Source organism: Lepus europaeus, chromosome 9, assembly GCF_033115175.1.
Source record: "Lepus europaeus isolate LE1 chromosome 9, mLepTim1.pri, whole genome shotgun sequence".
Taxonomy (NCBI): Eukaryota; Metazoa; Chordata; class Mammalia; order Lagomorpha; family Leporidae; genus Lepus; species Lepus europaeus.
The window spans coordinates 56632166-56702589 of record NC_084835.1 but is presented as its reverse complement, the minus strand read 5'-3'; the positions used below and the strand labels follow the sequence as shown (position 1 = coordinate 56702589).

At 51.4% G+C, this 70424-nt stretch overlaps 1 protein-coding gene and 1 pseudogene across 2 annotated transcripts; one reads left to right on the top strand and one right to left on the bottom strand.

Annotated features, from left to right (window-relative positions):
- Window positions 1-3811: 3811 nt before the first annotated feature.
- LOC133766272 (kelch repeat and BTB domain-containing protein 6-like) lies at window positions 3812-6135 on the bottom strand (annotated as a pseudogene).
- A 19218-nt stretch (window positions 6136-25353) lies between these two features.
- Window positions 25354-64666, top strand: IMPA2 (inositol monophosphatase 2). Of its 2 annotated transcripts, none has more exons than XM_062201341.1 (8): window positions 25354-25645; window positions 38344-38477; window positions 46560-46664; window positions 48608-48653; window positions 51599-51707; window positions 62203-62311; window positions 62877-63028; window positions 63438-64666. In XM_062201341.1, exons 1-8 carry the CDS (start codon window positions 25550-25552, stop codon window positions 63551-63553), a joined length of 867 nt encoding a protein of 288 aa, XP_062057325.1. In that variant the 5' UTR covers window positions 25354-25549; the 3' UTR covers window positions 63554-64666. The 2 variants fall into 2 exon arrangements, with proteins under 2 accessions (XP_062057325.1, XP_062057324.1); XM_062201340.1 differs by lacking the exon at window positions 25354-25645 and adding an exon at window positions 32242-32532.
- Window positions 64667-70424: the final 5758 nt, after the last annotated feature.

Genomic DNA, 70424 nt, shown 5'->3' with positions numbered 1-70424 from the left:
GTACACTTCTCTCTGGCCAGCTGGTTCCCTGTTAGGATCCAGCACTATGAGTGCTGGAAAGAGACGGGGGTGGGAGGGTGGAGGGGTGGGCGGGCCTAGAAGAGAACAAGCTGCTTGTTAGCACCCTTTGGCTCCACAGCTGGAGCAGCCTCACTGTGCCTTGCAGAGGTTACAACCCCAGCTACACAGCACCATTTCCTGTTTCCTGGAGGCCCCCCTGTCTTAGCCTGCTGGGATAGGCACAGTGATGCCCTTGCCTAAGATCTGGTTCCCAGTTCTGTAACACTCCTCCTCCCACCTTTGGGGTTCTGACATCCCAACCCCACCCTCTGTTTCCCCACCCCTAACCTTGATAGCTGCTTCTAAGGTTGCTATATTTGCTGCTTCTATTTTTTGCCTGCTCACTCAATTTTTTAAATTAAATTCTGTTGAAATGCTGAGAGTTATTTCTATTTTCTCGACTGAACCATGACTTTTGTCATACTGCTGTGAGTGGACCAAGGAAACACTCTCAAACATTACATTACAGGATTGACATGAATGTGTCTTTGGCCTTGACCACAGGGCTAAACTCTTGCTGGCAGGAAAAAGAATACAGGTTGAGCATCCCTAATCTGAAAATCTAAAATTGAAGTGCTCCAAATTCTGAAACTTTTTGAGCACAACACAATACCACAAGCGGAAAATTTTATACAACTCTGTTTCATACACAAAATTATTTAAAATATTGTATCAAACCACCTTCACACAATATGTATGAGGTGTGTACCAATTAAGACTTGGGAGGCAGGTGCTGTGGCATAGCAGGTTAAGCCTCTGCTTGTGGAGCTAGCATTCAATTTGGGCACTGGTTTGAGTCCTGGCTGCTCCACTTCCAATCCAGCTCCCTGATTATGGCCTGGGAAAGCAGTGGAAGATGGCCCAAGTACTCTGGCCCCTGCACCCACATGGGAGACCCAGAAGAAGATCCTGGCTCCTGATCAGCCCAGCTCCAGCTGTTGCAGCCATCTGGAAAGTGAACCAGCAAACGGAAGACCTCTCTGTCTGTAACTGCCTCTGAAATAAATGGCTAAATCTTAAAAAACAAAACAAAAAAAAACTTGGAAACTTGGGTCCTATTCCTAAGATATCTGATCATGTATATGCAAATATTCCAAAACTGAAAAAAAAAATCTAAAATCTGAAACTTTTGCTTCCAAGCTTTCCTTCTTTATTTTTTTAAATAAAATTTAGTCTCTATTTCTAGATACTTCCTTGCATTATGGTGACAGAAAAACAAGCACCAGAGCATGATTTTCAGAGAAACACAGAACATGTCCAAATGTAACAATAATAAAACAGTCCAGTTTTATTAGTGCCAGTACTAGAGAAGCATTTTACAGGAAACAAACTTTAACTACTGGCCCTAATGCCATCTTCCACTTACAATCTTTAACTGTTATCTTTTAATACAAAAATTTTCTCAAGCTGATAATCAAGAACATGTAGTGACTTTAAAAAAATTGGAAAATTTAATTGATACACAAAATAGTTTTATCTACTGCTTTAATTTTATTTATTGTTAAAGATTTATTTATTTATTTGAAAGACAGCTACAGAGAGAGAGGGAGAGACAGAGAGAGATCAATCTTTCATCTGCTCTCACTCCCCAGATGGCCACAATGGCCAGGGCTGGACCAAGCCAAAGCTAGGAGCCAGGATCTTCTTCTGGGTCTCCCATGTGGGTGGCAGGGGCCAAAGTACTTGGGCCATCTTCTGCTGCTTTCTCAGGCCATTAGCAGGAAGCTAGATTGGAAGTGGAGCAAGTGGACTTTAACAGTTTTAAAGGTCTTTGGTACTTAATTTTATAGTTGAAAGACATAATAACTACTGATCTCAATAAAATGCTTTGGTGTAGCAGGTGAAGCCGCTGGCTGCAGTGCCGGCATCCCATATGGGCGGCCAGTTCGAGTCCTCGCTCCTGGCTTCAGATCAACACAGCTCTGGCTGTTGTGGCCAACTGGGGAGTGAACCAGAGGATGGAAGACTTCTCTCTCTCTCTGCCTCTCCTTCTCTCTCTGTGTAACTGACTTTCAAGTAAATAAATCTTTAAAAAAATAATAAAATGCTATTTTTAGCTTATATTTTCAAAACCATTACAACCTCATAGAACAATAAAGAAATATCACATCCTGCTGAAGAATCCTCTAAGATGAACACCAAAATTATATAGCTAAAACATTTGAGGAATAACATGAACTTTTTATGACAACAAAGCAAATAAAAACTTTGCACACAATCATGTCCAGTGGAAAAAAGAAACATTTCTGATTCAAAGAAGCATGTATCAGGTTGACACAAAAAACACAAAGCTATAAGGTTGCTTTTGAGTTTATAGATGACTGGTGACAGTACTACAATGCTAGAATAGAATTTCTCTGGATTAAAATTAGGCACTGTGCAAATTCACATTTTATATTCAAAAATTAAAGTGAAATATCTTTTGAAACAAAATTGTTTTGTTATTGTTTTTAATTTCCGTGAACTTACAGCTATTAAGTAAATTAAATAAAATCAATAACTTTAATATATAATACACACTTTTTCTTCTTCACTATTGAGGAGACAACTAAAATCAAGTAGACTACATTTCAGTTAGAACACTTTTTGCAAAAACCCACTATATAGTTGAACATTTTGGAAATCTACTACAGTGAAGAAAAATATGTTTTCAAAACAATATTAGCAATTTCTATCCAATCACATTTCTATTATAAAAACTAATTTTAAAAAAAAATATTTATCTGAAAAGCACAGTTAAAGAGAGATCTTCCATCTGCTGGTTTACTCCCCAAATGGCCACAATGGCTGGAGCTGGGCCAATCCGAACCCAGGAGCCAGGAGTTTCTTCTGGGTCTCCCACATGGGTGCAGGGGCCCAAGGACTTCAGCCATCTTCCACTGCTTTCCGAGGAGCATTATTAGAGAGCTGGATGGGAAGTGGAGCAGCTGGGACTCGAACTGGTGCCCAAATGGGATGCTGGAGCTGCAGGCAGCAGCTTTACCCACTATGCCACAGTGCCCACCCCTAAAAACTAATATGTAAAAGTTACAGTGCCTGTGGCACAAAACAATGTAAAATTTACTAGAAGACTAAATTACTATAATGAAACACAACCTAGGAAACAAGGAAATCAACACTGGACTCTTAAGGAAACAAGAAAATCAACACTGGACTCTTAGCGGAGTAAATTACTAAACAGGTTGATTCCTCTGCTAAAATTTTGTTTTTTTTTTTTTTTTAATTTTTGACAGGCAGAGTGGACAGTGAGGGAGAGAGAGATAGAGAGAAAGGTCTTCCTTTGCCGTTGGTTCACCCTCCAATGGCCGCCGCGGTAGGCGCGCTGCGGCCGGCGCACCGCGCCAGTCCGATGGCAGGAGCCAGGTGCTTCTCCTGGTCTCCCATGGGGTGCAGGGCCCAAGCACTTGGGCCATCCTCCACTGCACTCCCTGGCCACAGCAGAGAGCTGGACTGGAAGAGGGGCAACCGGGATAGGATCGGTGCCCCGACCGGGACTAGAACCCGGTGTGCCGGCGCCGCTAGGCGGAGGATTAGCCTATTGAGCCGCGGCGCCGGCTGACTGCTAAAATTTTGTAACGTAAAGTTACATTAGTATTTCAAGCATGACCCTGTTCTAAACCAAACCTGCAGTTAATTAACTCCTGCCTGCCCTGTAGGAAATGTTTTCCCTTTAAGATACTTTCCATCCATAGCAGTAAAAACACCTGGTGTCTCAATGTTGTTATAGCAAACCCTGCTGAGCTTGTGCATTTCAATACACCCACAAATCTTCATCAGACATAGAACTTGAACGACTTGGCTCAGAGCCCAGCTCATTGAATCCACCTGAGTCCCATTCAGTACTAGATTCACTTGGTACATCATCCTCTTCAGTGAGGAAACTCTGACCAGGCTCAAGGCAGCAAGGATAAACCCGAGCTGAGCGGCAAAAAAAAGTAAGAGTCAAACTGCAAGAGGCCTAACAGAGTGCCTATATTTATCCATCGGTCTTCTGTAGTATCATATTCATACACAGTCACTTGGTTCTTTTTTCATCCTGAGTTGCGGGAGGTGATAAGCCACAATTTTTGACCATGGCTGATAATCCTGTAGTTGTTGGTCTCTGCCACCAGGGGAATATTATTAATCTGCCTCCAATGTGCTCTGAATGGGTTGTAAATCTTCATGACTGGTAAGTCACAGATACAATAGATCTCATCATTGAAGACACATGCTCCGTGAAAGTTACTGCGCTTAACAGAAAGACACTTCAGCCACACATAGTGGCTAGGATCATAACGGTACATACGCTTACTGTTGAGGGCATAGAGACAGTTTCAAAATACGATTAGGTCAAAAGACATAAAAGAATGAGGTAGTGAGGCCACTAATACCCACTGGCTCCTCTGAACACTGTAACATTCCACTTTCTTCAATTTAACTCCAGTAACAAGGTCTTGCCCACCCAAAATGTAAATATAGCCACGGAGATATGCGATATTCATGCCCTCACGACACAGCAAGTGGTCTGGAAGTTGCTGCCAATTATTTTGGGCCGGTGTCTACAACCAGAGTTCCTTCCTGGACTGGGCAGCTAGATGGATATCATGATCTGGAGAGATACAAACAGTAAACTTCATGACAGCCCCAGGAAGAGCAAGGTAGGTCAAAGGTGAGGGCACTTTGTAAATATCCCCAGAGTATGGGTCACAACAGATAAAGGGATCTTTGGGACGTCCAAATAAGATCACCATCTCCTTGGCACACATCCCCAGCCTCTGGAGGGGATTTTCTCCTGCAGATACAACAGAGCTGCTGGCATTGCTGGTGCTGTCTGGCACTGGCACCAGAGACTTGTACATCATGTCACCGTAGCGCATCCGCAAGGCCTTCACAATAACGTCCAGGCAGTACTTCTTCACAGTGGGCTTGGCCAGCAGCCCTTCCAGATAGTCCTGTTCATCGGTGAACAGTGTCCAGCGGACACACTTGAAGACTTCCACAGCACTGGGACCCTGCTCTTTGGGGGCAGCTTCTATCCACTGCAGGGCCACATGGCACACCACCTGCTCACTCTCTGTGTTCAGACTATCTAGGCCCAGGATGGCCAGCAGCTGGGCTAGGGTCAGATCTGCTAGAGTCTCCTCGGGAACTGAACCCATCCAGCTGAGCTGCTTGAAGTTGTGAGCTATAAAGGACTGGGCCTGAGATCTCAGTTCAGTGGCCAAAGGTATCAGCCAGCTTGAAGATGGTCGTGCAGTTGGCCAGATCAAGACGGCGGGCTAAGAAGGAGGCACAGGCCTCCCGCACATACTCGAGCTGCAGCATGTCAGAGGTGGCGAAGAGGCCCTGCACATTGGCCTCACTCAGGGACACACGGCCCATGTAGCAGTACTCCAACAGGGTCTCGAAGGACTCGGCGTCCACGCCGTGCATGGTCACATTGGCCTGCTGGCTCTCGCACATGCCGCCCGTGAACATGCTCCGGAAGTAGGGGCACGAGGCGGCCAGCACGTTGCGGTTGCAGGGGAACAGGCACCCGCTGCCAGGCCCGCAGCCGGGCGACACCACCTCGAGGGTCACATGGCACAGCAGCCGTGAGCCACAGAACTACCTGAGCTGTGCCAGCAGGGCTGCAGAATGGGCCGAGTCCTGCAATTCCTGGGACCCTCTGACGAAAGCTGAAACTGTGCGCTTCTGAAACTTCTCGGGCCGCCTCCCACCGTGGGGGCTGGCGAGGCCGCGAGAACGCGGAGCGTCGTCCCCGGACTGCACGGTGGAGATGGCGTCTCCTCACCCTTGCCTCGCTGACACCAGGGCGGCAACGTCTCCAAAGACACTGAGGTACGGGCCCAGCCTCCACTTCAGCACTGAGCGCGCAGCCCCGGCCCCTGCTCGCGTGACACAGTTCCGGACTCACCCTCCTACCTCCCGCGTGCCCGCTTTCCCGCCTCTGCGTAACCTCACGGGAACGGCTGACGTGAGCCCGAGCCGCCGCTGCCGCGTAGCGAGCGACGCGCGCGGGAGCCCAGAACTACGGCTCCCAGGTTGCCTTGCGCGCCTCGAGGCATGCTGGGCGCCCCTCCCCCCAAGCATCTTGGATGAGCGGCGCTCAACCCCGAATCCACAGCACGTGGCTGTCACCACCGTTCGTCACACTAGTGGTTCGTGGTGACCAAGTGTCTGCTGATGAGCGTGGAGGACCACGAAGCCGCACTCGACTGTTAACGGCAGCTTTGACGATGACAGGGTCGTGGGATGGGGTTGCTACTTCTCACGGCACAGGAAATTTTACAGAAACAACGGCAAAAGACCGCTTCTGGGCTATTTTGAGGCAAGGGATCCAATGTCCAAGAGCATGGCTAGAGGAGTAGGAGATTAGGGGTAATTGAATAAACACTTTTAATTTTTTTAAAAAAATCGTTTACTCATTTTGAAGGCAGAGAGAGACAGACTTACATAGATCTCCTTCCTGCTGATTTGCTCCCCATATGACTGAAAAGGCCAGGGCTTGAGCCCGGAGCCTGGAGCCCCACCCAAGTCTCTCATGTTGGGTGGCAACGACTTGCGTCACCATTTACCACCTCCCATGATGCATTAGCAGGAACCTGGATGGGAAGCAGAGTAGCTGAGACTAACTAGCAGTCCGAAAATGGAATGCAGGCCTCCCAAGAGGCGACTTAACTGCTGTGCCAAACACATGCCCCTAAGTAAATATTGGTTTTAAAATATTTGAGAGGTAGAGAGCGAGCTCCTATCCATGGTTGACTCCCCAAATGCCTGCAACAGCTGAGGCTTGGCAGGGTTGAAGCCAAGAGCTGGCAACATAATACAAGCCTCCCATGTAGGAGGCAAGAATTCAACTATTAGAGTCATCACCACTCACCTTTGCCTCCCAGGGTCTGCATTAGCAGGAAACTGGAATCAGGAGCCAGAGCTGGGAACTGAACCCAGGTATCTGATATGGGATGTGGGTGTCTTAAGTGGAGTCTCAGACACTAGACAAAAACACCCCTGCCCCCAGGAATAATCAATGAGAAATCTGTTGCAAATTAAAATTAATAGCTTCCTACTCGTTTGACAAAAGGCCATTCAGAAATACAGAATACAAATGAAAGTGTATTTGAATTATTTTATTGTACTAGAGCAACTTAAACCCAGCTAACAAACGTGTCTGGACTTGGGATGCCAGCTCTCAAAACAGCTAGAGCATAGCTTCTCCTTGCTCTATAGCTTAGCTTAGAGCTGTAGATTCCTAGAGCTGGAGGAGGTGGCCAGTTCCTCCTCCCATACCTGCAGGCATCGGCCTCTACTTGAAGGCTGCCAGTGCGGGCTCGCCAGCCTTCTGCAGCTCACCCCACCTTTGAACAGGAATCTGGGAGAATTTCCAGATCTTGAGCAATGCCCTGTCTCACTGTACTTTTCTATTTTTAGTCATAAGGAGTCAGGTAGACAATTCTGGCCCAAGGGTAGATTCAGAATTAGTGAGTAGTGCTTGCCTTACTCAATTAGGGGTGGGAGCAGGGACTCCTTTAGAAACAGAGATAACCCTTATGAACAGAAAATGAGGCTGAGGCTTGGGAAGGGCGTCACAGCAAATGTCCCCTGTTCTGCCCCCTTTTCCTGAGAACAGGCCATGTCACCTGACTCTTCACCGCAGCTAGGTCTTTCCTTTTCCAAGATAAGTGCCTAATCCACTCAGTCACTCCCTTGGAGCTGTTCTCATCCATCAGCACCCCTCCCAAAGAATGGTGTCAGTGGCAGTCACCTCTGGGAGGGAAAATGGGGAAACAGCAGCTGGCTGTTTCAGTCCATGCTCTCCTGAATTTTGGAGGATTTTATTTTCTGTACATGACTGTATGTAATTTTTTTTTAAGATTTACTTACTTATTTATTTGAAAGACAGAGTTACAGAGAGAGAGGAAGAGACACATAGATCTTCAATCCATTGGTTCACTCCCTAAATGGCCACAAACCAGGAGCCTGGATCTCCCATGTGGGTAACAGGAGCCCAAGCACTTAGGCCATCTTCCGATGTCTTTCCAGGTGCATTAGCAGGGAGCTTGATTGGAAGTGGAACAGCCGGAATTCAAATTGGCACTCTCATGGGATGCCTGGCATTTCAGGTATCGACTTAACCTGCTATGCTACAATGTTAGTTCCATGACTGCATGTTTAAATACATTCAGCCATTTATTTATATATAAACTCTTTAGAGCATGCCTGGAACTGAACATGAACCTTCTTGGATTGACATAGACAAGCATATAGGATAAAATTCAATTAGGTTTGGAAGCTGGAGACCACGCCTTCACCACACCCCCTGTGTGATCTCATGCCCCTACCTGACCCCACCTGTATGCCCACCTGCCAATCAGGCTACATAACCACTCCCCTTTGAAAGTGGATAAAAGGCCTGAAGCACGGTGGGCCCAGGCCTTTTTTCCCCTTTTCCGCCATTATGGACTTTTGTTGCTGTTGTTGCCCTGCGCCTTCGGGGCACGTGGCCTTTGGAGCACTTGCACTCTCTGCCTTCTGCACTCTCTGCCTTCGCTTTGTTGTCCATGATAAGCTGCTAGTGGCAGCTGCTCTTAACCAAAGGCTTGCTGCACGTGGCTCTTGACCCGCTCTCTGCTTGATATGGCCCCAACTTAATTTCCGGACTTTCCTTTCTCCCTTAAAGCCCTCACTCTCCTATGCATTTCTCTCACTGAATAAAAAGCGTAAAAACTTACCATGCTGCCTGGTCTGTTTGAGCCAGTATTCAGAATTGTTCTCTGAATTCATGACAAGAACCCACACACCTTATTAATTTAGGGAAATATTAATAAGCCAGTCAGTATCAGGATGACAGATAATATGCCACGTGCTCGAAACATCAGAGCTGATACGCTGCTGATTCCTAGACTGGCTGGCCAACCCTGCACTCCCATTCCGCACTTCTTCAGTTCCTGCGTTACACCTAAATGCAGGAGTTTACCATCACGCCAAGTACATTTTTCCTTGTCATAGTCCATTATCCACCATTAGTGAGCTCCCTCGGGCTTGTCATCTGGAGCAGGGAGACATGCTTTCATTCACTCAATTCTGAACTCATGAAGGACTACTGGATTCAAAGACAAAGAAAAGCAAATATTTGCATAGTGTGACTACACCTAGAGCTGAGTGGGAGTGAGCCTAGAGCTGAGTGGAGGTGAGCTGGGCTGCCGGGACCTGAGGGCCTGAAGGAAGGGAAGGAATGGAAAAGTACGGAGCACTGAGTCAGAGTCAGGGAGGTGTCCGTAGCCTCCCCAGGTGAGACGGTTCTCACCTGGGGCAGTTCTATGATGGTGCATGTTTACCGAGGTGCCTGGGCTAGACATGCAGACGCGCTGATGACTGACTGGAGCGAGGGTGCCGAATATGAGTCTTCTGCCTGCAACTCCCTCTGCAAACTGCAGTGCGTCCACTGAGAAACTGGATAAGAAAGTAGCCCTTTCCCCTTGTCTAACAGCAGGCCTCCCTTAGCTGTCTGTTACACTAACAACCCATGATAGCCATTTGGCCACCTGGTGCGTGGTAACTTAATATCCCATAATAGTTGTCATTGTTAAAAATCTGCTGGGCCGTCTTTTTTTTTTTTTCCAGGAGAATGCAAGAGAAGAAAACGGGGGTATGTGGGGGGAGAGGTAGCTTCCTTTCACTGGTTCACTCCCCAAATGGCTGCAACAGACAGGGCTGGCCCAGGCTTAAGCCAGAATCCAGAAACTCCATCTGGGTTGGGTCTCCCACAAGGGTGACTGGGGTCCAAGCACTGGGCATCTTTTGCTGCTTTCCCAGGCATACTAGCAGGAAGCTGGATCAGAAGAGGAGAAGCTGGAACAGGAACATGAAACCAGCACTTCCATTTTGAAGTCAAAGCTGTGGCTTACAGTGCTGGCCCTGATGAGCTTTGTAGGCTCCCTGATAAAACAAGGACAGAACCAGCTGTGGCCAAAATTGTGACTGGAGTCTGCAGGTGGACTCAGATGGACCAGAGTCACCTTACAATTCATCATGATCTTAAATGACATACCCTCAAGGATGGTTCAGCAGCCATCTCAGAACATACAAACATATACATGTAGAAGCATGATCTCCTAATGTGCATGTTCAAAGGACTCTCTATTTCCCTTTTCACCTATATAACACCTAGTGTCACCCAGTTATGCCCCATTTTCCCAAACTTCATAAATTCCCAAATGCCTTTGAACAGGGAGATCAGTTTGGGTTTTTCTCCCATCTCCTTGGCATCTTGTCAAAAAAAAAAATATTCTTTCTCAGAAGACACAGCTCTTGCTGTTTGGGTTTGGAGGGGAGCACATAGGTGGGGTGGACCCATTGCATGGGGTTAGCTGTGCTCCAAGTCTAGCATGGTAGGGGGTGGCAGCTTCCCACCTCAATCCTTGTGAGGCCTGCCAAATAACACCTTTGTGGTCACAACTCAAAAAAATCACACATGGAATTCTGGCCTGGAGCGGATTCTTCAGATAAGAGTTAAAACAGAACACGAGGGGTGGGAATTTAGCCTAGCGGTTAAGATGTCTGCAACCCAGATAGTGTCTGGGTTTGATTCCCAGCTTCAGATATTGACTTTAGTTTCCTGCTAATTCAGGCCCTGGGAGGCAGTGATGATGGCTTAAGTAGTTGGGTGCCTGCCACCTATGTGGGAGACTAGGATTGAGTTCCTGGTTCCTGGTTCCTGGTTCCATTCAGGGCTGTTGTGGGCCTCTGAGGAGTGAATCACTGGCTGAGAGTTCATTCTCTCTCTCTTTTTCTGCTTCTCAAGTAAATAAATTTTTACAAGTAAAAACATATATATGTGTGTGTGTGTGTGTGTGTATAACATGACTTCTCAACCTCAGCATTTTTTACATTCTAGATGGGATAACTCTTTGTTATAGAAAGTTGTCCTGTGCATTGTGAGATGGTTAGCAGCACCCTCAACCTCTACCCACTAGATACCACAATATTCTACAACTTATGACAACCGAAACTGTCTCCAGACCTTGCCAAGTCTCCCTGGGGTGGGACAAAATCTCCAGTTGAGAACTATAGAACAGAACACCGAGGTCAGCGTTGTGACACAGCAGACTGCCACTTACAACGCTGGTTTCCTCTACTGGAGCACGGGTTCAGCTTCCAGCTGCTCTGCTTACCATCCAGCTCCCTGCTAATCCATCTGAAAAGCTGCAGCAGATTTCCCAAGTACTTGGGCCCCTGCCACCCTCATGGGAGACCCAGATAGAGTTCCAGGCTCTTGACTTCAGCCCGGCTCAGCCTTGGCTCTTGGTGAGGGCATCTGGGGAGTGAACCAGCGGATGGTAGATCTCTCTTTTCCTGTGTCTCTCTGTGTCACTCTGCCTTTCAAATAAATTAGTAAATCTTGGGGTTGGGGGGAGAGGAACATAAGCTCTCAGTAAATTCCCCCAAATTCTGCTTGTGGGTACCTGCTTTTGCCTGCCTTTTACAGCCTGTCCCAGGAATGTTTCCTCTTCTGGAAACAACCCATCTCTCCTTTTCAATCGGAGAACACCTGCTCTTACCTCTGCTTCCTCCGTAAAGCCTCCCAGAAGCGTGCCCCAGCCCTCCGGAGAGTAGGTCCCATCCTTACACTGCTTCTGTGTGCAGCAAAGGCTCCTACAGTGTCATGGGCCACACTGCATCTCAATTATTCCCTTCCATTCTGCTCTGTCTGGACCGCGAGTTCCCACAGGATGGCGACTATGCCTTCACCTCTCTGGCACACAGATGCACACAGTTCCAGCACTGGCAAGCACACAGCATGTGGAGGAGAGTACACAAGGGGATGGACCAGGAGCCAAGCGTTTTTGCAGGAGACAGGACAGGAGTAGTCAGAGAAGTGCAGGGAAGACATTAGCAGAGACTGCTGTCCTGAAGCAAACAAGAAATTTCAAGAAGTCCTCAGAGCGAAACGGTATTGAGAATGCAAGTAGGAAAAAGAGTGAAAGGCACCTCTTGTGAGCAACCTTTAGGAGGGCACAGGTGACCTTTGCAGAGCAGCTTACACAGGAGGCTGCATGGGCTGAGGAATGATGAGGGTGAGGAAGAGTACAACTTCCAATGAGATTGGCCACAAACAAATCGGGGGAGGTGGCCCCAAGAAGGGCTGCACAGTCAACAGTGACAATTAAGGGAGTTGGTGCATGTTTATGGATTGAGTCAGGGACATGCGTGGTTCATAGAGATGGATGGAGGGAAGGCACACTCTAGACAGAGGAAGTAACTGTTGACTGACGACCAGAGGAGCACTGTCAGGGAGGAGTCCAAGGCGGAAAAGGGAAGACACAGTTTAAGAGCAAGCATCATGGTACAGCAGGTCAAGTAACCACTTGTAACACACACATCCCATACTGGAGTGCCTAGGTTCTATTCCCACCTCTGGTTCCGATCCAGCTTCCTGCTAATGCACCTGGGAGGCAGCAGACGATGGCCCAAGTACTTGGGTTTCTGCCACCCATGTGAGAGACCTGGACAAGTTCCTGGCTCCTGGCTCCAGCCTGGTCCAGAACCAGCTATTGCAGGCGTTTAGGGAGTGAAAAAGCAGATGGAAGATCTCTTCTCTTCCTCTCTCTGCCTTTTGAATGAATGAATGAATGAATGAATAAGAGCAGAGAAGGAAGCGTGCATTTGGCACAGCAGTTAGGCCCCCATTTCATATCAGAGCACCTGGGCTGAAGCACTGGCTCTGCTCTCCATTGCAACTTCCTGCTAATGGGCACACAGTTTGGGGGAAGGGGAGAGTGCAGGGTGCAGGATGCAGTAGATGATGGTTCAAATATCTGGGTCTTTGTCACCCATGTGGCTCCTGGTTACAGCCTGGCACAGCACTGGCACAGCCCTGGCTATTGTTGGCATTTGTGAAGTGAACCAGTAGATGGGTGATGTCTCTGTCTCTCTGCCTTTCAAACAGACAAAATAAAGTAAAATAACATAGCAGAGGAGAAGCAGGAGAAAAACAGGCATAGGGAAAAGTGTTGCAAGTGACCAGAGTACCCCTTCTAGTGTCAGTCAAATGGGAGGCAATGAGAGAGGGTAGGGAATTTGAACCATGAGCAGGGAACATTTGGAAAGCCAGTGATGCGACCAGTGCTGTGGCATAGTAGGCTAAGCCTCCACATGTGGTGCCAGCATCCCATATGGGCATGGGTTCAAGTCCCAGCTGTTCCTCTTCCTATTTAGCTCTCTGCTTATAATCTGGGAAAGCAGAAGATGGCCCAAGTGCTTGGGCCCCTGTACCCACACGGGAGACCTGGAAGAAGCTCCTGGCTCCTGGCTTCAGATTAGCCCAGCTCAGCTGCTGTGGCCATTTGGGGAGTGAACCAGTGGATGGAAGACCTTTCTTTCTGTCTCTTCCTCTCTGTCTATGACTCTACCTCTCAAATAAATAAATTTCAAAAAAGAAAAGAAAACAAATGATCGAAAGGAAACAGGTGAGCAGCACTGCAGTCAAGGAAATGGGAAGAAGCAGCCAATATTTAGTGAGCACCTACCATGCACTTTATACATCATCTCATTTGCTTCTCAAAATTACTCTATGGAGTTGGTGTTATGGCTGCTTCCCAGATGAGCAAGATAAGAGAGAGGTCCCAGCAGGTGGCATCCTTGCACCTGGAACCCAGGCTGGTCTGACTCTGAAAGTCTCTCACCCTGCAGGACTCCGCTGCTGGGGCATCTGCAGGAGTTAAGATGGTGGGGAGGCCAGCGCCGTGGCTTAACAGGCTAATCCTCCACCTTGCGGCGCCGGCACACCGGGTTCTAGTCCCAGTTGGAGCGCCAGATTCTATCCCGGTTGCCCCTCTTCCAGGCCAGCTCTCTGCTATGGCCCGGGAAGGCAGTGGAGGATGGCCCAAGTGCTTGGGCCCTGCACCCCATGGGAGACCAGGAGAAGCACCTGGCTCCTGGCTTCGGATCAGCACGATGCGCCGGCCGCAGCGGCCATTGGAGGGTGAACCAATGGCAAAAAAGGAAGACCTTTCTCTCTGTCTCTCTCTCTCACTATCCACTCTGCCTGTCAAAAAAAAAAAAAAAAAGATGGTGGGGAAAGGTGTGCATCAGTCCACTTTGCATTATGATAATGAAATACCCAAAGCTGGGTATTTTATACAGAAAAGAAGTTGAGTTCATTCACAGTTCTGGAGCCTGATGGTCCAAACTGCATGGCGCTGTCTCTAGCCAGGGCCACTCCCTGGCCACATCACACCCTGGTGGAGATGTGATGCATGCAGGCAGAGATCACATGGGGAAAGAGGAGGATATCGCATGTGAGGTGGGAAGCCAGAGCAACTGGGGAGTGCCCAGGCTTGCTCGCTTGCTTGCTTGCTTATTTATTTATCTGAGAGAAAGAGAGAGAGAAATCTTCCATCTATTGGTTGACTCCCAAAATGTCTCCATGGCCAGGGCTGGGCCAGGCCAAAGCTGGAAGCCAGGGGCTGGCATTGTGGCATAGTGGGTTAAGCTGCCAGCTGTGACTCTGGCATCCTATATGGGTGCCGGTTCCAGTCCTGGCTGCTCCACTTCTGATCCAGCTCCCAGCTGTGATGCATCTGGGAAAGAAGCAGAAGGTGGATTAAGTGCTTGGGCCCCTGCCACCCATATGGGAGACCTGGATGGAGTTCCAGGCTCCTCATTTCAGCCTGGCCAAACTTTGTCTTGGCCATTTGGGGAATGAACTAGCAAATGGAAGAGGATTCTTTCTGTCTCTCTGCCTCTCCTTCTCTCTGAAATGCTACCTTTCCAATAAATAAATCTTAAAAAAAAAAAAAAAAAAAAAAGCTGAAAGCCAGGAACTCAATCCAAGTCTTCCATGTGAGTAGTGGGGACCCAAGTACTTGAGCCATCACCTGCTGCCTCCTATGGTCCGCATTAGCAGGAAGCTGGAACCAGGAAGGGAGCTGGGAACTGAACCCAGGCACTTCGATATGGAACACAGACACTCCAACCTCTAGGCCAAATGCCCAACTCCATTTATGCTTTTATTTTTTAAATTAATTTATTTGAAAGTCAGAGTTACACAGAGAGAGGAGAGGCAGAGAGAGAGAGAGTGAGAGAGAGAGAGAGAGAGAGGTCTTCCATCCAATGGTCCACTCCCCAATTGGCTCCCAATTGGCCGGAGCTGTGCCAATCCAAAGTCAGGAGCCAGGAGCTTCCTCCGGGTCTCCCATGTGGGTGCAGGGGCCCAACGACTTGGGCCATCTTCTTACTGCTTTCCAAGGCCATAGCAGAGAGCTGGAGCGGAAGTGGAGCAGCAGGGTCTCGAACCGGCGCCCAAATGGGATGCCTGCACTTTAGGCCAGGGCGTTAACCCACTGCGCCACAGCGTCGGCCTCCCACTTATGCTTTTATTACAACCATCTTCTGAAAACTAATCAGGGATTCCAATTACAAACTCAAATCCAGTCCAAGGGGAGTGCCCTCACCTTCCAAACCAACTTTCAGCAGGTCCTACTTCTTTTAAAAATCTATTTTTTGATGAACATAGTGTTTGAACTTACTTATGGGTATAATATTATAATTCAAACATGAATACAATGAAATCAGAGTAATTAGCATTTCTGCCTTCTAATCTATGTGTCAAGAACCTTCAAACTCTTCTCTAGTTATTTGAATGTGCGATTAATTATTGTAGAATACAGTTACCCTGGGGCCGGCGCTGTAGTATAGTAGGTTAAGCCTCTCCCTGCAGTGCTGGCATCCCATATATGGACTGGTTCAAGTCCCAGCTGCTCTACTTCTGACCCAGCTGCTGGCTAATGGCCTGGGAAAGCAGTAGAAAATGGCCCAAGTGCATTCCATATAGGCACCAGTTTCAGCCCCGGCTGATCCACTTCCAATCTAGTTCCCTGCACCTGGGAAAGCAGCAGAAGAGGGCCCAAGTACTTGGGTCCTGGAGACCTGGAAAAAGCTCCTGGCTCCTGGCTTTACCTAGCACAGCCCTGACCACTGTGGCCATTTGAGGACTGAACCAGCGGATGGAAGATTTCTCTCTCTGCCTCTCTATAACTCTCCCTTTCAAATAAATAGATAAACCTTTAAAAATAAAAAATCCCTGGGACACCTACATCCCATTACCACATGCTTGGTTAGAGTTCCTGGCTGTTCTGCATCTGGTCTAGCTTCCTGCTAACCTGCACCTGGGAGGCAGCTCAATTGCTTGCGCCCCTCAACCTACATGGGAAATAGGAACGGAAATCCCAGCTCCTGATTTTGTCATAACAGCCCTGGCTGTGGTGCTGTGGAGAGCATTTGGGGAGTGAACCAGAGGATGGAAAAATGATCTTTCTCACCCTCTTTGCTTTTCAAATAAGTAAAATAAATTTTTTAAAAATAAGTTTATTTTCATGCAGAAGTTTTTTTTTTTAAGATTTATTTTTATTTGAGAGGCAGAAGCAGAGAGAGAGAGAGAGAGAGAGGTCTTCCATCTGCTGGTTCACTCCCCAAATGGCCACAATAACCTGAGCTGCACATCTTCTACTGCTTTCCCTGGCCATAGCAGAGAGCTGGATCACAAATGGAGCAGCCAGGATTCAAACTGGCACCCATGTGGGATGCTGGCACTACAGAAGCTTTACCTGCTATGCCACAGCGCCGGCCTCCATGCAAAAGTTTTTGAAATTCATGGGTGTTTTTTCATAATACTTTTTGAGGATTTCTTGTACGTAGATTTCAAATAAATTTGCTTTGGTGCAGAATTATCTTTTAATTCCATTTCCCATAAACTTTTTTTTTAAAAGATTTAATTATTTACTTGAAAGTCAGAGTTACACAGAGAGAGAAGGAGAGGCAGACAGAGAGAGGTCTTCCATCTGCTGGCTCACTCCCCAGATGGCTGCAATGGCCGGAGCTGGGCGGATCCGGAGCCAGGAGCTTCCTCCAGGTGTTCCCACGTGGGTGCATGTGTCACACGTGTCCCACATGTCCTCCACGGCCTTCCCAGGCCATAACTGCTGGATCAGAAGTGGAACAGCCAGGACTCAAACCGGCACCCACATGGGATGCTGGCACTGCAGGTGGCGGCTTTACTCACTGCGCCACAGTGCCAGCCCCCCATAAACTTTTTAAAAGAAGATTTATTTATTTACTTGAAAGGCAGAATTAGAGAGAGAGAGAGAGAGACAGAGATCTTTCAACCCCTAGTTCACTCTCCAAATAGCCACAAGGATCAAGGCTGGGACAGGCTAAAACCAGCAGCTTGAAATTCTATCCTGGTCCCCCACTTGAGCAGTAGGGCCCCAAGCACTTGGGCCATCTGCTGCTGCCTTCCCAGGCACATTAGCAAGGAGCCAGATCAGAAGTGGAGCAGCAGGGACTCAACCTGGCACTCGTACGGGATGCTGGTATCACAGACGGTGGCTTAACCACTGTACCACAATGCTGGCCCTTCCCACAAAATGTCTGAAGTCTCCTTTTAGGCCCCTTTTACCTGCATTTTTTTTTTTTATGGTAGATCATGTGATACCAAATAATTTAAGAATTCGTTGATCCAAAATAAGCCTGATTAAACCACAAATCATTGCTGAACAATGCATTATTATTTTTCTCTCTCACTTAAATCACCATTGTTCTTATTTTGAAAGGCAGACAGACACATGGAGAGAGCTCTGTCTCTCTCTCTTCCACTGATTCGCTCCCTAAATGCCTGCTATGGCCAGGACTGGGTCAGGCCAAAGCCCAAAGGCTGGAAGGCAAGGTGGATGTCAGGAAGCCAATTGCTTGAGCTGTCACAGCTGCTTCCCATTGGAGTTAGATGTTGGAGCTGGTGATCAAACCCAGCCACTCCGATGTGGGAGACAAGTGTTTTAACTAGCATCTTAACCACTAGGCTAAATACCTGCCCTTAAATTCCTTCTTGGGGGGCTGGCATTGTGGCATAACAGCATAGCAGGTAAAGCCATCGCTTGCTACGCCAGCATCCCATATGTGTGCGGGTTCAAGACCAGCGGCTCCACTTCCAATCCAGTTCCCAGCTAATGCAGCTGAGAAAGCAGCAAACTCTGCCCATGCTGGGAGATCTGGAAGAAGCTCCTGGTTCTTGGCTCCGGCCTGGCCCAGCCTCAGCTGTTGTGGCCATTTGAGTGAACCAGTGAATGGAAGATCCTTCTCTCTCTCTGTATCTCTGCTTTTCAAATATACAAATAAGTAAATAAAACTTTTTTAAAAAACTCCTTTAAAGCAATTTGGGATCACTTTATTAGTTGGCAACATCGTCACCATTTTTTAATTTGCAAATCAGTTAAAAATGAATGTTTCTAATCACCTCTTACTGTTTGCATACTTTTTATATATGGTAGTGAGGTAGATTTTTTTTTTTCTGTGAAGACAGGTCTTCACATCTCAGTTTCATCAACACGAGAGAGGAGCAGGTACGTCTGCTGCATAGTTGGTTGGGAGAGTTGTAATTTAAGGATAGTTTACATCTGGAAATTGCATACTTGCCGGGGCTTCACAGGTACCAAGAATTCACCGTCGCATCCACAGGGAAGACTGCACTCTGGAGAGCCGGGCTTCCTGCAGCGACTGAATGAAGGCCTGCTACTGCCCCCTGGGAGTTCCAGCTTCCCTCCGCAGTCACTGTTGTTATGCTGAGAAGTCTGCGAGCAGCCACCAGGCACCCTTTGGATGTGGCTCAAGGTTCTTGTGACTGAGAAAAAAGAGACAAGGGACAAGAAGGCTCTCTCCTCATCCTCTCGGGCTTCCTCTACTTTTTATGCTGAGACCTGGCGACCTGAGGTCGGGGGCAGCCCCTCTGCTCGCTTAGCCCGGCAGGTGTCTCCAGAAGTGGGAGGGGAACCAGTGAGGTAGATATTAACTCTAGACATGTTTAAAGCAATTGTGGCACAAATACAAAAATTTGTGGAACAATGCAATTAAAAGATAAGCCTATTTTGGTGTAATTTTGAAATCCATGCAGCTTTTTCACAGTACACACTATCCACAAACCTTGGCCCAGCAAATCCAAGCATAAAGAGAGAGGAACTCCTTGGTCCAGCTGGACTTTATGCCCAGGCTTTCTCAACATCCTCCTGGGGGAGTCTAAGACTCCTTTCAGGTTACCTACTTTCTGTGTGCTCAGGATTCAAAATATGGAAAATGTTTTCTTTTGATCCTTGCTTTGGTTTGACTGTGTCTCCCAAAATTTCATGTGCTGGAAACCTAATCCTTACATTCCTGTGTTCATGGTATTAGTCTGGAAGTAGCAGGTTCCATTTGTTGCTATCAGGCAGAAAGGGAGGTTATGGGGAAATGAAGAGAGTTGTACGATGTACAACTGGGTCTATGGATTGCAAAATATCATCTGCTAGGCTAGTATAGCTCATTTCGATCAAAGTCATTATGAAGAATTCCAGGCACAGAAAATTGGAACTGTTGGAAATCTACTTCATGGATCTGAGAGCTTGTAGCTTAGAGTTTAATAGGAATGGAAGTGGCACCAATCATGCAAGTACAATTTTACCGCCTCCAAGATCTGTGCGTGTAGGATATATAGGACTGACTGGAGGGCAGAGCAAAGTGAAAAAATATGAGTCCTGGGAAAGCTGTGAGAAGCTTTGAAGGCCAGAATACCCAGGGAATCTCAGGGAGTGACTGGCATAAGGTTACACTCAGCCTCAGCAGGAAGGAGCATGACCACCATATTAACTCTTTCCTCAATGGAAACTAATGACTTGGGAGATTTTTCCAGAGTAGGGAAAAAGCTTTGGCACTTTAAAGTGGAGACAAATGAGTAGAAATAATCTTGTGATGACTATTTCTTTTTTTTTTTTTAATGAATATAATTTCCAAAGTACAGCTTATGGATTACAATGGCTTTCCCCCCCATAACTTCCCTCCCACCCCTGCTCTCTCTCCCCTTCCATTCACATCAAGATTCATTTTCAATTCTCTTTATATACAGAAGATCAGTTTAGTATATATTAAGTAAAGATTTCAACAGTTTGCACCCACACAGAAACACAAAGTGAAAAATACTGTTTGAGTACTAGTTATAGCATTAAATCACAATGTACAGCACATTAAGGACAGAGATCCTACATGAGAAGTGCACAGTGACTCCTCTTGTTGACTTAACAAATTGACACTCTTGTTTATGGCATCAGTAATCACCCTAGGCTCTTGTCATGAGTTGCCAAGGGTATGAAAACCTTTTGAGTTCGCCAACTCTGATCATATTTGGACAAGGTCATAGTCAAAGTGGAAGTTCTCTCCTCTCTTCAGAGAAAGGTACCTCCTTCTTTGATGACCTGTTCTTTCCACTGGGATCTCACTCGTGGAGATCTTTCATTTAGGTTTTTTTTTTTTTTTTTTTTTTTCCAGAGTGTCTTGGCTTTCCATGCCTGAAATACTCTCATGGGCTTTTCAGCTGGATCTGCATGCCTTAAGGGCTGATTCTGAGGCTTGTGATGACTATTTCTAATGGAAAGTAGGTTTTGTGTTTTTTTTTTTTTTTTTAATTAATTTATTTCAAAACAGACACAAAAAGAGAGAGACAAAGTGAGATCCTCCCATCTGATGTTCACTCCCCAAATGCCTACAACAGCTCAGGCTGGGTAAAGCTGAAGCCATGAGCCTGGAACTCCACCTGGGTCTCCCACATGGGTGGCAGGGCCCCAACTTCTTGAGCCATCACTACTACCTCCCAGGGACACATAAGCTAGAATCAGGAGTCTATATGGGACAGTAACCTACTCACTCTGATAAAGGATCGTAAGCAGCATCTTTTTTTTTTTTTTTAAGATTTATTTTATTTATTTGAAAGAGTTACAAAGAGAGATAAGAGTCAGAGAGAGAGAGAGAGAGGTCTTCCATCTTCTGGTTTACACCCCAAATGGCCATAACAATGACAGCTGGGCCAATTAGCTCCGGGTCTCCCTTGTGGGTTTAGGGGGCAAGGACTTGGACCATCCTCTGCTGCTCTCCCAGTTACATTAGCAGGGAGCTGGATTGGAAGTGGAGCAGCTGGGACTCGAACCAGTGCCCATACAGGATGCTGGCACTGCAGGCCATGGCTTTGACCCGCTGCGTCACAGTGCTGGTCCTGCAAGCAGCATCTTTTTGTGTTTTTTTTTTTTTTTTTTTTTTTTAAGATTTATTTATTTATTTGAAAGTCAGAGTTACACAAAGAAAAGAGAGGCAGAGAGAGATAAGGAGGTCTTCCATCCACTGATTCGCTCCCCAATTGGCCGCAATGGCCAGAGCTGCACCGATCTGAAGCCAGGAGCCAAGAGCTTCTTCCAGGTCTCCTATGCGGGTGCAGGGGCCGAAGGACTTGGGCCATCTTCTTACTGCTTTCTCAGGCCATGAGCAGGGAGCTGGAGTGGAAGTGGAGCAGCCGGAACTCGAACCGGTGCCCATATGGGATGCCAGCACTGCAGGCAGTGGCTTTACCCACTACACAACAACACCAGCCCCAACAAGCAGCATCTTAACCACTATACCAAACACCTGGTCCCTGGAACTCAGCTTTGACAGGGTTCCTAGAATGGGTCATTGCTGTGGGGCCATGCAGTGTTCAGTGACACTGAAATACAGAGCATTTGTTGGTGCCCACCTGTCTGGTTTAATCTAGTGAAAAGCTATGGCAGTGACTGACTCCAATTATTGCATAACTAACCCTGGCAGCTCTGGCCAGCTGGTCGGCGGGAGTGTTGGCTCTGGGAATCCTTTCTTGGGGAACTTTGCACTTCCTGCTGCCTCTGGGATGAGCAACACTCCCTATTCCTTATAAGTATTGAGTAAGTGTGGTCATACACAAAGCACAAGCCCTTGTTCCCCAACTGTCTGTTCAGACTGCCTTAGCAAAGTGCCACAGACTAGGCAGCTTAAACAGAAATGTCATTTCTCACAGCTCCAGAGGCTGAAGTTCAAGATCAAGGTGTGAACAAGGCTGGCTTCTCCTGGCATCTCCTCCTTGAGTCCCGACATGGTCTTCCTCTATGCCTAATGCACTCCAGGCATCCTCTCTGCCTGCATTCCTCCTTCTTATAAGGACACCCAGTCTGTAGCATCAGTTTTCCACACAAACAGTTAAGAATGGTCAGACAGAATCCTGGGCCTGATTGTACGATTTACAGGAGATGAAACAAACAGAAAAGTTCCAGTCAGCATGTCTTGACCTTGGGGAATGAGATCAGATTTCAAAGTAACCTCCAGAAGCCAGAGAAATGAACAGAAGAAACCAGCTTGACATTCTGCTTAGTTAGATCTTGACTTGTTCCAGAAGGGACCCCAGAAGAAACTCCCAGGTTAATAAGGACACAAAATCTATCCCGAGTATCTTCTCACTGCTACCCCTAGCTTCTCTGGCATCTGTCAGCACTGGCCTTCTCAGGATGGGAGCATGGGGGAGGCAGCAGTCAGAAAATTTTTCAAGCCAGAGCTAGGGGATTACCTAAGTTCCTGTGATTTCTAGGGTCTCTGAAAGAGGCAATGTGCAGACTGGTGTGCTGGGTATGCTGGTGAAGAGCTATGTTCAGAATTGTCATCAATGCATGATGACATTACCCATTGGAAAAAGCTGATTTCAGCATTCAGTGATTGATGGACATTTAGTAAGCACCTATTATGTGCCAAGTACTATGCTGGTCACTTGAGACTACATTGGTGTACAAGTGACTAGTCCTCTTTTTCCTTTAATATTTGTTTTATTGTGAAAGGCAGAGAGACAGAGACAGAACTTCATCTGTTGGTTCACACCCCCCACCCCCATGCCACCTTCAATGCCTACAATAGCCATTGCTGGACCAGGCCCAAGCTGGGAGCCAGAACTCAATCTGAGTCTCACACATGGGTGGCAGGGACTCAAATTCTTGAGCCATCATGTGCTGCCTCCCAGGATGAGTACTAGCAGGAAGCTGGAATTGGAAGGGGAACCAGGACTCCATCCCAGAGACCGCAATATGGGATGCAGGTAACGTAGTAAACTCTGCTGGAAACACCTAACTCCTATAATAGTTACAAAGGCCACTTTAAGGGCTGGCACTGTGGCTTAGTGGGTAAAGCTGCCGTAATGACATTCTACAGGGGCACTGATTCGAGTCTTGGCTGCTCAACTTCTCCACTTCTGATCCAGCTCCTTGCTAGTGTGCCTGGAAAAGCAATGGAAGACAGACCAAGTGATTGGGCCCTGCCACCCACATGGGAGGCCAGGAAGAAGCTCCTGGCTCCTGGCTTCGGATTGGCCCAGCTTCAGCTGTCGCTGCCATTTGGGGAGTGAACCAGTGGACAGAAAGTCTCTCTGTGGCTCTCCCTCTCTCTAACTCAGCTGTCCAAATGAATATTTTTTTTTAAAAAAGGACCATTTTACAATAGTAGAAACAAAAGCAAAAAGGTTGTTTGTGACTTTCAAATCTACACAACAAAGAAATGAGGCCAATAATTTAACTTAGGAATATCTGATTGGCTCTGAGTTTCATGCAGATATAAACCACACTGTTCTGTCTTAAGTTATTTGAGCTAAGCCTTTTTCTCTAGCTGTTTAGAAATGCTAAGATCCCTTATAAAAGTTTATCTAAAGACCTACCAGCAAAAAAAAAAAAAGCCCGTGTGCATCAGTTTTGCTACAGTGTTTTGTCAAACTTTATTTTAATCTGCCAAACAAGCTGACTGGAATCATATACTACTATAGTTCTAATGATTTAATTGTGACTGTGTAATTATTTGTGACAGTGATTTAAAAAATTTATGAGTGAAGATGAACATCTTTTTGATTGTTTATAGCTCTTGCCTATTTTCCTGCTGAACTGTGGTCTGTTTTACTTTTTATTTGTTGAACTCTATTTAGTGGAGCATAAGCCTTATGACTCTAATGAAAATAAAAAGTGTGTGAACTAAAAAACTGTAAAGTTAAAAAAAAAACTCTAAGGGAGCTTCAAGATGGGAGTCTCAGACAGGGAGGAAGGGAAGTAGCAGTCAGAGAGGCAGCTGGGAAGAGGCCAAAGGGTACCTGCACCACCTCAATTTTCTCAGTGTTGGAAGTGATCTGTAATGAAAACCAGAAAGATGAATAACTGAGCGTGTTTCGCTTTAACATCAAGTCTTCAGAGCACAGCCTCAAGAGATCTCAGAAGTCCAGCTAACTCAAAACACCATGGAAAAACGTGACCAGAAGAGAAGGAAGACAGCACGCTGTCAGCCCTGGCGTCACGGTGCCATTTTCTAGTCCCCAGGGTGAGGAACAAGGGCCCCAACACCTCCCCACAGCTGCCTTCCTGCTTCCTGCGTGTGATCTTCGTCTTGTAGCGCACACCTGAGGTTTCTCCACAAGCTGTTTCAACATCCAGAAACTGAGACGGCTTCCTCCCGCCGTGAGGTCCACCGTGTGAGAACCGTCCCGCCACGGCTGACTGAACCGCGGCGCTCGGCGGGGTTCGGAGCAGCCGGCTCCGGGGCTCCCGGCGGCCGCTCTCAAAAGAGGCCTCGGGTTTGTTTTCGTGCCGCCGGCCTTCGGTGGCGTCAGAGCCCAAGGTTGAAAAGGGCGTTAACGCTCGTGGGGGACAGTCACAGTCACAGTTTCGGCTCCGAAGTTAAACAGCCCACAGAACCCGGAGAGCTTGGCTTTCGGCTGCAGAGCAGGCTCGGCGCCCCCGGCACGCCAGCGCGCCCCGCACACACGCACCGCGCCGCTTCGTGCACGCTGCGGGGCTACAGAAGGCGCCTTCCCGGCCGCCCGCAGAGCCCTGCGCCCGAGCGCGGGCCTCAGACCGGGGACTCCCCGCTCCACGTGCACTGGGAAGCGCCCCCTGTACATCCGGTGCTGGCCTGAGTCGTCACCTCTGACCAGCGCGCCTCCCCGCTGCCCCGGGTCCCCACCTGCCTTCCACGTCCACACTGGCCCCGCTGCCTTCCTCGGGCCCGATCCAACACCGGGCGCGGCGCCACACGGGGCGGGCCGCGGTCCGGCGCGCGGCGAGGAGAGGGGCTCGGTACGGAGCGGTGTCCGCGGCCGGGTCTGGGGGCGGGGTCAGACGGCGAAAGGGGCGGGGCGGGGGCGGGGCCTGGTCCCGTTCTCAGAAGGGGAGGAGCTCCGCACCCGGGCGGCTCAATTTGGGCAGGAGCGGAGCTCGGGTCTCAGGCCCAAGGAAGGAGGGGGGGACAAGAGCGGGGACCAAACTCAGGACGGGAAAGAGAGAGGCGAATCTCACTGGTGATTGGTATTCAGGGCACGCCCAGTGGGCCGGGCCCGGGGCACCGTTCCGCGCGCCGCGAGAGGGGCGGGGCGGGGCGCGGGGCGCGGCGCGGGGCGGGGCGGGGCCGGGCGCGGGGCGGGGAGCGGGACCCGCCGCGCCGCTCCCCCGGCTGCGGCCGGCTGGCTTGCTCTTCAAGTGGCGCGCAGTGGGGCAAGCGGCCGGCGAGGAGCGGGGTGGCGGGAGCAAGAGGAGGGCGTGCGGAGCCTGGTGTCCTGCGGCGGGAGCCAGGGTCCTGTCCCTGGGCCCGCGGAGGAGGGCTGGAGGTGGCGGGGCCCGGCGAGGCCGCGATGAAGCGCGGCAGCGAGGACGCGGCGGCGCCCGCGGGGGACCCCTGGGCGGAGTGCTTCGAGGCGGCTGTGCAGCTGGCGCTGCGCGCGGGACAGGTGAGCGCCCGGCCCGGCGGCGCCACGCCACGCCCCCTGGGGACCCTGCGGCTGGAGCGCAGTCCTGAGTGGGGTCGGAGTCCTGGGCACCCACGGGGCCCGCAGGCCGAGGAGCTGGGGCGTGACCGGGGCGGCAGCCCTGGCGCTGTGCTCGGACACGCCTTCTCTTTCCCGCGCACCGCGGGCGCCGCGTGGTCGCTGTGGCCGCTTCAGCCCCGCTGGGAGCGCGCGGGTGGGACGCAGAGGCCCCCCACCCCGGGCTGGACCCCCGAAGCCGTGCGTGGTTAGGGCCCTCGCGCTGGCCCGGCGGGATGCGCGCCAGGAGCAGCCCCAGGCGCTGCAGCTCTGCCGGGGGCGGGCGTGATCGTCTCCCCGCGCGTTCTGACCCCAGACACACTGCAACCCACAGCCCAGAGCGGCTCCGCGCTGACTGGCACGGACTCCGTGCAGGGCGGAACTTGTTGGGCTGCCCAGAAGATTGAAAATCAAGCAGCAGGGCTGAGGCAAAGCAGCGGCTAGGGTTAGTAATGAAGTGAGCGCCTTTCTCCTTTTCCTTTTTGTGGCTTGGCTTTCAGCAGCATCCGAGGCCGAGGAGGTCCCGTCAACGTGCCCGGGGCTGTCAGGGCCGGGTTAGGCACACCCTGTGGTGCTTTGCTTAATTAAGATTGGTAATCATTCTGGCCTGGGGGACGGCAGGAGTGGTGTGGCAGAAGGGCCTTTTTAACCGAGCTGTATTGTGTTTGCAGCTCTCCCGGCCTGAGCACACTCTAAAGAACTCAGGCATTAGAGTGGTGTGGCCTTATGTTCTGGCTGCACGGCCTTTCCCGCCTGTGGGGAAGGGAGGACCCCAACCCTGGCGCACAGCTGTTGAAGCCCTGGCCCTTCTTCCTGGAGAGCAGAGCCCAGCTCCCCGCCCGCCCCCCACACCTCCCCCTCTTTGCTTCCCTTCCAGCATCGTCCGGATGTTCAGAAACTTTGACGTTCCACCATGAAACTTTTTTTTTCTTCCTTAAGGCTTTGAGGAAAAGCCAGCTTAGGATTCAGATACTGCTGGATAAACCCCGATGAGTTAAGTCAGGATTTCTATGGTTTTCAAATCTAGATCCTTGAAGAAGTGGTGTGTGTGTGTGTGTGTGTATTTTAAAAACTAACAAATGTTCAAACAGAGCTTGTGATGTGGCAGGCACAGTTCTGAGGGGCTTATGTGCCTTCACCTATTAGAGAGATAGTTTGTGTTTTTGCAATTTGCCAACAAGAAAAGCTGTTTTAGGAGAGGGGGAGGGGGAGAAGAAAGGCTTCAGCCTTGAGAAGTTGGGCCAGGAAGCCCTGGGCACTGGGGCCTGCTCTGGGTCATTATGTGGGTGTTTCCTGCCTGCTGGGCAGTGGTGAAAGAGTGGCCAGAAGAATCTGTGGCTGGTACAGACAGCAGCTACACAAGGGTGTTGCAACCCGTGTAAAGAGGGACTCACCTTACATGGCTGAGGCAGTAATCCGTGCTGAGAGCCAGCCTTTAGCCTGAGAGCTCATCGGGGGATGCATCCAGTGGGGGTGATCTCTTTTTTTGTTTTGTTTTGTTTTGTTTTGCTCGGCTTTGGCAGAGTTACTGTGGCCCCAAACAACCACCCTCCCTCCAGTCCCCTGACACTGCTGTTGTATCATCAGCTGCTCTCAGCTGCTCCTAAGTCTGGGTTCTGTAAGCAGAAAGTTGGGGAAGCAGAGGCCAGGACCTCCCAAGAGGTCAGTGTCTGCTCCCCCAACTCTCAAGCCAGGCAGCCCTCGGCAATCTGCTGCTACAGCCCTGGGGTGCCGCCCTCCCCACAGGGCCTCCCTGTTCTCTTCCTGACTCCGCCTCTGCTGCCCCTCTAGTCCCAACCACACCCCCAATTGCAGAAGCCTCCTCCCTGATTGGGAGTCTTTGGAGGAAGGGATCCTCGAACCCAGAAACCCACCCTGACCACCACAACTGCAAACAACACTGTTTGCTGAATCAGATGTTTATCATCCTGTATGTGACAGGTGGACAAAGGTCTCTTAGCTATGTGTTCTAAACTTTGTTGGAGTGGATCCAAGTTGCATTGGGCATCGAAGGTTGGTTCACTCCCCAAATGCTACAACAGCTGAGACTAGGCCAGGCTGATGCAAGGAGCTGGTAACTCAATGCAGGTCTCTCACAAGGGTGGCAGGGCCCCAAAAACTTGAGCCATCATTGTTGCCTCCCAGGGTGTGCATAAGCAGGAGGTTGCAATGAGAAGTGGAACTAGGACTGGAACCAGGCACTCCGGTATGGGCTGCTGGCATCGTAACTGCTACACCAAACGCTTACCCCTCAATTTTCTTTCATATATGAGTACTTCAAAAAGTTCATGAAAAATGGAATTAAAAGAGAAGTTTATTGTGGTGCAGAAATACTTTGAAATTCATGCATATACAAGGTCCTCAAAAAGTTGATGAAAAATGCACATTGTGAAAAAACTGCATGGATTTCACAATTTTTTTGCACCAAAAATAAACTTATCCTTTTTTTTTAATTGTCTTGTCTTTTCTCTCTGGGTACTTTATTTATTTTTTTAAAGTATTTTTACTTATTTATTTGAGAGGTAGAATTACAGACAGTGAGAGGGAGAGACAGAGAAAGGTCTTCCTTCCATTGGTTCACTCCCTAGATGGCTGCAACTGCTGGAGCTGCACTAATCCAAAGTCAGGAGCCAGGAGCTTCCTCCAGGTCTCCCATGCAGGTGCAGGTACTCAAGGACTTGGGCGGTCTTCCACTGCTTTCCCAGGCCATAGCAGAGAGCTGGATTGGAAGAGGAGCAGCCGGGACTAGAACCGGTGCCCATATGGGATGCTGGCACCGCAGGCGGAGGAGCAACCCACCACGCCACAGCACCGGCCCCATCTTTTTTTTTTTTTTTTTTTTTTTTTAACTGTCTCTCTCGCTTTCTCTTTTTTATTTTTTTTTTAGATCTTATTTGAGAGATAGAGTTACAGACAGTGAGAGGGAGAGACAGAGAGAAAGGTCTTCCTTCTGCTGTTTCACTCCACAAATGGAGTCAACGGCTGGAGCTGTGCTGATCCAAAGCCAGGAGCCAGGAGCTTCTTCCGGGCCTCTCACGTGGGTGCAGGGGCCCAAGAACTTGGGCATCTTCTACTGCTTTCCCAGCCCATAGCAGAGAATAGCAGAGATCTGTATTGGAAGAGGAGCAGCCGGGACTAGAACTGGCGTCTATATGGAATGCCGGCGCTTCAGGCCAGGGCTTCAACCCTCTGCGCCACAGCGCTGGCTCCAAACTTATCTTTAAAAATTATTTATTGGCCGGCGCCGCGGCTCACTAGGCTAATCCTCCGCCTTGCGGCGCCGGCACACCGGGTTCTAGTCCCGGTCGGGGCACCGATCCTGTCCCGGTTGCCCCTCTTCCAGGCCAGCTCTCTGCTGTGGCCAGGGAGTGCAGTGGAGGATGGCCCAAGTCCTTGGGCCCTGCACCCCATGGGAGACCAGGAGAAGCACCTGGCTCCTGCCATCGGATCAGCGCGGTGCGCCGGCCGCAGCGCGCTACCGCGGCGGCCATTGGAGGGTGAACCAACGGCAAAAGGAAGACCTTTCTCTCTGTCTCTCTCTCACTGTCCACTCTGCCTGTCAAAAATAAAAAAAAATAAAATAAAATAAAAATTATTTATTTATTAGAGAGATTCCCATCTATGGGTTTACCCCTGAAATGCCTACAACAGCTGGAGCAGCACTGAGCCAGAACTAAATCCTAGAGCCAAGAATTCAAACCAGGTCTCCCACATGGGTGGTTGGAACCCAATTATCTTAGCTAATGCTTGTTGCTTCCCAGGGTCTTTGTTAGCGAGGAGCTGGATTCAGGAGCTGGGAAAGAATACTGAACCCAGATATTCCAACGTGGAGTGCTAAGCTAGACACTTGTTCACAGACTTATTTTTTAATTCCATTTTTCCATGAGCTTTGGAAGTCCCCTCATATTAGCTGTAAGGGTGGGAGAATTTCCCAGGGACTCACTTATGGCCTCATGCCATTGAGGCCTCATTTTTTTCATTATCTGTGCACTTCTGGTGCCCAGTGCCACGTGCACAGAGCTCCTCCTCTCTGCCCACTCCACTGTATCATCACGACGGGTCATTCGGCCTGAGGGGCGGCAGAAGGGTTTCCGGCAGCTGTTCTCGCACAGTGCGGCTAGCAGTAACTTAGAGGCAGATGGGACACCACAGTTGTACCCATCAAAGTCAAAATGAGGGGCCCAGCATTGTGGTGCAGAGGGTTAAGCTGCTGCTTGTGATGCCAGCATCCCATACTGGAATGCTGGTTCAAGTCCCAGCTACTCCACTTCTGATCCAACTCTGCTAATGTACCTGGGAAGCTAGTAGAATATGGCCCAAGTCCTTGACCACTGCAACCACATGGGAGAGCCAGATGGAGTTCCAGGCTCCTGGCCCAGCCCCAGCCATTGTGACCATTTGGGGAGTGAACCAGCAGATGGATGATCTCTCTCTCTTTCACGTGCTCTCTCTCTCTCTCTCTCCCTGTCTCTAACTTTGCCTTTCAAATAAATCAGTCTTTAAAAACAAACAAACAAACAAAAATGTTACAGTGAGAGCATCTCTACTCAGTTGCCCTGTAGCTCCAACTGCCTATATGTGTTCCCGTGCTGCCTGACCCCAGTCTAATGGAGGGGAAGTCTGGGGAAAAGAGACAAGGACAGAGCTACAGTTACGATAGCTGACTTCTGCATGTTAGTGGCCAACCTGCGAGCACTTTGTTAGAGCTCTTTGCAGGGAGTGGGGGCCCCTTGATAGCTAAGCTTCATGAGCTTTACAATAAATTCATCTCTATTTGCTTGTAACACAATCTCAGGACAAAGCAGAAATCCAGTACTCTGCCCGGGTGCCCCAGCTTTCTCCCTTTCTCCAGTCAGCCTTACAACTCCGTTGGCACTACATTTCTCAAGTCCCAGCCTTAAGATGTGGGGGCCCCATCACTCCCTGATGGAGAAGCCCTTTGTCCATCCAGACCCAGCTGCTCTGCTTGGTGTTTTCAAAACATGCGTTGTATTTTCCTGCTCTTCTTCTGGCCTGTGTTTGCCAAAGCCCTCTCTCTAGGGCCTAGCCCCAGGCTCCTTCCTTCACAGACCTATAACTGGAGGGGTGCTCTTCCCAGGTGCCCTGTCCCATCTTTCATCCCCCATCTAGTTTGTACTCTTCCCACAGTAATTTATCCCTGGTCTGGGTAACATACTTACCCCTAGTGGGCTCTGAATGTTCATTGTCCTCTGCACATCTCTGATTTGCTAGAGCAAAAAGTGCACATTAGGGAGCTCTGACCCCATGCCACCCACTTGTCTGTCCAGCTTCCCAACGTACCGGTGTTTCTGATTTGTGATTTTTCTTGCATTCACTCAGGGAATTGAGCAAGTGAAGTCATGCAAAAAGACCATCAGGAAGAACAGCACCACCCTCTCCTGCACTCCCCACCCTCGCCCTGTCCCCAGAGGCCCCGTTTTCTACTTTCTTAGCATTACACCCATTTGCTAAGTCATGTGACCCTGCCGCCTTTCTTCAGTCATGCTGGGTGGCTGCCTGACCTGTTTGCTCCCTTGGTCTCCATGTTCACATTGGGATGGCCATAGGGCTGCCATTCATGGTTGAGCTGGGCAGTGCAGTTGGGTGGCATACTCTTCTCTTTTTTGTGCAATTTGTATTTTCCTTAAAGTTTCTTTTAAGAACAAGGTTTGGTTTTGTTTGACACGCAGAGAGGCAGAGAGAGCTCCCATCCACTAGTTCACTTCCCAAGTGCCAGCAACAGCTGGGGCTGGGCCAGGCTGAAGCTCGGAGCTGGGAATTCCATTCATATCTACCAAATTCCCTGAGCCATCATCTGCTACCTCCCAGGGTCCACATTAGCAGCAGCCAGAATCAGGAGCTGGAACCAGATATCAAACCCAGGCACTCTAATGTGGGGCATGGGGAGTTTAACCATTAGGCCAAACATGCACCCCTCATTTGTTTATTTCATTTGCCTAGTTTTCTATGTATCTGTCAGTTGCCCAGCTTCCCAGTGGAACTCGTAGCCATCTCTTCAGTGTGTGGATGTCCTCTGGTTGGCTGCAGCAAAGGTGTTCCTCCCTCACCAGCTGGAGTGGGAAGGGCAGGGAGGTCTTGTGGATACCAGGGAGCCCCACCCCCACCCCACCCCCTTATTTCCAGTGCACAGGGTCAAGAGTGGGGCCAAGAAGGAGCATTCCTAACAATCCCAGCTGACACTACTACTGGCTCAGTGAGAACCGCTGCTGAGTAATATTTTATTGTGTGACTATATCTCTGTCCATTCAACTCTTGAAGAAACTGTGGGTAATGTCCAGTTCCGAGCTCATGGGCACAGTTTATCCTCGCTGTGAGTTTTCGTGCTCGTTCTCGGATCTTTTGGCTTTGTGTGCATTCCTGTCGGGGAGGGGAAGTGCTGTGTCATCAGCAGGGAAATTCTGCCAAGGCGTCCTCTGAAGTGGGCGTGCCGATTTCCACTGCAGCCAGCAACGTGCGGGGGTCCCCCTTGTTCCACATCCTCTGCCACACCTGCTGTGGCCTGTCTTCCGTTCTGGCCATTCTGACGGATTCAAGGTGGTGTTCCATTGTGGTCTTCAGCTGCGTGTCCCTGGTAACCAGTGGACACTTTGCCTTTATGAATGTGCATTGGCCTCTGGTATTTTCTGTTTGTTTTTAAAGTGGCGATACTGCAACACTGATTAGAAATGTATTCGTTCACCCAGCAAGTCCATACTGATGGGACAGAATCCTGGGGGAGGCCCTGTGAGACCACCAGGCAGCTACCCTGGCTACTGCATAGGACCCTGCCAGCCTCCAGGGTCCAGAACCAGGTATCTGGTTAGAATCCAAGTGGGAAGTGATGGCAGGTTTGGCTGGGGTCAAACCTTGGGAAGGCTAAGGTGACAGGGTTGCTGTTGGATTGTCTGGAGGGTGTGAGAGAGAAGGGGAGCTGAGCGTGACTGCAAGGGTTTGGGCCTGAAAAACTGGTTGACTGGATTTGCTGTTTTCCCAGGTAAGAAAGCTGCAGGAGAACAGTTTTGGAGGTGGGAGCCAAGTGTTTTGTCCTGGGCATGTTAAACTTGAACTCCTGGTAGCTTTCTAGGTGGAAATGTTGACTTTGGATCCAGTATGGAGGGTGGAGATGCAAATGAGGGAGTCACCGGCATGGGGTGGCTCCAGGCAGGAGAGCAGGCAGGCTCTTCCACTGCCTGGCTTCCCCGGAGGCTGGTCCTGGTCCAGCCCCTGGCTTGTTCTTGGAGACTCCCCAGTGCCGGGATGTGGAGGTGTACCCTTGGCAGAGGACATTTCAGTGGAAGAGGCTCCCTACACCCCTTCCTAGGCTGATTGCACCTGCCTCTGGAAGAAGCAAGGCCTTCCCAATCTTTACATGCTCCCAAAGTCCATTGTCTGCCCAGCATCACCTAACCCCCGCCCCTAGTCAGTCTCTGCTTAGCTCCATAAGGCAAGGCCAGCCTGCATGGAAAATTCTGAGACTTTTCTACCAACATTTAAAATGCTAGCAAAGACAATCTGGGTGAGATAACAACTGGGAGGCGCAAAGTTGCAGCTGCTCTTAGGTGGGGATTGGCCTCCCAAGTGTTCTGGGACCCCTGCTCCTGACCCTGCTTGAGATGCCAGCTGTCCTTTTTGTTATATAACATTTTGAGAAAGGCTAGGTGTTTCTTAATACCCAGTATATTGCTAACAAAAGCTATTCCAGAAAAATGCCTTCTTCCCAGAGGCAGTTGCACCTGCAGCCCAGCCCTTGCCTCGGTAGGAGGTCAGTGAAATCCCTCAGTTAAAGAGAAGCCTGGGAGACTAAGTCAGCCTCTATGGCCCAAAGGGAGTGCAGTGCTGACTAGAGGCTGGGGAGGTAAGCATAAACACTTAGCCAGGGGGTGGAAACAGTACTAACAGATTCTGGGCCCCAGCCTCCCCTAGGGCTGGAGGGCTGGAGGACAAGCTCAAAGGCCCCAGGAGTCCAGGCTTGGAGAAGGAAAGGGGACCTGTTGAGTCCAGGCCTCCTCCCTCTCTTCCCGCCTCATGCTGGGCTAGAACCCAAAGCTGGCCTGGTCTGGAGCTTCGTTCCCCTGTGGGAAATGAGGGGAGGCATTGTATCCCCATGAAACTCAGGATCCCTATGTCTGCTGTCCTAGCCGCCACCCTTCCTGCAGCGGGCATGGCAGGACCCTACACTAGGGACCACCTGCCTGCTGGTACAGGAGACGGAGGGCAATAAATTGCAATCCCACCAGTATAGGGAAGATGATGTGGGGCCATCCCAGGGCTGGGAGATGGGTCAGCTTCCTCCAGGAAGAAGTCATAGCTAAGTTTGTCTTTTTATAGGAAAGTGTATGGGGGGGGGGGGCATGTTGTCCAGCTGAATGAGTTAGGTGATGGGCTTGGTGAGTAGAGAGGGAGAGAATAGGAGCCTGGTGAAAGAGTGTGGCACCCAGGGCCTGTGAGAGATACACCAGGCCTAACTCTTGAGCTCGAAGAGAGGATCAGGCCACTGGGCAGAGCTGAGGTCAGCGTTAAGACTGACCAAGGTGATGGATTTGAGATGGGCTCAGTAGGTTGACAGAGACCTTGGAGTAGAGAATGGGGTTTCTGGATTGGGATTTAGTGGTAGATTTCACAGCTGCAGAGACATCTGGGCCTGAGAGGGATCTGGAAATCCTGCATTGAGGGATCAGGATCTCTTTCCTTGAACTTGACTGTGGCACGGCCTTGGGAAACTTTATAAATTTCTTTCTGCCTCAGTTTCCTCATTGTCACTGGTAGAATAGTTATTCTCTCAGAGTTATGGCAAGGTTTAAATGGGCTGGTCTCCGTGAGCTGCCCAGATCCATGCCCAGGGCAGACCACACCCTCTGTCAGTGTCAGTGATGATGATGATGGGGCAAGGTGGGTGTCATCTCCAGGTGCTATCTCTGCCGAGGTCCTAGTTCTTGGATATGCCCCCTCTTCAGGAGACAGTGTGGAGCAGCAGGGGATAGGAGCATCACCGCAGGGGGAGGTCCCATGGTGCAGGACACAGCGGCACGTGGGCCTGGTGTGCCCCTAGATTTAACACTGAAGGTGGTGGTGCTGGCCAGGCCGTGTCAGAAAAGCGCTGGGGCTGGAGGTGCTGGGAGTTGAGAAAGTGGAGCCCACAAGTGTTAAGAGACACCCGTGAAAGTGGGGGAGGAAGATGAGCGCCTCAAGACCCACTGACCCCTAGCCCAGGAGTGGCCCGAGCCCTTGGAGCGGCCTCCTCGTTGACTGGCTCCTCCCCTTCTTTCCCACCAGGAGGTTATGTAGAAATTCGTGATTTATTAACAGCTGCTGCTGGCCCCTGTGCCAGCACCGTGTGAGAGCTTCCCTGGCTACCTGATGAACTTTTAGGTTTCACTGATTGTCACGTGGGTTAGTCAGCACTCTGCAGAGAGGCAGCACCCACAGGCGCTGGACGTCCAGTCTGACCCAGGGAGAGCCCCCGTTCCAGTTCAAAGGTTGGCAGCGTGTTGCGGATGGAGCCCCAGGGCCTTCTGCAGGGTTCCTGTTACTTGGGGGAGGGTCAGCCTTTGTTTTGTTTTTTCAAAGACTTGTTTATTGGGGCTGGCAGTCTGGCACAGCAGGTTAAGCTGTCTTTTGGAATGCCAGCATCCTGTATGAAAGTGCTGGTTCCAGTCCTGGCTACTCCAATCCTACTTCCTGCTAATGCTCCTGGGAAGCCTGTAGAAGTCCCAAGTGCTTGGGCCACTGGCACCCACCTGGGAGACCAAGATGGAGTTCCTGGCTCCTGGCTTTGGCCTGGCCCAGCCCCAGCCATTGTGGCCATTTGGAGAGTGAACCAGCAGATGGAAGGTCTCTTTCTGTCTCTTTCTGTCTCTGTCACTCTGCTTTCAGATAAGTGCATGAGCAGGAAGTTGGATCAGAAGTGTGGAGTAGCTGGGACCTGAACTAGGCATTTTGATACAGAACGAGGGCACCCCAAGCAGTAGCTTAACCTGCTGCACCGCAACACCAGCTCCAGGTCAGTCGTTTTGTTCTTTTTGGGCCTTCGACTGATTGGGTGAGGCCCACCCACATTAGGGAGGGCAGCCTTCTTCACTTTATCAATTAAAATGCTAATCCCATTCAAAACGCCTCACAGAAACAACTGTAATGGTGTTTGGCCAAATATCTGGGCACCCAGTAGGCCAGTCAAGTTGACAAATGAAATAAACCCTCATACAGCACTTGTTTGTATTCAGATGAGTCTAGAACCTAAAACATGTGGCATCCTGCCCATCCAGCCAAGGGCAAGGCACGTGGCCTGCTGGAAACCTTGCTTCTGGCAGTTCTTGGGCCTGCTGTTCCGTGGGCAGGTGGTACAGAGTCCAGGTTCCAGACCACGCACACATTGCCCAGTGGTGATGATCATAAAGATTGGGAGCCGTCACACAACACCGAGATGATGTATGGGCGGGGAAGGGGCACTTGGACGTGTCCGTGAACTTGAGTGTCTCCAGTGCTGAGGCCAGTGATGTTTGTTTCTTTTAGATTTGAACTTCAGGCTTCAGTGACTTGAGGCCTATATTTTATATGTTAATGATTAACAGAATGTTACTGGAGGGAGAGACCCAGGCAGGAGGTCCATGAAGTACATGCTTGGTTAGCGAGTAGCTGAAAATCTCATTGAAAAGCAGCATACACTTACCTACTGCTAGCAGAATGGAAACGTTTAGGATCTCTAAGACTGAGGGGAAAATAAGCATTTAAAGACATCAGCAGGTAACTTCCCCCTTCGGTTGTGGGTGGCTAAGAGGTCAAGCTGTTTTTAGATTTTTAAACAATTATTTGAGAGCAGAGAGGGACAGAGAGAGAAACAGATGCAGATAGATGTCCCATCTGCTCGTTCACTCCCCAGGTGCCTGCAATGGCTGGGGCCAGGCCGAGGCCAAAGCTGGAGCTGGGAACGGGATCCAGGTGCCCGGTCACTGAGCCATCACCATTGCCTCCCAGGATTTGCATCAGCAGGAAGCTGGCAGTGGGAGCCAGCGACAGGCACTCTGATGTGGGACACAGGCATCCTGGTCTGTGTCTTAGCCTCCAAGCCAGATGGCTACCTAGGGCCAGACTGTTTGTGTCTAATACTTACTAATTTAGAAAAGCACCTTACTTTGTTAGTGACATTCTCTTATCACCTTCCCTCTCACTGTAGGGAAATTCATGAATTAAACCTTTCCTAACCTAGTATTTTAGCATCCCGTTTGGAGACTGGTATATCGTATGGATAGTAGCTTTTTGTTTTTTGGTCCTAAGTTACTAAGATTGGTGGATATCAGGATTGCGTTCCAGGCGGGGTCATTGTCTTCAGGGAGAACCACAGGGCGTCCAGGTGTTTTTAGATGAGCCTGCTGCCAACTATGCACTGGTGACCGAAAGGGAGCTAAGCTGTGTGGCTGCCCCAGGTATGGCACTCCATTTGGTAAAACCTCACCGTGTGGACAAGCACTGCTGAATCACCCCTGCTCTAGGGACAGGGAGGGGAGGGCTGACCTGCAGCTACTGAGACTAAAGGCAGGGTTCCTGCCCTGAGAAGCCCACGACCTAGGGGAACGGACAGTGGCCTGGTGTGATCAAATACTATGCACTGGGCCGAATCTGACCCAGGAGAAGGGGCCTTAGCCAGGGCCCAGGAGACATGCTGGAGTGGAGGCCTCTGCAGGCAGAGGGAGGTGCCGTGCCAAGGTGCAGAAGGGTGGTGGGAAGATACCTGTGAGGCCCTGAGCCTGGTGTGGGGGTGGCCGGGACACCAGTGCAGCCCAGGCTGGGTGTGGAGGGCCTGGCACACCAAGTGGTGGTGGCACTAGGGCCTGATGGAGAGAGGCAGGGTGAGGGAAGGGGGAGGCGGGGCAGAGGGCCAGGGCCAAGGGGAGTAGTGCACCTGCTTCACAGCTGGGGGCACTGGCACGTGCAAGCCCTGCGACTTTCCCTGTGACATTGCCCACAAAGAGAAGCATTGGAGCAACCACAGTAACAGACATAAAACAAGTGAGCGGTTTTCTGAAAGACCCCGACAGGGCACCCTGCCTCCTTTGAATACCTGTGGCTGGGCCTGAGCCCCCGACAGGTGCTCCTGGGTTCCCCAAGCCAGCCACGTGGCCCAACAGCACCCAGCACCTCTGGCACTGGGATCCTGTGGGTTTTGCACCTGCAGCAGCCCAGCCTGGCGAATACCGGTGAGGTTGCTTCGGCTCCGCGAGGCTCTGGCTGAAATCTCCCGCTCCGTGTGATTCCTGAAATGCAGAGTATTAGGGAAAAGAAGCTTTTACTGCACACCCAAATGCACACATTCACATTCATGGGAATAGGGGGCTCATAGGTTAGCATGGCGTCTTTGTTGGGCTGCTCTTGTAGGTGAAAGTTGCACATTGCTCTATAAAAACCCGGTTCACAGCTAGGGCAAAACAACTTGAAGCAGTGAGCCTGTCCGTCTTGTGAAAAAATAGCGACTGGGAGCTGTGGGTGTGGCATTGAGCCCCGGATGTGGGCGGGGCATGGCGGATGTGGGCGGGGCATGGCGGGTCCAGTGAGTGCCCCAGCTGACTGCGCTCTGCTCCGGGAGGGGACGAGGGGACGGTGGCGAGCTGAGCCCAGTGCCTTCTTTGCAGATCATCAGGAAGGCGCTCACGGAGGAAAAGCGCGTCTCCACGAAGACCTCAGCTGCGGATCTCGTGACGGAAACAGACCACCTCGTGGAAGACTTAATCATTTCCGAGTTGCGGGAGCGGTTTCCTTCGCACAGGTAGGCGTACGCCTTGGGGTGCATAACCCGGTGGCATGCACCTCGCTCAGGAAGCAGCCAGGGCCTCACTCAGAGGCCACTTGTCGGTGAGGGGCAGACCCCTGGGAAGCAGACAGACTCGGGTTCCGTTCTGTGTCCTGTTGTCTCGACGACAATGACGTCAGTGTCGCACCTGACAGGTGTTGAAAGCCCCCTCTTGGTACAACCCATGCTCGGGGGAGCTCCCTGCTCCTCGGTCCCCAGCTCTTCTGTGTCTGCAGCGATGCAGTAGAGGCTGCGCCTGCCTGACATCCCTGGTGGCTGGGCCACTTGCTGCCCAGGCAGGCTTCCAGGATGGGACACAGCCAGTGGTCACTGATGCATACCCCCCACATTCAGGCCAACACCTGTGGGGGACACGGGGAGAGTTCCCCAGAAGGCCTCACAGAGACCACTCTCACACCGCAAGCTCTCAGCCTTTCTGGGGTTATGTGTGGAGAACCTGATGCAAACAGTTAAAAAGGATCAATTAAAACATTAATGTGGTATTTTGCCTATGATTCCAGGGAAGCCACAGACCCCAAATTAAGACTTTTTCTTCAGCGCGGGGTCTCTGAGACACTGGGATGTAAAGAGTCTCTTTTCTTCCTTGTATAGGATCTCTTAAAGGTTTTGGAGTCCCAGAACTGCTGTCTTAGCTGTCAGACTCCTGGGCACAGGTTACAGGAGCTGTCAGGTCTGTGTTTATGTGAGCTTAGGCAACAGTGATATATACGACACCCACCCTGCACCTGTTGAGTGTACATGAGGCTCAGTACAGGGTGCTCGTGAGTACTTGTGGGGACAAGGAGCAGGCGGGTGTGGAAACACCCCCCCCCCCTTCTCCTGCCCAGTCGGGTGCTCTCAGGGTTAGCAGCACTCCTGGGAGACTGCCTGAGGCTCATGCCTGTTCTGCTTGATTGACAGCCTCTGTATTTGAGCATCTCTGACATCCCTATTTCTTATTCTGCCTGAAGTCAGGGTCCCTGTTAAAACAGATGCTTGTCATTTTCTTGGCTTTTTTTTTTTTTTTTTAAGATTAATTACTTATTTGAAAGGCAGAGTTACAGAGAGGCAGAGACAGGGCTAGGGGTAGATCTTCTGTCTGTTGGTTCGCTCCTCAAGTGGCTGCAATGGCAGGAGCTGGGCCCATCTGAAGCCAGGAGCCTGGAGCTTCTTCTAGGTCTCACATGTGAGTGCAGCAGCCCAAGGACTTGGGCCATCCTCCACTACTTTCCCAGGCCATAGCAGAGAGCTGGATCAGAAGTGGAGCAGCTGGGACCCAAACCAGCACCCATATGGGATGCCGGCACTGCAGGCAGCGGCTTTACCCACTACGCCACATGTGTCACAAGGCTTGTACCCTGTGGATTGCTTTTACTCTTTAAGAGGAAAAAACGCTACAGGAATCGAATTAGTCAGCCTTTTGTTACTTGAACTAAAATACCTCTGAGGAGCTTCTTAGGGAGGAGGAAGCCTTATTTCCACTGGGAGTTTTTGAAGTTTCGCAGGCCACCATGGGACAGCCTTGTTAGTCCGCATCTGATGTGAACAGGTGCAGGGGAAGGGTGCCCAGAGGGAGAGCCAGGAAGCAAAGGGCTCCCCTTCCATGTAGAGCGCCTCTGACTAAAGCCATCACAACCCAGTCTGGGGCTCCCCACATGCAACCGAATCCAATCTAGTCACTTCCCAAAGTCCCCACCTTCAGGCACCAGCCTCAGACCAAGCCCTGACCCTGATCCATCAGCCGCTAGCACTATGCCATTGACTGCTACCATCAGACTTTGGGGTTTAAACATCTGCAGAGTTTGGGGTGCCCAATCCTGTTCAATACATAACAGCAACCAGTCAGCCATTTCTGGGTGCTTTATCAACTGTGCTGGAGCAGCCAGGATACACTCCAGCACCCACATGGGATGCTGGCATCATAGGTGGCAGCTTTACCCACTACCCCACATTATAGGCCACCCCCATAAAACAATATCAGTGACATCACGTCCGTCCCCAAGTTCCCAGCATCTGTCTTAACCTGCCGTGATAATGGCACAAAGTAATCCAGCATGAGGCTGGGATGCAAGTTGGGTCATCAGAGCATGCTCTTGACACCAGCCACACGAGCTCACTCAGTGCAGGCCCCAGCTCTGTTGGATCCCTGAACTGTTTTCAATTGGTGATTTGGAGTCAGATGCAAGCATAGGTGCTTTAAAAGTCTCTCGTGGCATCGTGGCTCTGTGGTGATATAAACCACGCCACAGCGCCTGCGCCTAAGGTCGTCCAACCGGGTCCGAGATTGTCTGGGCTGGCTGAGACACAAAGGAGGCGGCAGCCTGAGCTGCTTGGCCTGTCCAGCCGCCTGTGCTGCCCTGGTCAGAGCCCGCAGAGGGACCCAGTGTCCTGCGGTGTGCCCAGCACAGAGCAGTGTCTGTTCATGTGTGAGTCAAACAGAACATCACACAGAACCTTGACATGGAACAAGCATGCCCGCACCACCCCCAGCTAGACACCTGATCATAGTCTTCCCCAGCCTGGGGCCAGTAGCCTGCAGAGTGGCCAGTGGGGACAGAGCAGTAGCTTGTGAAGATGGCCTGAGTAACATCAGCTGTCCTTCATGGACCAAAGGGACAACCCAAACCTTCCTGTCACAGAGTAAACAGACAAAGTAGCCACGGGCAAAGTCTCCAGGCACTTGGCTGTCAAAATTACAAGGAAGCTTTGTTGCAACTACCAAGAGAAAACGGAAGTAGTTAAATTAGGCTGCAAAATGTAGCATTCTCCCTCCTCACACACTTCACCCGGAACCCAGCTGCCGTTTTCTTGTCTGCTTCCATGTTTTTCTTTTTTTGCAACTTACATGTAGATTTTTATGCAGCTGTTCCACAGCATTTATGAAAGACGTTATTACACACTTGAGTCTGTGCAGGATAGGGTTTATGGCGTGGACTCTCCCTCCCCCTCTGCGGAGAGCCTTGGAATGTTCTCTCCTGTTCTGTAGGTGTCAGCTTCCTACATGAAGAAAGTCAGGTTTAAGTAAATAAAAGTCCTGCCTCCCTCCCCCACATCCCAGGGAAGTCTTTTTAGGTACCTCAAAAGGCTGAATACTGCCAGCACTGTGGCTCAGCGAGTTAACACCCTGGCCTGAGGCACTGGCATCCCAGGTGGGCGCTAGTTCTAGTCCCGGCTGCTCCTCTTCCAATGCAGCTTTCTGCTGTGGCCTGGGACAGCAGTAGAAGGTGGCCCAAGTCCTTGGAACCCTGCACCCACGTGGGAGACTAGGAAGAAGCTCCTGGCTCCTGGCTTCAGATTGGCGCAGCTCCGGCCGTTGTGGCCACTTGGGGAGTGAACCAGCGAATAGAAGACCTCTCTCTGTCTCTACCTCTCTCTGAGGCTCTGCCTGTCAAATAAATAAAATGAATCTTTTTTTTTTTTTTTTTTTTGTAAAAAGGCTGAATACGGTCCATGCTGCTATCAACCTCCACAGGCCCTGCCCTGAGTGCCTTCTGTCTTCCTGGTGGGCAGGTGGGCTAGTGAGCAGAACGGCCAAAGGGTGGGGAAAGGGCGAGCTGGGGTTGGGGAGCTCTAAGACGTGAATAATCAACCACTAAGAAATGCCTAGGGCTCAGGGTGGGCATTCCTGACTCCAGCACCCTCGTGAAGCAGACTCTGGGAGGCAGTGGTGTCTGCTCAGGTAGTTAGTTGGGTCCCTGCCACCCACATGGGAGGCCCGGATGGAGTTCCTGGCTTCCGCGCCCTCCTGCAGGTATTTGGAGAGTGAACCACTGGATGGGTTCTCCCTCTCTCCCTCCCTGTACCTCTGTGTTTTTCTGCCTCTCAAAAGTCCAGGGACCAGTGTTATGGCACAGCCGCTTGCACTGCTGGCTTCCCATATGAGTATGAGTCCTGGCTGCACCACTTCCTATTCAGCTCCCTGCTAATGTACCTGGGAAAGCAGCAGATGATGGTCCAGGTAATTGGGTCCCTGCTACACACATGGGAGACCCAGATGGAGTTGCAGGCTCCTGGCTTCAGCCTGGCCTAGATCTGGCCACTGCAGCCATTTGAGGGGCGAATCAGCAGATGGAAGATTCCTTCTCTGTGTATATGTGTCTTTCGGTCTCTCCCTACTCTGTAATCCTTTCAAATGAATATTTTTTTGTTTTTTAAAGATTTTATTTATGTATTTGAGAGGTAAAGTTACAGACAGAGAGAGAGGGAGAGACAGAAAGGTCTTCCATCCGCTGGTTCACTTCCCAAATAGCCACAATGGCTAGAGCTGGGTTAATCTGAAGCCAGGAGCCAGGAGCTTCCTCCATGTCCCCCATGGGATGGTGTAGGGGCCCAAGCACTTGGGCCATCCTCTACTGCTTTCCCAGGCCATAGCAGAGAGCTGGATCAGAAGGGGAGCAGCCAGGACTCGAACTGGCACCCATATGGGATACTGGTGCTGCAGGCAGAGGTCCAGCCCACTGCACCGGCCCCCAAAATAACTATTTTTTAACAAATAAATGAATGTTTTAAAAGTCCAGGGTTCAGTGGGGGGCAAGGAGTCCCTTGAGTACTTGCCGTGGAAAATGTCATTCAGAATAGAAACTTGAATGGGGACATCATGGTTGCTGCTGGGAAAACAAACTGCTCACTGAACCTTTAGAGAGCGTTCCACCACATGGGGCTGTGGATCCTGGGCAGCCCCTGGCTGGGCCGCAACTGGGAGCCTTGTGCGCTAGAACCAGCCTTTCTGGCTGCTGACACGCACTCCCTTCTCCTTGCAGAGGCCCCAAGCATTTCCTTGCCAACTCTCCAATTTCCTCCTTGAAGTCAGATTTAAGAAGGAAAGGAACCCCACGTTCCTCCTGTTTCCTGGGAACTTTTCCTTGTATGGGAGGCTCTTCCCTTCCCTCGACTTCAGTCGTGTTTGTCCACTGCCTCGGTGACCTTGCACCCAATTTCGGCTTTGGCACTCTCTCCTCATACGTGTGTGTTTTTGGGGTGTGAACCGTTTTCTTTAAAAACAGAATTGCAAGCCATTTCGGGGAAGGAAAATCGTGCAGCTGCAGAAGAACACATGCAAGCAGGTTGAGTTCCTGGCATCTTTGGCTTAGAAAAGTGGCAGAACTGGTGCCACTTCACCAGAGTCACCTTGGGAGAATTTGTCCCCATGCATCGCCTGCCTTGCTGCTGTGGTCCAGCATCCATGCTGCCCCCTTCTGGCCCCATGTGCCTTCACCTGCTGTTTGTTCCATCTGGACTGGTCTGGGGAAGACCAGCCCCTGAGCAGGACTCTGGCTGGCGAGCCTGATCGCGTGAGCAGAGACAGTACAGGGACGGCGGGAGGAAGGCGGTGCCCTGCAGGAATGCATGTGTGCAGAGCCTGCAGGCTGTGAGCTCCTGGGGCCAGCCCTGCCTGCCTGAGCTCTCCACGCCATGATTCCTCAGGCCTCCCCTCATCCCAGTGTTCACATCCCAGTGCCTGGTGGGCCCCTCTAAGGGTTCCCCCCCAGGGAAGGAGGCAGGCACAACTGCTCATTCACAGCATGGATCTCGCAGCCTGTGAAAGGAAGGTGACAGCTGCAGGTGTCACAGGGTACGGCTGTCCTGTGTAGATGGAGGCAGGATGTCCAAACACATGCAAGGACTGTACTGCCCCTTGGCAGAAGCGGGCCCTGTCTGTACTGCCCACATGGTAACTGCCAGCCCCCTGAGAAGAGGGCTGAGCCCTTGAAGTGTGGCCAGGGAGACTAAGGGAACTGAATTCTTCATTTCAGTTCATTTCAACTTCAACAGTGGGCAGACGGTTACGGAGGTCTCCATGTCAGGCCTCTCGTTATAATGACGGATTGCCCATCTTGTGCACGAGCACCTCGACGCCAAATCTCAGGTCACGTGGTTCGCCCGAGGAAAGACGCATCCAGGAGTGCCTCTGGTGGGGGTGGTGGCCTGGCCGATGTGGGTGGCTCCTCGGAGCCCAGCAGCTGGTGCCGGCCGTGGCACAAGCAGCTTACCTTGTTTTCCACTCCTGGTCCCTTGTTGGTGAAAATGCAGCCGTCCTGTAGTGCAGGTGTGGACGTGGCTGCAGGTTCTCAGCGCTTGCCTCAGACAAACCCGCACCAGGGTCCTGCCCTCAGCACACTTGGGAGGGTGCTGCCCGTGCCCTGAGCACTGCCCTGCGCCTCATGCAGCCGCTCATCTCCAGCCCTGAGGGCTGCTCTGCAGGTTTGAGCAGCGGCCAGCTTGCCGCCCTCGCTGTGTGCTGGGGAGGAAGACAGCCGGAGGAAGGCTTAGGAGTGTCCTGCGGCTTTATGTATTCATTTTAGATTTCTTTCTTTCTTCACTTCAAAAGATAGAAAGAGAAATCTTCCATCTGCTGGTTCGCTCTCCAAATGGCCACAACAGCTTGGGATCATCCAGGCCAAAGCGCTTGGGCCTTCATCTGCTGCATTCCCAGGAAGCTGCATTAGAAGCTCAAACTGGCACTCCACCATGGGATGCCAGTGTCACAAGCCAGGCTTTAACCCACTGCACCACAGCACTGACCCTGAGGTTTGGACCTGAGCCATGTGGAAGAAGCCAGGAATCCCGTTTAGTACAGGTGCACCTGGAGATGCTGTTGTCTTGACCAGGTTCCTTTTTTTAAAATTTAAGATTTATTTATTTGAAAGGCAGTGTTTCAGAGAGAGAGAGCATTCTTCCATCTGCTGGTTCACTCCCTAAATGACTGCAATGGTCAGGGCAGGGCTGGGCTGGGCTGAAGCCAGGAGCCAGAAGCTTCCCAGGGACCCAACGACTTGGGCTATCATCTGCTGCTTTCAAAGGAAAATTAGCAGGGAGCTAGATTGGATGTGGAGCAGCTGGGATAGGAACCATCTCCTATAGGGGATGCTGGTGACACGGGGGGGGGGGGGGGGGGGCGCAGCATAACCTGCTAAGCTACAGTGCTAGCCCCTTGTCCATGTTCCTGCTGGGGTGGATGGCTGATGGGGGCCGACTACAGAGAGCACAGGAGCCTCGGGTCAGGAGCAGATGGCTGTGACCCTGAGTCGAGGGAGGAGGCCTCTTGGATGAGCAGGGAGCTTCATGGGCACCCAGAGAGGTTGCGAGTGAGCAAGCAGTGTCCTTATAATCCTGCTCTGTTCTTCATGCCATCCCATCCTGCCCCTGCTTTATCCTGAAGGGAAGCTGGATATCAGGAATAGGGAAAGCATCTGTGGGGAAGCGGGAGCCACAGCTGCCATCCAGCCATTGTCACCTGTGTCTACAGTTCAGGGCAGATGTTGGCTGCAAGTGACATTTAGCTGTTGATTTCTCAACAATGTTGCAGTGGGTTCGTTTCTGAGAGGAGCAGCGTGTGGTGGGGGCAAGAGGCGCGGAGTCACCACACAGACTCCACACAGACTCCGGGAGTCGGGTAAAAGCAGACTTGAGGCGAGCAGCCCGCAGACTCGTTTATTTGAGTTAGTACAACAGCTTATATAGCCAAGACCAGCCAATCCGATCAAGGGGCGGTCTATGCCCCAACCAATCACAGCCTGTTGCTGGGCAGTTTCCAAAGCCATCCAATCACAGCCTGTTGCCAGGCAGTGTCTGTTGTCAGCGGCCATCTTAGCATGACCTTTTCACCTCAGTGTCCATCTTGGCATGAACTTTTCACCTCAGCAGCCATCTTGATATGACCTTTTCACCTCATTCCACCACACCTGGGGCCTCAGGTCACAGAAGTCATCTGTCGCTCCCCACACTTTGATGTCATCGGCCCCTCTCCAGACTAAGGTTACAGCAGAGTTTAGCTTTGTCTCCGAGGTCTGCTGCCCAGTGCCCCTTGCACCCTCTACCTGCTCCAGACCCTGGCAGTGTTTCCCAACCTTGGGCACTGCGGTCCCTGAGGTGAGTAGCCCACCAGGCCGGCGGAGAAACAGGAGGCCTGTCGGAGACCCTGCCCCTGTTTGGCCCCTAGGACCTGCCAGGCATTGTTTTCTCTCGGCCTCCTCCTTCTCTCCTGGAGCTGGAAGCAGGTGCAGGCTCAGTGGGCGGTGGCCCTGGCGTGTTTGCTCAGACCGAGTTCTTCCACCGCAGGTTCATTGCAGAGGAGGCTGCGGCCTCCGGGGCCAAGTGCGTGCTCACCCCCAGCCCGACCTGGATCATCGACCCCATCGATGGCACCTGCAACTTCGTGCACAGGTGAGCGGGAGCAGGGGGCCCCTCCTACAGAGCGCTGCGTGGCCTCCTGCACTCTGTCTTTCCTGCAGCAGTGTATGTGAGGCAGTAGTGCACACCGAAGCGCGCAAGAAGTGTGTGGTCTCGTTAAAATCCTGTCGTGATCCTGATGAAAGTTTTCACATGAGGTTTTCCATTTGTGAGAGAGCCTCCGCGACTGTCAGGAAACCTTCCCATGTTTAAAACCCATCGTTTGTTACCCTTAAAGTGGTGGGTTGAATTTAAGAAACGCTCCCCGGGGAAATAGGTGAGGTTAGGAGATGCACCTGTGCTGACCAGCGGCTGCAGGCAGCGGCAGTGCCAGTGAGACTCAGAGCTGCTTCCCTCTGGACGCAAACCTCAGGGTTCCAGAAAAGAGGTTTAGGGAGGATGAGGGGACCACCCAGGAGCGGGTGGGAACTTGGCTGCTGAGCTGGGGTGGTGACAGGCACAAAAGCAGAGGAAGCTCCCTGACAGCCAGCAGCTGCTGGAGCTGAAGGTGGTTCTCTCACTTGAACATGCCTGGCACCCCTGCAGGAAGTCCCTGTCCCCAGGGCAGGGCAGCTCCCAGGTCCCAGGCAACGCCCGTGCTGCTGCACCAGGGCCTGTGCTGAGTGACGAGCAGGAGCCAGGTCAGGTTGTGGGTCCCTCGCTCTTGGTGTCAGCATGCTGGCCTCCAGCGGTTCCTTTATCTGTAGAGTGTGTGTAGTAACCCCAGCACCGTGGCCACCTTCTAGAGGAGGACCCAGCCGTGACCTTTCAGGCAGTGGGGCAGAGCCATCGGCACCTGCAGCACTGTCACCAGGGTGTCAGTCCCACTGAAGTGTGACCCCCCACTGAGGGTGTCTTGAGTGGAGCAGCGTCACTTCTGTCCCCCTTATTATCCCATTGCTGGGGACTGGCATGTGACAGGCAAAGCACTCACATGGGGAGGGCCACGTGTCCATCTGTGGGGCTCCTGTGGACTCCAGAACCCCTTTTGCAAGGTACCTTTCTCTGGAACCCTCTGGGGCCACAGAGGGCAGCTCAGTGGAGAGTGTTGGGTGGAAAACAGATCCCGTAGCTGATCATGGCGGTCAGAACAGTGGGGCCACGCTGTGGCACACGTCACAGGCTGAGCCATCTGACAGCTTCTGGCAGCTGAGCTCAGCCAGTGCCCATCCCTGCTGGTGCCCATTGGTGTGGAAACGGCAGTGGGTAGGGGCTAATGCCATACCAGGGGCACATGTTCGCATGGGGAGCAACAGGACTGAAGCTGGGTGTTTGCACATGCCCTAGCAGTCGGGGTTTGCTCATGTGTGTGACCGGTGCTGTCCTTAAGACCCGGCCTTGCCTCACGGCCACCTGTTTTTACAGCACCAATCGCTCTCACATAAAGGAGAGATTATTCCGAAGACATTGAGCAGCAGTGACAACATCACCACACAGAACCACAGGCAAACTGACAATAGCCAAGCCTCCACCACTGCGGCTCGCCCTGCCGTTGGCTGCTTGGGAGCCCGGCAGTCGGTAGGACAAGGCTGTGCCACTGTGGCTGGACGTGGAGCCCGCCTCCACGGGGAGACTGCAGCCTCGGAGACCCTCCACTGCCCTCCTGGGACTGGCCTTTCGGGAGGTCTCTGTTGGCCTTGAGGTCCCTGAGAACCAGGAACCTGCTATACTCACTCCTAATTGGGCACAAGATGGGCATTGTTGAATCGCATCGGTCTGCCATGACCCTCAGAGTGCTGTTTTCTTTCGAAGTTGGCTATCTCACCACGTGGCCAGATAAGTCTGTTTGTCTTGGAAGCAGTGAGTAAAATTGTGGGAAGTCGATTAAAAAAAAAAAATCAACCCAGCCCGGGCACAGAGAGGTCCTTGTGTGCCTCCCAGGAGGCTGCCACACAGCCACGAGGGCTCCAAGTGCTAAGCCTTCTGTTTCCTTGCAGATTCCCCACTGTGGCCGTCAGCATTGGATTTGCCGTGCACCAAGAGGTACGAGCTGTTCCCGTCCACTCCCCACCACGCGCCTTCACTGGGACTGGGGAACGCAAGGAGGCACTCGCTCCTCGGCCTGTCGAGGGAGGGGCATTCCGAGCGAGTGGTCTGAGTCCGGCTGCAGCTGACCCCTAGAGCGTGTGACCTCCTCACAAAGAAGAAGAGCTCCTATTTTGGGAGAGCCTTTTTAATCCCGCTCTTCTATTAACTCTGTGTCTCCCTTGGGCCGTGCCTGGGAGAATGAGCCTCTTCCAGGATTCCAGGCGGCATCCTGAGCCAGGCGCTGTCACAGGACCTGACGGGAGGCAGGGCTGGGGGTTGCACCCTTATTAATCTATTCAATCAGTGCCGCCTGGAAGAGCCTTAATTTCTTTGCAGTTGCTTCAGTGTTGGGACTCCCGGCCTCCAACAGAAAAGCATTTGTTCATCTCAGCCCCCGATTCCCCAGCGAGGAAGCTGAGAGCGATTTACACCCATCCCCAAGTGCTGGCAAGAATGTTCACATCGGCATTTGCATAGGGAGTTAGTCATTCCCTTGTTTCCCTACTAAATGTTGTCCCTGGGACTGGGCAGTATGGGGCCTTGGGGCTGACTCCATGACCACCAGGTAAGCAGGAAGGAGAGGAGGGCCTGGGGCCAGGTTCTGAACCTGCTTGTGAGCCTGCTGTGTTTGTAAGCCCAGCACCATTCTGGGATGGGCCTGGGTTTGGGGGTCCTGGTAAAGCCGGGGCTGTGGAAGAGGGATTGAGTGTTGCTAGGAAGCTGCAGGCTGTCATTGTGAGCCCAGTGACTCCTGCTTCCTCCCCCCCCCCCCCCCCGCCTTCTCCAGGAATAAGCCCCTTCTCTGGAGGGTGGGACGTCCACTGCAGAGTGGTTGAGTTCACCCCAGGGCCGGCCAAGGCTTTGGGAAGTCATTGGCTCGGGTCTGTTCATTGCCCGGAGAGGTGAATGCTTGACTCCGCGCCAGGCGGGCACATTTGCTCTTGTCAGCTTGGGCTGGTTGGAAGCAGGCTGGGGAACAGCAAAGGCAGGTGCATGGGCCAGAGGCCGTATCATGTCCCACGCAGCCTCTTCCTCCTGCCCGTTCGTACTGTGAGGCCCTGATTCGTGCCCAGAGGGTGCTGGAGAGACTGCAATCAGTGCTTGGGACAAGGCCCTCTGTGGGGAGCCTCTTCTCTTCCAGGGCAATCAGGAGGGTTTCTTAGGGGGTTGGATTAGCCTCAGGGCCGGCGCTGTGGCATAGCAGGTAAAACTGCCGCCTGCAGTGCCGGCATCCCATATGGGCACCGGTTCAAGTCCTGGCTGCTCCAATTCTAATCCAGCTCTCTGCCATGGCCTGGGAAAGCAGTAAAAGATGGCCTAAGTGCTTGGGCCCCTGCATCCACATGGGAGACCAGGAAGCTGCACTTGGCCCCTGGCTCCTGGCTTCCGATCAGCATAGCTCCGGCCATTGCGGCCAATTGGGGAGTGAACCGATGGATAGAAGACCTCTCTCTCTGCCTCTGCCTCTGCCTCTCTGTAGCTCTTTCAAATAAATAAATAAATCTTTTAAAAAACAAACAAACAAAGGATTAGCCTCACGTAGCCCTTTTTCCACAGCTTAAAAAAAAATAAGCCCTTTCTAAAGAAATAACCTTTTTCAGTAACTTTTGGTTACTAATGGTTGATTATGGTATGAATTTTTTAAGATTTATTTTACTTATTTATTTAAAAGGCAGAGTTACAGAGAGGCAGAAGCAGAGAGAGAGAAAGAGGTCCTCTATCCACTGGTTCACTCCCCAAGTGGCCACAACGGCCGGAGCTGCGCCAATCTGAAGCCAGGAGCCAGGAGCTTCTTCCTAGTCTCCCACGTGGGTGCAGGGACCCAAGCACTTGGGCCATCTTATACTGCTTTCTCAGGCCTTAGTAGAAAACTGGGTTGGAAGTGGAGCAGCCAGGACTCGAACCACTGCAGGCAGCGGCTTTACCCACCGTGCCACAGTGCCAGCCCCTATGATGTGAATTTTTAAAATAGTTTTATTAATCTTCATGTTTTTTCAAGATTTACTTACTTACTTGAAAGGCAGAGTTACAGAGAGAGAGAGAGAGAGAGAGAGAGAGAGATCTTCTACCCACTGATTCGCTCCCCAAATGGCTGCAACAGCTGGGGCTGGGCCAGGCCAAAGCCAGGAACCTGGAACTCTATCTGGGTCTCTGATGTGGGTGGCAGAGGCCCAAGCACTAGGGCTGTCTTCTGCTGTTTTCCCAGGCACATTGTCAGGGAACTGGATGAAAAGTGGAGCAGCTGGAACTCAAACTGGCTCTTGTATGGGAAGCCAGTCTTGCAAGTGGTGGCATAACCCGCTGCACCACAACACTGGCCCCTAGACTTCATATATATTTTTTGAAAGATTTTATTTATTTATTTGAGAGGTAGAGTTATAGACACAGAGAGGGAGAGACAGAGAGAAAGTTCTTCCATCCACTGGTTCACTTCCCAAATGGCCACAATGGCCAGAGCTGGGCTGATTAGGAGGTAGGAGCTTCTTCTGGGTCTCCCACGTGGGTGCAGGGGTCCAAACACTTGGGCCATCCTCCAAGGCTTTCCCAGACCAATAAGCAGAGAGCTGGATTGGAAAGAGGAGCAGCTGGATATGAACTGGCGCCCATATGGGATGCCAGCACCGCAGCTGGAGGCTTAGCCTTCTACGCCACAGCACCGGCCCCATCTTCATATATTTTGAAAACACTAGTATGTAAGAAAGAAAATCAGCTTCCACTTCGAGGTCTAGTGTGAAATCTAGACTCTAACTTTTTCCCATTCCTCCTGGAAGGTTATCTCTGTCCCATGGTCACAATCGCTAGTCTTGGAACCTGGAGTGGCCCTTGCCTTTAACTTTCTGTATTTTTCATGTGGGATGAGTGATCTGTGTTTGTTTTCTGTCCTGCTCCTTACCCCCCAGCTGGAATTTGGAGTGATTTACCACTGCACGGAGGAGCGGCTGTACACGGGCCAGAGGGGCCGGGGCGCCTTCTGCAACGGCCAGCGGCTGCAGGTCTCCAGGGAGACAGGTGGGTGTCATGTGACCCCTCCTTGCCCATTTCACACGGATTGGGTGGAAAATGCCAGAAGCTACCCCCTTGTGGGACAGTGGGAAGTGTCCAACTGAAGATTCAGTGTCTGTAGAGACATGGTTGGTGGCCCTGATAAAGTGGAAACTGAACCGGTTCCACATCCTAACATTTTTGTTAATGTGGCCAGGATGGGGCCAGTGCTGTGGTGCAGTGGGTAAGGCTGCTACGTTCAGTGCCGGCATCCCATATGGGCATCAGTTCAAGTCCCGGCTACTCCACTTCCCGTCCAGCTTTCTGCTGTAGCCTGGGAAAGCAGTAGAGGATGGCTGGAGTCCTTGGAACCCTGCACCCACGTGAGAGAACCAGAGCAGGCTCCTGGCTTCGGTTTGGCTCAGCTCTGGCTGTTGCAGCCAATTGGGGAGTGAACCAGCGGATGGAAGATCTTTTCTCTCTCTCTCTCTCTCTCTGCCTCTCCTTCTCTCTGTGTGTAACTCTGACCTTCAAATAAATAAGTAAATCTCTTAAAAAAAAAAAAAAAGTGACCATGAGAACCATGTTCTCCTCCTATTCTTTTTACTTTTTAAGATTTATTTATTTGAAAGGCAGAGTTACAGAGAGACAGGCAAAGGCAGAGGCAGAGGGAGAATCTCCCATCTGCTCATTCATTCCCCAAATGGCCAATCCTAAGCCTGGAGCCAGAAGCTTCTTCTTGGTCTCCCACATGGTGGGAGTGCAAGGGGCCCAAGCACTTGGGCCATCTTCCACTGCTTTCCCAGGCACATTAGCAGGGAGCTGGATTGGAAGTGGAACATCCAGGACTTGAACCAGCGCCCATATAGGATGCCAGCACCACAGGCAGCTTTTATCTGCTATGCCATAGTGGTGGTCCCTCTCATTCTGTTTGCACTCACATTATTTATTATGAAGGCTAAAAGAAATCAGTCATCGGTTACCATTTGGTCTGTAGGACACCTGGGCAGGCAGTCCATGGCCCTCAGAGACACCAGCCTCTGACCCTCAGAGCATCCAGGTCCACCTCGGCAGTGCTGCTGTCACCAGGTGAGGTCGCCCAGGTGCTGCGTCAGCTCTGCAGGTGTGGCCTAACAGCTGGCTTCAGTTTCTGCGGCTACAGGAATGATTGCTTCAATAGGCAGTGTTCCCACGCACCTCAGACCGACAGCTGTAACCCTGGCTTGCCCTTGTTTGCCTTGAAACAGAGCCTCAAGGACATCCAGTCGCCTTTCTAAAGAGGCTCCTGTGACACTCAAACCGCCCAGAACTGCGTGGGGCCGCCTGTTGTTAACAGTACACCTGCTCGGGCTGGCCATGACTCTTCCTGGATTTTCTCCCACAGTGCTAAACCCATGACATTTTATTGCTCATGGGACAGAAGAATGCCAGACGGAAGTAGAGAGGAGCCCAGGCCGAGGCAGCTGGACGAGGTGGTCTTAAAGCTGTCTATCAGTAGCAGCATGGGCGGGCTTGTGAGGCAGAAGATGCGGCCCCTGCTCCTGGCCAGCTGCCCGTTTCTGAAGCTGGTCCAGTGCTCGGCCCACCCCGAGGTGGTTCCCTCGAGGTCAGGGCCGCAGTCTGAAGGTGCCAGCATGCCCTCTGGCTGCCCAGCTGCCTGCCTCCCTGCCTCCCCCAGTTTCATTTCCATCTCTCTCATTTTTTTAAATAAAAAAAGGTATTTACTTATAAAAACACAGAGAGAGACAAAGAGAGCTCCCATCCTCTAGCTCGCCCCCTGCCCCTCAAAGCCCTTGACAGCTAGACAGATACTGAATCCAGGAGCTGAGATCCCAGTCCAGGTCTCCCATGCAGGTGGCAAGAACCCAGTTACCTGAGCCATCACTGCTGCCTCCCAGGGTCTGCACGAGCAGGAACCTGGAGCCCACAGCTGGAGCCAGCAATCAAACCCATGCGCTCTAACGTGAGGTCCTAATCAGCAGCTCAACCACTAAGCCACACGCCCACTCCCAGCCTCTAATACCTTTCTTCATTAGTTCCACTTCTCTGCCGTTTCTTCTCCCTGGTTGTCACTTTGCTGGCCTTGGAGGTGGCCAGAGGGGTGAGGCGTGTTGCTGCCCATGGGATGGGCGAAGACTGCGGGGAGAGGCAGAGAGGGCTGTCATGGAGCCATGAGAGCCCCTCCCCCGGGCTCTAGCAGGGGGAGGGGAGAGCTGGCAGTAGGCTGTGCAGGGGGCAGGCAGGACAGACTCACCCAGGGTGCTTCCAACCCTGGGCGACCCTGCGGGCCTCCCTCTCCTGGAGTGTTTTGTTTGGCTGCAGGAAGAGCAGCGTTAATTACAGCCGGGCCCGCCAAGAGGCACCCGCTCAAGCCTAATTGTGTAACAGGCAGGGAAGTGTGTTAGTAGACCTGCTCGGGTGAGCTTTGCTGACCGTTTCATTTTGTGACAGTGCTGAGCTCCGTTCACACACACCCAGGTCCCCAGTTGGCCGCCTGTGGCTCAGTCTTGTGTTGTGACATCACGTCCTCCACAGGGGCCTTGCTGAGTCACCCACTCACACTGTGGCTCCTCTGGATTCTGTCTGGTCACCTCTGTGTGTGGCCTCCCCTAGGCACCTGACAACTTAGGAGACAGAAACATGCTCCTGTCCCCAGCGAGCCCATTGCTCAGACATGACCATGAACCTCTGCACACTGCTGTGTAGTGGTCCCCACCTCTCTCCAAAGTGCATGTGATCCCAAGCCCACTGGTGACTTTGTAAGAATTCCAACTGACAAGGTGTGGTGGCACTTAGGCCATTTTCCACTGCTTTTCTGGGCACATTAGCAGGGAACTGGATTGGAAGTGGAGCAGCCAGGACTCAAACCGGCGCCATATGAGATGCCAGTGCTGCAGGCCACAGTTTAACCACTGCACCATAATGCCAGCCCCAAGTAGTGGTTTCTTTTTTTTTTTTTTCGACAGGCAGAGTGTACAGTGAGAGAGAGAGATAGAGAGAAAGGTCTTCCTTTTGCCGTTGGTTCACCCTCCAATGGCCACCACGGTCGGCACGCTGCGGCCAGCGCACCACGCTGATCCGATGGCAGGAACCAGGTGCTTATCCTGGTTTCCCATGGGGTGCAGGGCCCAAGCACCTGGGCCATTCTCCACTGCACTTCCTGGCCACAGCAGAGAGCTGGCCTGGAAGAGGGGCAACCGGGACAGGATCGGTGCCCCGACTGGGACTAGAACCCGGTGTGCCGGCGCCGCAAGGCGGAGGATTAGCCTATTGAGCCGCGGTGCCGGCCCCAAGTAGTGGTTTCTTAAAGGTGGGTTGTAGTGTGGATCCAGTGACAAAACAGTGGTTCTTCTTACACTTTGATGTGATTGTTTGCTCATGGAGGATTCCGTGACATTAATTGGTCATTTGGAAAATGGGTTCACTGAGATTTTCATCTCTTTTAAATGCTGGCACACTTCAGTATGAAATGGTAAAAATAAAAATGGGGGTGGGTGTTCACCCTAGTGGCTGAGATGCACACGACCCGTATCAGAGTACCTGGATTTGAGTCTCAGCTTTATCCTGATTCCAGCTTCTGGCTAATGTGTGCCCTGAGTGGTAGCAGGTAATGGCCCAAGCACTCGAGTCCCTATTACCCATGTGGGACACCTCTGTTGAGTTCCTGGCTCCCACCTTCAGCCTGGTCCAACCCTAGCCATTGCAGGCATTTGATTAGTGAATCAACAGGTGAGAACTCTCTGCCTGTCTTTAATTATTTTTAAAGATTTATTGATTTATTTGGAAGGGAGACTGATAGAAACAGAGAGAGAGAGAGAGAGAGAGAGAGACCTTCCATTTTCTGGTTCACTCCCTAAATGACCACAACAGTAGGCAGGGCCAGCTGAATGAAGCCAAGAGCCAGAAACTCTATCCGGGTCCCCCAAGTGGGTAGCAGGAACTCAAGTACTTGAGCCATTGTCATCTACTGCTTCCTGGCTGCACTGGCAGGGAGCTGAATCTGAAGCCAAGTAGTTGGGACTTGAACCCACTCAGATATGGGATGCAGATGTCACAAATGATGGCTTAACCTACTGCACCACCATGCCAGCCCCTCTGCGTTTCTTATAGCACAATAATTTTATCAGGATATATCTCAGTGTTACTTCTGAGTCACATTTCCTAAGATACCCAGTATGCCTCTTCAATATGTAATTTCAAGTCTTTGCTTTTTTCAATTTCAAAAGATTTTCTTGAATTATGTTTTTTAGTATGTCTTTATCTCCAAATTATGTTGCTGCATTTTTTTGTCTTTGGGTCTTCCCTATTTACCTTCACTTTTTCTTATCTCCTTTTCACCTTTTCAAAAAATTATTTTTTTTTTATATTTTTCCCGGTTTCTTCTGAATCACAGTCCATTATGTTTACTTATTCTGTGTTCCCTCATATTTGTCATCTTTTCTGGATTGTTGTCTTTATTTTTTTTCCAAGTCCTGTTACCTCTAATTTTTTAAGATTTATTTACTTATTTATTGGAAGGCAGAGAGAGAGAGAGAGATCTTCATCCACTGGTTCACTCCCCAAATGACCACAACAGCCTGGGCTGTTTCCAGGATCCTGGAAACCCATCCAGGTCTCTCACACAGGTGGTAGGGGTCCAAGTACTTGGACTATCATCTGCTACCCTCCCAGGCACGTCAGCAGGGAGCTAGATTGGAATTAGAGCAACCCAGACTCAAACCAGTGCTCTGATACAGGATTCTGCCACCACGGGCAGTGACTTAACCTGCTCTGCCGCACCACTGGCCCCTGCCTCTAAGTTTGAGTTATGCTATTTTTTCATGGATTGTTTCTTTTACACACAGCTCATCCTGTTTGGTGTTGGAGTCTCTGGCATTTGTTTATCGCCTGTAGATACGTTTCTCTGCTCTTGTCTTCCTTTTTTATGATGGTTCTGTTTGGGGTTCACCCAGGATTCTTTCTGGCGACTTATTTTTACTTGAAGTTCATATCCTAAACTTTGGGGACTGGGGGAGGGGGTGACTTCAAAGCAGTTTTCATGACTTCATGGCTCACAAGCTCCCTCTCCTGTTGTTTCCGTTAAATACTTTACAGTGGGCTTTCTCCTTTTTATTTATTTGTTTATTTTTTGAGGGGGGAGCCTAGGCGACCTTGGCCCTATTACTGCTTTAGTTGACTTTGGAGTTCACTCCTATACCTTTGTACTCAACCCTGGCGCTGCCCTAAGAGGGACGGCCCTGAGAGGTGCACTAGGAGCAGTCACAGGGCCCTGGGCCCCATCCCCTTCAGACACCCCAGCCCCCGTAGGGACCCTGGGAACTGATGTGAGCCCACCCACCTGCTCCACTTCTGATCCAGCTCCCTGCTAACGGCCTGGGAAAGCAGCAGAGAGGATGGCCCAAGCCCTTGAACTCCGGCACCCATGTGGGAGACCCAGAGGAAGCTCCCAGCTCCTGGCTGTGGATCAGCCCAGCTCCAGCCGTTGTGGCCACTGGGGAGTGAACCATTGCATAGAACATCTGTCTCTGTCCCTCTCCCTGCCTGTAACTCTACCTCTCAAGTAAATAAATAAATCTTTTTTAAAAATCCTTTAAAAAAATACTGACCTTCTTAGGTAAATGAGGCTAACTCTTAATGATCTGAAGAAGCCTGAGGGAATGAGGACACTTTTATAAAACCCACCCTCGTGTGGGTGTGGCCACAGGGGCGTCTGTTCACCAGAGCCAGCTTGTGCCGCAGGCAGGTTCTCCAGCCTGTAAAGCACAGATTGCCTTTTCCTCTGTGAATGCCCATTTGAATATATGCAAATGATCTTCATCTCTTACCTTTCAGTTTTAAGATTTCTCTTAAGACAGTGCTGTTCTCTGGCACTGTATCCAGCTCCCCTGGAATCAGATTTTTCAAACTGTCAGAAGCCAGACTGTTTTTTTTCACCCCAAAATCTGTACGCAAAGAACATACTGAGATGCGATCCTTGCAATCTGCCACTAGAGTTTTATTGTAGTAAGGCATATATATGTATTATATATATAACTTATATATAATAACTCATTTGAATTATTTTTATTTTTTAGTTTATTTGAAAGAGGGGGAAAGAGAGAGGGCCCATCCACTGGTTCACTCCTCAGATGTCCACAATGGCCAGAGCTGGAACCAGATTGCCAGCTCTTCCACATAGCTGGCAGGAACCCAATTACTTTTGCTGCCTCCCAGCTGTGTTGACAGGAAACTGGAGTCAGGAGCTAGAGCCGGCCATTGAACCCAGGCACTCTGACGTAGGATGCAGGCATCTTAACTGCCAGGCCAAATGCCTGCCCCTCGAATCTTTTTTTTTTTTTTAATACAGATAGAGTTAGACAGTGAGAGAGAGAGAAGGGTCTTCCCTCCGCTGGTTCACACCCCAAATGGCCACTACGGCCGGAGCTACGCTGATCGGAAGCCAGGAGCCAGGTTCTTCCTCCTGGTCTCCCACGCGGGTGCAGGGCCCAAGCACTTGGGCCATCCTCCACTGCCTTCCCGGACCACAGCAGAGAGCTAGACCGGAAGAGGAGCAACCGGGACAGAATCCAGCGCTCCAACTGGGACTAGAACCCTGTGCCCATATGGGATGGCAGCACCGCAGGCAGAGGATTAACCAAGTGAGCCACAGCGCCGGCCCCTCGGATCATTTTTAAGCATACCGTTCAGTGGTATTAATTACATTCGCAATGTACAAACGTCATCACTGTTTCCAAAATTTTATCACTGCAAACAGGATCTCTATCCATTTAGCCATAACTCTCACCTCCACCCCCATGAATTGCAGAATAATCATTTTTTAAAGATTTGGTTTTTGAAGTCAGAGTACAGAGAGAGAGATCTTCCATCTGCTGGTTCACTTCCCAGATGGCTGCAAAGTCCAGGGCTGAAGCAAGCCAAAACCAGGATCCAGGAGCTTCATCTGGGTCTCTCACTTGGGTGGCAAGGACCCAAACACTTGAGCCCTCTGCTGCTACTTATCCCAGGCCACTAGCAGTGAACCAGATTGGAAATGGAGCAGCCAGGACTCGAACTGGTGCTCACATGGGATGCCAGTGTTGCAGGTGGCAGCCTTACCTGCTACGCCACAATGCCAGCCCTCAACATATTCTAAATTTTAAAAATATTCATGCATGTTCTCACTTGCATATGAAAGCTTAAAAAAAAAAAAAAAGCTTACCTAATAAAAGTGGAGAGTAGACTAGCAGTCAGGAGAGGCTGGGAAGGGCACGGGGTTCCCAACACATAGATAGGATCCATGTTTGTGGGTTTTTTCCTTAAAGTTCATTTCAACTGAGTAAACTTTTTAAAAAAGATTTATTTATTTAATTGAAAGACAAAGTTACAGAGAGGCAGAGGCAGAGAGAGAGAGATCTTCCGTCCGCTGGTTCACTCCTCAAATGGCCACAACGGCCAAAGCGGGGCCGATCCAAAGCCAGGAGCCAAGAACTTCTTCTGTGGCTCCCATGCAGGTGCAGGAGCCCAAGGACTTGGACCATCTTCTGCTCCTTTCCCAGGTACAATAGCAGGGAGTTGGATTGGAAGTGCAGCAGCCAGGACTCATACGGGATGCCGGCACTGCAGGCAGCAGCTTTACCCACTACACCACAGTGCCGGCCCCAGAAGTGATCAGTGTTTAAGGAGAAGAAAATGCTGCTCACCCTGATTTATCATTACACATTATAAACATGTCGAATCATCACACTGGTCTCCCTAAATATGTTCTCTTCTCATGTGTTAACTAAAAAATAACTTAGCTTTAAGAAATAAGTGTATATACAGTCCGCCGTCTGTCACTGCAGGTTCCACAGATATGGATTCAACCAACTGCAGGTTGAAAACTTTCCCCCGAGGTTTGCATCTGTACTGAACTCGTGCAGAGCTTTTATGCCTTGCGATTATTCCCTGAACAGCTCTTCACACAACACTACGTCAGGTATGGTTAATAATCTAGAGATGATTACAAGTATCCAAGAGGCTGTGTGTGGGTTCTGTGCAAATAGGTGCCATTTATGTAAAGGGACTTGAATGTGTGGGTTTCAGTCCCCACGGGTGAAGAAGCCCTGGCACCAGTCCTCCGTGCATCCTGAGGAATGACTGTTTATTCCATTGAATTAAGATTAAAGTTATTATAGCAAATCTAGGACAAAGGACAATACAATGCAGAACTCACAGTACTTGTGGGTCAAGAAGAATAACTGTACTATGTGGTTAAGTAGAGAAGAGTTCAATAAATTGCGTTTTTCTCCTCTCATCCAGCGCAAATTGCAACAACCAGCATCTTGCCTCTAGGGTGGCAGCACATAGACTTCCTACATTTGCGGGAATTAGAAAGAATGAATTCACTGCACCTAGCAAGGGAAGGTGCTGGATTAAGAGTGATCCTTGCACACATTTTAAAACCATAAGAAGAAACTTTTCCTTTCACAAAATCACCAGGCGAGCCTAAGTCTCGGCCGCTTAAGGCCTCAAGCAGGTGCCTGCACTACTCCAGCCCTATGTGTGTCTGCAACCAGGGCATGGGGTCTGAGTGTGGAGCTCCCCACAGCCTGCATGGAGAAGGAGCGGCTTGCACAGGACTTGGTTTCCCCTTCAACAGCCCTGAGGTGCCTCATGGGAAGCCCCCATGCCCGTGGCGGGGTGCATCTGCCCCTGGAGGCCTGCACCTTGGGGCCTATCCTTCACAGTGCACAGCTGGCTTCCTGGAGCAGGAGTCAGACATCTGAGTAAAAGTCGTGCTTAGCTGCCCGTGGGCTAGCTGTCCAGTGTCCTCCTTCCTCCTTCCTGGCGGGAATCTCCGTGTCTCCCCTCCTATTTTCCCAGGGCACCAGGAAATGCCCTGGAGGGAAGGTTATCATTTTTGATCTTCCTGCTAGAGAAAGATCACTCTTGAAGTACACACCTTGGCATACGGGATCCTGCTGGGACTCACAAACGGTTCAGGAGCTCCCAGACCCTAGTGGGGTCGGGGGAGGGCGGACTGGAAAATGATACCAAAATCTAGACTACGTACATTCTGGGTGGACGTTTGGGCTAGGAGTTAACCCGTTAGTTGAAGGGGGCCGGCGACCTGGTGCAGCAGGTTAAGCCATTGTTTGTGATGCTGCCAACCTGCATCAGAGCGCTGGTTTAAATCCCAGCTGCTGTGCTTCTGACCCAGCTCCCTGGTAATGTGCCTGGAAAAGCAGCAGAAGGTGGCCCAAGTACCTGGGCTCCGGCCACCCACATGAGACCTGGATGGAGTTCCAGGCTCTTGGCTTCAGACTGGCCCAGCCCTAACCTGAGCCCTAATCATTGGGAGTGAACCAGCAGATGGACAATCTCTGTCTCTCTGTCACTCTATCTTTCAAATAAATGAAAATGAATCTTAAAAAAATCAGTTAAGAGCCCCAGTTCTCACATTGGAGTACTTGGGTTCAATACCCAACTCCAGCTCCTGACTCCACCTTCCTGCTAATACTGACTCTGGAAGCAGTGGTGATGGCTCCAGTAGTTGAGCCCCTGCCACCTGTGTGGGAGGCCTGGACTGCAATTCTGGATGCCAGTTTTGTCCAGGCCTAGTCCTGGCTATTGCCAGTATTCAGAGTCAACCCCACCGATGGGAACTCACTCGGTCTGTGTCTCTCACTTTCTGCTTCTTTCTTTCTGCCTCTCAGATTCATAAAAAATACACTCAAAATATGCACGCTCTTTTAGAAATCCCACTTCAAGTGCTCTGTCTTGAAAATACTATCAACATGACTGCACAAACCTCTATAGGAAAAGGTCTTCACCATCACATTTATAGCAAGAATGGAAAGTGTTCATCTGTAGGGACTTGAAGTGGCACTGAGTAGAACAGGGTGCAGTCAGAGAGTGAGGTGTGAGTGGCAGAAGCTGTATATGATGTGTTGTCAAGAGAGCAAGTCCCAATAACCTGTAGAACTGTTATTCTATGCTTGTCATCTGTAGTCCTTCGCTGGTGGGCTGACAGGCTGTGACGTGAGCAACAAAGCAAGGACACGTCACTGCTGGTCCCCGTCCCCAAGTCAGGGACAGGGGCAGAGACCCCGGCACGTGCCCCACAGCCACCAGCCGGCTGCCAACCCCTTGCTGGTGCAGGGGTCACCCCCCACCACCTCCCCTCTCTGGAGGCCGCGGGGGTCTGACAGGAGGGTCACTCCAGGAGGTACTGGGGATGCCCAGTGGGGAGTCATTTGTTTAATATTTAGGATTGAACGATGATCTTCAAAAGCCACCAGATTCTCCCTAGGTCTCCACGGTCCCAGCGTGTAAGGAAACATCTGAACCTGCAGCGCCAAGGCTGAGACCAGGCAGCCGGACCAGAGGGGCCGTGGCGAGCGGGGCTGCGTTTCTCCTGGCTGCGTGCTCGCCTTGCGCGAAGCTCCGGGAAGGACTTTCTAGCAGAAACCACGCAAAGACGATCCTTCTCCAGGGCACACCGCCCTGTCCAGCGACAGCCGCGCCTTGGGCGTTGGGTGACGGGAGCTTCCCTCTGTTGCAGATCTCGCCAAGGCCTTGGTTCTGACAGAGATCGGCCCCCGGCGCGACCCCGCCACTCTGAAGCTGTTCCTGAGCAACATGGAGCGGCTGCTGCACGCCAGGGCCCACGGGTAAGGACCCGTGGCGGAAGCGCCCCCTGCAGGTGGGAGCGGGAGAGCCGCGTGCTCTTGGTGCAGACGCCCCGCAGCCTGCGCTTCTTCTGGGGGACACCAGGGGGCGTCCGGAAACGCATGGGGTCCTGTACCCCTTCTGATCCTTGTTCTGAGAATCCAAGAGATAGGTCTCAAGCCCCTCAGCCGGGGGGTCCTGCGTGTCGTCCTGGCTTCAGGTGGACTGTTACGCTGATGCATTACTTCTGAATGTTTATTGAGGTCCAAGTGAGTCCTCATCCCCTGTCACCCTGTGGCCTGTGCTGACACACTGCACACTTGGCGACCCAAATGTAATATAGGTAGAGTGTATGCACAGCTGTGTGTCAGCACCCAGGAGCCCCCTCAGGGCAGGGCACTGAAGCCATTCTGAATTCTGCATCCCGAGCTTGCTGACAGAAGCCCGTGGCTTGAGTCTGGCCCCCGATCCTGTCCAGTGAGGACGCAAGTGGGTGAAGGCAGCCTACACGTCACGTCAAGACCTGGGCTCCGCTTCCACTATCATCTGGCCTTCCCTCTCCCTCAGGGTCCGAGTGATCGGAAGCTCCACCTTGGCGCTCTGCCACCTGGCCGCCGGGGCCGCCGACGCCTATTACCAGTTCGGCCTGCACTGCTGGGACATGGCAGCCGCCACGGTCATCATCAGAGAAGCAGGTGGCATCGTGATGGACACCTCAGGTGAGCCCTGCGCCCCGGCCAGCCTCCCAGCCTCAGGGCCCTGCAGAAACCAGACCGAGTGACACTGTGGGTGGGGTGCTTCCCGGTGCCTCCTCCCCACTGAATTCCCCCTTCCTCAGAGCTCTGCAGATGAGGCCACACGGGGATGGAGAAGGCAGTGGCCAGCCCAGACGGCCTCCTTCCTGCTGGTCCTTGGACAGAGGCTCAGGAGGGCTCAACCTGATGGCTACATATCCACTTTACTGTAACACCTTGCTGGGCCCTTCTACACGTGGTTCACTTCTAGACTGCCTGGCAGGTGCAGGCCTGAAACACTCATGGGTCCCCCGCGTGTGCCGGAAGTTATCATACGAGGTTGTTCCAGCCCCTCCAGTAACCAGGGTGTCCACCCTCCCCGCTCTGTTCCTAGGTGGGCCCCTCGACCTCATGTCCTGCAGAGTGGTTGCTGCCGGCACCCTGGAGATGGCGACGCTTGTGGCGCAGGCCTTGCAAACTATCCACTATGGGCGGGACGATGAGAAATGACAAGGAGCTGCCCTCGCAAAGCAGTGCGGCCCGAGGACCAGGACTCGGCCTTTGGGGGGAGGGCTGCTGTTGGCCTGGCGGACCGTGCTCTGGGCCGGGCGTCTCAGCTGCCGACCCCAGCTTGCGGCAGGTGGCTGGCCTCTGCAGCCCACGCCTCCATCACTGGGAGTTGGTGTTTGGCCGGGTTCTCTTCTCTGATCCGACACAGCCCTTGTCAGGTCAGTCCCCGTCCTTCTGTCAGGGCCAGCACCCACATGCCATAGGAGCCGCGCCGCGGCCAAGCCGTGTTGTGTTGACTCCCCATGCACATCTCAGGTAACGACGCTTTGAAACTGCTGATGCAGTGGACTCTTCTCAGGCCTTCCCCGGGTGCTTCGGAATGCAATAAATGAACCCAACGGCACGCGCTTGTCTGTGCCTCCCTACGTGTTGCCAGCGTCGCTGCAGATCTGGGCTCAGCAGGAAGGTGGGCGTGGTACTCCCCCCCTCCCCGAGTTGACAGTGCTGTGCACTGCACGCCACTTACCCGTGATTCCCTTGTCAGCATTCAGAATCCAAGACGGGGACAGAGCGAAGGGAGGCTCACCTCTGAGATGCTGCTTCTGTGGGCAGAGCCGGGAGGAGGATGTGTGCCCTGTGCTCCGGGCCTTGTTTGTTTCTCTTCCGGAGGTGGAATCTTGCGTGGAGAAAGAATTCTGTTGAGGCTCATAGCGTCAGGCCAGTGTCTTTCCTCGAGCTCTGGAATTGAGGGCGGTCAGAAGACCAAACGGCTCTTAACTTTCTGCTCTTCCTAATAACTGGCCATCAGGAAGCACAGGTGTTAGTGGGGGAGTGGGCCTCCCCCTGGTGCCTGTTGGCTCTGGCTCCTGGGTGCCTGAGAGGTGGGGCTGGCAGGTACCTGCTCACTCACACCCTGCTGTGCCCCCACAGAGGCCCAGCGAGCGAGGCTCCCACTCCCGCCACAGGGCCTCTGCTCTGCACTCCCAGGGCTACTCAGCACCCTTCACGATCCAGGGTGACCCCCCCTCGAGGACAGCCTCACTACACACGGGAGACCCCAGAGAGTGATTCTGCAGGGAATTATTTTCAGGAATAAAATACTCCAATGCCTGACGCCCTTGGGTTGTTTTTTGGTACATATGCATATGGTATATAAAGGAAGGCGTTTCCTTTGTGGTCTGAATGGGGTAGCCAGGTGAACCAGGTGAAGACGCAGGGCCTGGTATAGGTGCAATGAGTGGGGGGGGGGGGGGGGTCCCTGCACCTGACGACCACAGGAGCCTGTGAGAGCACACAGGAGCCACAGGGCATCAGGGTCAAGTGGGGCCGTGTCTGACAGTGCGGACAAAATGCACGGTTTTCCAACATCTCAGAAAGCCCTACAGGATAGTAGCACATAGAGGCACACCCTGTGACATCCATTCTAAAATCCTGGTTTGTTTTATGTATGGCACTCCACCACTATTCTGTGGGATTTCTGTTCTTCCCTGGTTTTTGTCAGCCACCAACCTTCAAAGATTCCCCTGTAGCAGTTGTACCTACAGGTGACCCCCAGCTCTCCCGCTGTGTAACTGGGAGTGGAGCAGGAAGACCAGCCCCGGGCAGGGCGAGAGCAAGTCAGGCCGTGTGGTTTCACAGGTGAGGCCAGGTTAGAGCCCTGGAATTGCAGATAATTCTGATTCTGTAAAGGGGACGCCTAAGAAGCAGGGAGGGAGGGAGACCTAGGGATGGCGAGGGCAGGGTAAGGAGAGCCGTCATGGGCTGGATGTCAGCCAAGGTCGGCTTCAGCATGGGCTGGGACCGCTCTGTCGCCTCCTGCCAGCTGCGCTGTGTCGCTCCCCTCACCACCACCTGGGGGCCAGGCAGCTGCTACAGGGCAAAGTCTGACATTGCAATCAGGGCACAGGCCCAACCCCAGCTTCCCTCCCTCTGGCCCCAGACGCTGGCCCGTGGACTGCAGAGCTGCCTCCCTCACAGGGCGCTGTGGGCACTGACCAAGGGGTATGCCCATACCTGGCAGGTGCCTTGCATATCACCAGTTCTCAGTAGCGGTGAGCTCTTCACCCACGTCCAGAAATTTCCATCTCAGGAGTCTCCAAATGAGAGAACCAGGGTCCCAAGAGTGAACAGGCACTGAACACCAGCAGCCAATCTGCTCGGCCCAAGAGCAGCAGAGCATTTTCCATGAGTTCTGTTTATGCTAAAATACCATCAAGACACCAGGAAAGGAATTTGTGTGGCCCCCTAATCCCAGGGGACCGGTGCCTGCTCCTTCCTGGACTGCATCCTGTTTGTCTGTCACAGAACAGAGTGCCCCGGCTCCACCGCCGCTCCATATCGGACACATCTCTGAACCGCACCATGTTCTGCTTCAAGAGGACTGATTTTCTGGGGTACTTTTGTTTTTCTTTTATTGGAGACTCAGAGACCGTTTACTCCCCAGTGGCCAGGACTGAGCCAGAGTGAAGTCAGGAACAAGGAACTCAACCCAAGTCTCCCACATGGGTGGCGGGAGCCCAACCACTTGAGCCGTCATTGCTTCCTCCCGGGGTCTTCATTGGCTGGAAGCTGGAGTTGGTAGCTGGAGCCAGGACTCGCGGCAGGCGCTCCAGTAAGGAGTGCAGCGTCTAAGCTACCAAGTCAGTGCCCGCCCTGGGGTAACTTTATGGTGCCATTAATGCCTTGGGCTTCCAGGGATCCTGGGGGGGCACTTCCTGAGCAGTGTCAATGTCACCACTTCTGGAGTCTCAGGTGGAGAACACGCACTGTACACTCGGAGGTTTTCCCAGTGTGCAGGTGACCTGGACATAGGTAGCTGATACCGTATGCTTCCGATGAGGTTGTGTACATGTGTCTGGAACACACATGTTTGTTATACGAGTCTAGTATAAGCCATGGTCAAGTTAGTTTGCAGCAACCAAATCTGTAAGTGCTTAGCTCAGATTTCATATGAATGGAAAAAGTCGTTCAGTGGCAGCGAGTGAGCCTTGTAGAATCCTGGCTCAGGTGTCAGTGACCTACCCGAGGGAGCCCCCACTTCCATGTGAGAAATGGTTACCTACTCAGGCGAAACACTTGTGTGGTTTCACAGCTTAATTTGCTGAGTTCTCCATAGGAAAAGATTACAGTTGTTTTCAAAATTTGTTTGCAAGCCGGAGTCACAGTCTAGCAGTTAAAGCCCTGCCTGCAATGCCAGCATCCCATATGGACACTGATTGAAGTCCTGGCTGCTCCACTCTGATCCAGCGCCCTGGTGATGCACCTGGGGACCGCAGCAGAAGATGGCCCAAGTGCCCAGACCCCTGCACTCACGTGGGAGACCCGGATGAAGCTCCTGGCTTCACCTGGCCCAGCCCGGGCCATTGCAGCCATCTGGGGAGTGAACCAGCGCTTAGAAGGTTCTCTCTCTCTCTCTCTGGTTCTGCCTTTCAATTAAATAAATAAATCTTTGTAAAAAAAAATTGTTTGGTGAGCTCCTTCCCTGAGAGTGACCTCCCCTGCCATTGTGATAGCCAGAAACCTCTCTCCAGGGCTGGGCGGGGCAGGCAGATGCTTCATGGATGGGAGCCACCAGCTGTGCGTAAGACCAGGGTTTGTCCCTCGGTTTGCCAGGGAACCTGGAGAAAGGCTTTATCCTCAACAGCCTTTAGCTTTGTGGGGAGGTCCAAGCTTTATACAAAAATGCCAGGGGCAAAAGCAAATGCTAATAACCTGTTGGGGTTGCGCTTAAAATGCAGCTGGGCTACGGCGCAACTTGGAAATGGTTTCTCTTGATCACCAGTTCTATAATCCGTAGGCATTGTTAGCCGCTGGATGAACTGGCCTTGAGTGGACTTCGTGTAGTGGAGAGTCCAGTAAATGAAGTGTTCAGGAGCCTGCCTTTTTTTTTTTTTTTTTTAAAGATTTGTTCATTTATTTGAAAGGCAGAGTTACACAGATCTTCCATTGATTCACTCCCCAGATGGCCTAAATAGTCAGGGCTGGGCCAGGCCAAAGCCAGAAGCCAGGAGCTTCTTCTGGGTCCATGTGGGTGGCAGGGGCCCAAGCACTTGGGCCATTTTCTGCTGCTTTTCCCAGGCACGTTATCAGGGATCAGGATCGGACGTGGAGCAGCCAAGACTTGAACCTGAAAGCAAATGGGATGCCAGCGTCACAGGCCGAGGCTTAACACAATGTGCCACAATGCTAGCCCCACGGAAGCCTGCTTTGAAACCTGCATGTATTAGAAGGAAAAAAGAAACTTAAAAGCAATACCAAAATAGTAAGATTTACGTCATTTTTGAACATGAATTATTCTTTTCCAGGCAGACACTTGGAACTCTTGAGAACCTTGATGTGGATTACTGAGGATCAATGTTCAATGCTTAAAAAATTCAAAAGATCACGTACAGAAGTGAGAGTAACACACGGGACAGGGATTAGGACTCGGGTTCTGATCATGGCAGGGCTTTGTGCTGAGTCGCCACGTGGCCCTGAGCAGAGTCCAGGAAGCCCAGGTGGTGCCTATAACAGTGTGTGTCCAATTGTCTGCCACGACCCTCGCTGCGAGCGGCTTATGGCCTGCTGGAGTTCCTGTAGGGAAGACTGAAGTGTGTGTTTTCAGCTGCAATGGTAAGTAAGTCTTGTTTTTAATGAACCACATTTTTTGTGTGTTCCATAGGAAAAAACACTTGGTACTGAAGAAGCAGAGTGTGTCCATGCCTGGCCACTTGGTGAAAAGCAAAACCACTGTCAGTCCTCTGTCCTCCAGAGCCAAGTGCCCTGGTCTTCCTGAGCCACCACGTACGGTCACCCTTGCATCCCCCACCCGTGGATTCTATCAACCACGGAGCAGAAATAGTCAAAATGAGTAGTGTCTGCGCTGAACATGTACAGACTTGATTTTTTTCTTGTCATTATTTCCTAAACAGGTTGAGCTTTTTTTTTTTTTTTTGGACAGGCAGAGTGGACAGTGAGAGAGAGAGACAGAGAGAAAGGCCTTCCTTTTTGCCGTTGGTTCACCCTCCAATGGCTGCCGTGGCTGGCGCATCGCACTGATCCGAAGGCAAGAGCCAGGTGCTTCTCCTGGTCTCCCATGGGGTGCAGGGCCCAAGCACTTGGGCCATCCTCCACTGCACTCCCGGGCCATAGCAGAGGGCTGGCCTGGAAGAGGGGCACCCAGGACAGAATCCGGCGCCCCGACCGGGACTAGAACCCGGTGTGCCGGCACCGCAAGGCGGAGGATTAGCCTAGTGAGCCGCGGCGTCAGCCCCAGGTTGAGCATTTTTAATCCAAGAATCCAGAATAGGGCTGGTGTTGTGGTGTGGTGAGCTAGCTGCCACCTGCGATGCTGACACCCCACATTGGAGCACCGGTTTGAGTCCCTGCTGCTCTGCTTCCAATTCAGCTCCCTACTGGGAGGACAGGGAAGGAAGACCTGAGTGCCTGGGCCCCTGCCGCCCACTTGGGAGACCCAAGTGGAGCTCTGGGCTGCTGTCCACTTGGCCAGCCATGGCCATTGTAGCCATTTGGGGAATGAACCAGTAGGTGGGAGATCTCTGTGTGACTCTCTCTCTCTCTCTCTCTCTCTCTCTCTCTCTCCCCCTATAATTCTTTCAAATAAATAAAAATAAATCTTTTTAAAAATCACAATTACTTTCAGGCTATATATGTAAGGCGTACATAAAGAAATGGATTTCCTATTAGATTTGGAAGCCATCCCTAAGATACCTCCATGTAAATGCAGATATTCAAAAATGTGAAAAAAATACAAAACACTTCCAGTCTTAAGCATTTTGGGTACAAGATACTCAACCTGTATGGTAAACTAATGTGTGCATTGCAGGAGGTATGATAACTAACGTAGATACGGTGCAGCGTGTAGGCAAGGATGCACTGCACCATTTTTATGGGAGATTTGAGCATCTATGGCTTCTTATGTCTATGGGGTCCTGGAACCAATCCCTGCATGGCCCGCTGGAGTTTTATTTCAGGAAATTACTTGATTTTACTGCTTTGCACTAATTTTGTTTAACAGGACTCTTCAATAAGTAGTCATTTTTTTAAAATGAGAGTTTGCTCAGGTTTTGCCAGATTTCCAATTGTCCCTTTAGGCGCAGATCTGTAAGTTTCTATCTTCTGAAAATATACTCCAATCAGCTCTTAGTGGGGATCAGCTTTGTGGCGTGGTGGGTTAAGCTACCGCCTGGGATGCCGGCCGGTATCCCATATGAGCGCTGGCTCCAGTTCTTGCTGCTCCGCTTCCAACGCAGCTCCCTGCTCACATGCCTGGGAAAGCAGCAGCGGATGGCCCAAGTACATGGGCCCCTGCCACCCACGTGGGAGACCCGGATGGAGTTACTGGCTGCTGGCCTAGCCCTGGTCGTTGCAGACTTCTGGAAGTGACCCAGCAGATGGAAGTCTCTCTCTCTCTCTCTCTCTCTCTCTCTCTCTCTGGCTTCCAAATAAATAAATCTTAAAAAAACAAAAAACAAAAAAACATAAACAGCTCTTAGTATCCATGCAAATGTGTAGTAAATTCCTTCCCAGGGGCATTTCAGGATGTCATGCTCGTTAGTCATGTAACATCTTTGAGTCCTAAAATGTTTTCTGGAGGTTTTCGCCCAAGGAAATTACTCCCCACAGGCAGAGCCCCTAGAAGGCCCCTCAGGGCAGCAGGCGACGGACCCAGCTGCAGTCACTGACGCCTGGGTGGCCTTGGCTCCGGGCCACACGGCCTTTGCTAAGCCCTCGGCCTGAGTGCGATCACTGTGGCTTTGGGAGAAGCAGAGAGAGCCCGGAGAACACGGAGGCCCCTGTGGCTGGGCCGGGCGGGGCCGGGTACCCCTCGCTGTGGGGCTGGTGGGCTGTCGTTCCACATTGCTGGGGGGTG

Bases quoted from the DNA above. Each gene is read 5' to 3' on its own strand.
- IMPA2 (XM_062201340.1), top strand. From the start codon at position 32,407: ATGTATTCGTTCACCCAGCAAGTCCATACTGATGGGACAGAATCCTGG. The intron at 46,665-48,607 runs GTGAGCGGGAGC...GTTTCCTTGCAG, and splicing joins ACCTGCAACTTCGTGCACAG to ATTCCCCACTGTGGCCGTCA. The intron at 63,029-63,437 runs GTGAGCCCTGCG...CTCTGTTCCTAG, and splicing joins CATCGTGATGGACACCTCAG to GTGGGCCCCTCGACCTCATG.